We start from the raw sequence: 72,089 nt of genomic DNA on the forward strand, positions 1-72,089 counted from the left end.
AATATAGCAGAATATACATTGTGGTCCTGTGTTTAACTCAAGTTGATGCTTATCTTTTGTTCTCTCTGGTCTTGGTCCTCCAGGGGAGCCAGGACAATATGAGCGTGGTGCTGGTGTGTTTACCTGGTGCTCCCAAGGTCTCTGAGGAGGCCGTGAGGAAAGAAGAGGAACTGGATAAGTACATAGAGAAACGGGTTGAAGGTAAGGAAGACCCAGGAGGATATATCAGTCTGAGGCTGAATACGCACAGTACACCTGAACTTGACTTTGTTTATCTCCAATAAACTTAACGTGTGTGTGTGTGTGTGTGTGTGTGTGTGTGTGTGTGTGTGTGTGTGTGTGTGTGTGTGTGTGTGTGTGTGTGTAGAGCTGCTGGGGAGCGGAGGGGAGGATAGAGTCCCTGACCTGGGGACTGTTTTGAGGAGCTTTCACACTGAGAACATCTCCAACCTCCCGCCCGGTGGAGGAGTGGCCAGCAAGTAAGTAATACAGCATGGAATCAGTGTTGATTTTTACGGCACATTTTAATTTAGTTTTAATCATAGTCTTTTGAATAAAATTCCAATTTAGTTTTAGTCATATTTTAGTCATCTGAAATGTTTTACTGTTAGTCTAGTTGACTAAATATCATACGATTATAGTTAATCTACTTCATCTACAGTTGATTTGCCCTACACAGGAATTGAATCCAGTTCCTAAAAGATCCAAACCCTGAGCGTATACATGTAGGACAAATATTGTATGTGTCGTCCAGGCAGTGATTGTGTGTGGTTGGTGTGTTCACAGACGCACTGTGATCGAGGCCGTGTACAACAAGCTGAACCCCACAGAGAAGAGGACATGAGCATCAGTTTTAATTAGCCCCCTAGAACGCCCTCATTAAGGACCCCCACCACAATCAAATACAAGCAAATACACCTGACCTGTCTTGCCCTCATTGGTCTGTTGTCCAATCAGAGGCTAAGTAATATTCATGCATACCAGGTGTTTATGTTTGTTTGATGAGACTTTGATTGTTGATTGTGATCACACCATGCAAACGCTAGCGCCCTGAGCCACAGTTTTCTCCAGTTTTGTCTTTAAGTTTAATATTGGTCTAATAGTCTTTCTCCTTGTATTCAGATACACTGGAATGTGTAGACTCCCCTTTAATCCTAGTGGGGTGTTCTTTTGTATAAGTGTTGTAATCTTTTTCTTTATTGATTGATCTCTCTGACCCCTTGCCGCCCTCTTTCTTTTTTATGGACATACTGTAACAATAATGGAGCTTGAACAAAAACTAATTTCACAAACTGTTTTACACCTGTAAACATTGAACGTGACAATAAAGTTGATTCTAAGAAGTATACAGTTGCCTATATATGTGAAGATATGTGCTATTTTCCCTGAAGTGTTTACATTGTACTATTCTCAAAACATGAATCTTGTGAATTATGTATAAATCATTGTGTTCAATCACAAACAGTAACAAGTAAACAGTTATATAAGTGCAGGAGTCAAACAGATTGAGATTTCATAGACATAGTGGTGTAGAAAGGGTCATATTAACCTAACTATAGTCTCTTTTCTTACTTTGTTTAATATACTGGTGCAGTGCATAATGGGGCATAATGATAACTTGAACAGCAATGGAGAAAGACACATGTAGGCTACAGTTAGACATTCCTATTAAGACAATGCTGGATGCTGGATGCACTACCTTCCATTGGTCTGTAAATGGCAGTAGTTGAGGTAAGAATCATGGTAGCTCCAGTCCATCAGATTCATGGTGTAGCTGTCCCAGAGATGGGTTGAAATCAACAAAATATTTGTTTTAGTATATCACTAATGAACAGCATCACTAGCAAGTCAATGGTACTAACCTAACCTGTGCATTCTATAAAAGACAGTAAAAGGAAATATTGAATAGATATATCCAGCAGTGACAAAGGCAGAAACAAACCACTCATCGAACTTGTCCACAGTTTTCAAGTACATGTGTTGTTGGATAACCACATGTTTTCATCCACCAAATCCAGGGCTGCGTGTGCAATGAACTGGTTCAGGTGACGATGGTCATCCTGTTAACAAACAAATAATGTCAAAGTCACTGACATTTCGGACCAATTGCCTAGGCTCAATTTGGCAGCAATAGAGTACGCAGTGATGAAAGAAGTACTCACATGTACTCAAGTAAAAGTATCAATACTGCAATGTAGACATAACATTTTGGCATCAAAATGTACTTAAAGAACCAAAAGTAGAACATACTCCTTATGCAGAATGTCCCATTTCACAACTTTTCAAATTGTATAAAAATAATTTGAAAATAGCAGATCTCTACAAGCCCACAATGCAAGCTTGAAGATCGGCTTTTTTCAAATCGCCAAAATGTATATAAGGCTGAAGTGGTTAATGTATGTTTTGTAATAATAGTAAAAATCTACAAAGTAATGCTCAACAGAGCACAATTTCACTGTGGACAAACCTGATATCAGATCTGAAAGACCTGCTGACTTGATGCATGGGGGGTCAGGTTAATACTTTGACAGGGGCCATTTTCGAATTGCAGCATCCTGGAGGTGTATCTTTGGGGCAGTTTTGAAAGTGAGTAGGGTTTTACAGTTATACTCCTTTACTCTTTTTGGTAGAGCATTCCACATGTGTGTTGAATAGCATGAGAACGAGTTAATTCCCTTTGTGGAGACAAATCTGGGTTGAACATGATCCGTGGAGCTGCCTCTGGTGTATTTTCACAAATACAGGGGGGATCCCAATGTTGTGTCGAATCTTGTAGACCAGGCCCATAGCAAGTTGCTGTACTGAGCACCTATATACGAATAAAATAGCCGATCTACAAGCTCACAACGCGTTGCAGCTATTTTCAAAGAAAATAAACAACATTGAGAAACAAGGCCAAATAAGAAACTACACTTTGGAAATAAGCTAAAAAAAACGCAACCGCCAATATTTTTTACAAGCAACTCGCTTATAATAAGTAATAAATAAATAAAGTAATAAATCGTGCGAGAACCACAACGATATACAGCCCGATTTCACGAGAGGAACTTGTGCAATGTGAAATGCTTAACGATCTGTTTACTCGCCGACCATTTCAAATGTCGGGCAGTGTGTAGGGGCCCAGATAGCAAACATGTCTGGGGGAACACATCAGCATGTCAACTGAAACTACAGCTGATTGCGGCCTCTGACTGAGGCTAATCACATTGGGCCTCATGCAGCAATAAGTTCCTAATGTTTCCTCTTACATTTCTTCCTAAGTGAATTCCTAAGAGAAGTTGAGTCAGATTCATGAAACGTTCTTAAAAGGCAGAATTGTTCGTAACTATATTCTTGATGATGATGAATCCCAATCCTCGTAACTTGAAGGGGTGTGCCAGTTCATCCTAATTACCATAGGGAGGCGCCCCACCAATCCCCATATAAGGCATGACTGCATGGCTCTGCCTGCAGTCACACCTGTGTGTGATTGCTGCTCACAGAAATCACAGGAAATCACACAGAAATAAAGTTGAGAGAATGAAGTAAAGAATACCTAAACTAAAGTCTAAAGATGGTTGAACGCCAGATTCCAAACATAAAAATAAATAAATCAATAGTTCTGTGGAGGTACTTCTGAAGTGATCAGCAAATTACTTTATTTAATTAAAGAATGTATTTTATTATTTCTCTCACATTAATCAACATATCACCACTAGACATCAATGTCAATTTGCTGAAATTAGCATGTTATCCATATTTCATGTTCAGGAGTAGCGTTAGTAGTGGATATAAAACATTTTATTACTGAAAGCTGCTGGGTGGATATGGAGGGTCTTTAAGATAGCAGCTTGCTTGGTATGTAATGGGGTGCAAATAGGGGTGTGGTGGGTGATATGGTGGTGCAAGGAGGGGTGTAGGGGGCTGTGTGGGGGGTATGGGGATGGGTGTGACGGGTGGGTATAGGGGGGCTTTCAGGTAGGAAGGGGACAGGAAAATGGGGGTGTGGCGAATGTCGGGGATATGGGGGTGGGGGTATCGGGGGGGCGATGAGGGTGGGTTGGGTGGGGGGTTATGGGACTTGGGCTTCAACTCAACCGGGTCCGTTTGGGTTAGATTGTAATTTCGGGGTTCTCCTTCCATTCCGACATCTCGCCACTCCGACTAGTGGCTTCCGCGTGCGGTTAGGGTTAGGGTTAGGGTTAGGTATAGGGTTCGTCAACGTCGGAAAGGCAACATGTCGGAAAGGCGAAATGCACCCGTAATTTCAGACCCGTTGAAAACTCTGAAGCAGCTGTTCTCAAACATATTCATGTCAAGGACCCCCAAATTGACATGCATGTGGCTGCAGACAGACCCCCACCTGAAAAAAAATTCTGCTAGGGAAATGTTTTCAAGATGTATCAAAATGTTTCGAAAATAAGGAGGTTAAGAAAAAAATGTCCTATTAAGAAAGTGTGCATAGATTCTGTTCTTACCTAAGAACAGATCACAGCTAAGACAACATTGGAGTATACCAAAATATATGCTTGTGTTTGATGGCAATATGCATGCATACCAGGTGTTTATGCCTGTGTTTGATGAGACTTTGATTGTTGATTGTGATCACACCATGCAAACGCTGTGCCCTGAGCACCAGTTTTCTCCAGTGTGGACTTCCATTTTATCCTAATGGGGTTTTCTTTTGCATAAGTGTTGTTAATCTGTGCTCAGGGATCTTTAGTTTTCACTGGTCAACACCAGGTTAGGCTGTCCAAGATCTTTACTGGGGACGTTGATAGAAATGACCCCCCCCCCCCTTCTCAGATAGTAGTCCTGAATAACTACAAAACCTTGTCAGATTGTCGTTATTTTTTTTAAATGGAGTGATCTGTTAAAATGAGAATGCACCGAGGTGTTTTGGTTAAAGCAGAAACATCAATAACATTTCTTATAGTTATTCCTCTGACTGCTCTGTGAAAATATCTGTGTGTCATATCAAGGGCAATTTGAGGTTTTATTCTGTTTGCAATTTCAAGTGTGAAAAACTACTGAACAATGACTAAAGCTATTGAGTAAAATGTTTTAAATGAATGGTTTCACAATGTCATTGTTATGGCACTAAGATACAGACTTTCTGTTCTTCCAGAGTATCATACGATCACTGAATTTATACGTTTTTTTATTGCGCCTTAATCCCATGTACAACGCAATGTCTTTTGTTTTTTCCCCACCTTAACTAACGTCCATAGCATATCACATGCAGTATATATCTGCTGCTATGCTCGTGCACCTTTATGTCTTATCTCATGTACTTACGGCACCTTATGTCTTACCTCAGATACTGTGTAAATAAGTTGATCATTTGTCTCTTCCTCCATGTCCCCTTCTTCTTCTCTTTCTTTTTTATGGACATAAACGGTGGAACTTGGCCTGGTGTAGTGATCTAAATGTAGAAATAAGCGTTGAAGATTGGGAGACGGTTTGCTATAAAGCTCAAACGCAGACAATCAATACCAGATACAAGTTACTACAGGACAAATGGCTGATGCGAACGTATATTACTCCTTTTTTACTTCATCATTTTGATCCTAATACACCAGACCAATGTGTAAAGTGCAATGTGGAGAAGGGTACATTATGTCACTGTTTATGGCAATGCCCAGGGATGATGAAGTTTTGGAAAGAGGTACTTTGTATATTATCCCAGATAGTCTCAGAGGATATTCCTATCTGCCCAGAGCTGTGCATTCTGGGTATATGTCCTGATAATCTCAAAATGAACAGTAAAAAACAAAGAGTATTATTATATACTCTCTTCTCCAGGCTAAACATACAATTGCACTATTTTGCAAAAATCCAGATAAACCAGACATCAGGCAATGGTACAGAGAATTATCAAATTGTCTTGCACTACTAGAGAAACTGACTTTTGCCATTAAAAGGAAATCTGCTATCTTTCAAGAAATATGGGGACAGTTCATACATATTATGGGAGGCAATCTTTTAGGACTTGTGTTAATAGATAGTTCTGCTACTTTGTAATGTGGGAAGAAAAAATATGACCATGTCTGTTTTCTTTTTTGTATGTTGCTGTTTTTGTAATGTATTTTTTATTTATTGTTCCATATTGTTACAATGTAAGTGTATGTATTTCTATGTGATGTCTATTTGCAAGGGGTTAAATTTGTTGACCTGCTATGCCACAAAAATGTGGAACGCCCTACCAACAGTCGTAAAGGAGAGTAAATCGTCCTTCAAAACTGCTCTAAAAGAGCACTTACAGGTGGCTGCAATTTGAAACTGGCACCTGTAAAAGTTAAAGCCTAGCCCCCCCCCCCCCCCCCCCCCCTACCCAGCTACCATCAGACTGTGGAATAAGGCATGAGGTGGTTTGTAACCATGTGTTTTCTTTTTTTCTTTTTTTTTTTACAGCTTGGCCTGTAAGGCCAGGCTGACTTTTAATAGTCATGACTTTCTTTCTTATTCATCAAAAGGGCAGTCAATGAGGGCTCGCCAATGGCTTCCCATACTCTGAACGGACGGTCCGCAATGGCCTTCTATATTCTAAGCGTCCTGAGCTCCGGAAACAGTATTGAAACAAAGCAAAGATAGACTAATATGTATGTAGAAGAATGAATTACAAGGGTGTAACAGAGTTGTTCCACTGGTGTGTGTTCTACCCAGCGTGATCTAATATGAGTGACGACACAAGCGTTGACTCCCATTGTAAATGGAATGCAGAAATGCTCGTTCTATCTCGATGAGGAAGTTCCAATGTTTGGAACTATAACCCATAGCGGCCCGCTTTGCGGCGAGATCAAAGCGTGTCATATCTCTCTCTCTCTATGGGTCTGGTTCAACTGTGTTACGCTATACACGTAGCATGACGTGCAGAATTCATTTTGAAATAAAGCTGTTCATTGCTCGCAAAGAAAATGCAGAATTGTGCATTTGTGTTGAAACACCAGCAGCACTTTGCAAATGCAATACATTTACTATAAATGTCATATAGCTTAGCTAGCAAACATGTCTGGGGGAACACATCAGCATGTCAACTGAAACTACAGCTGATTGCGGCATCTGACTGAGGCTAATCACAATGTCATTATCATACGTGGCCAATCAACACTGTCATAATATGAATAGCCTAATTTAAATCTAGTAGAGAAGATGATGATGTCAGCTAAAGACAATGGGCCTCATGCAGCAATAAGTTCCTAATGTTTCCTCTTACATTTCTTCCTAAGTGAATTCCTAAGAGAAGTCGAATCAGATTCATGAAGCGTTCTTAAAAGGCAGAATTATTCGTAACTTATGTTCTTATGATGATGAATCCCAGTCCTCGTAACTTGAAGGGGTGTGCCAGTTAATCCAAATTACCATAGGTAGCCGCCCCACCAATCCCCATATAAGGCATGACATGGCTCTGCCTGCAGTCACAGCTGTGTGTGATTGCTGCTCACAGAAATCACAGGAAATCACACAGAAATAAAGTTGAGAGAATGAAGTAAAGAATACCTAAACTAAAGTCTATAACGATGGTTGAACACCAGACTCCAAACATAAAAATAAATAAATCAATAGTTCTGTGGAGGTACTTCTGAAGTGAACAGCAAATTATTTTATTTAATTAATTAATGTATTTTATTATTTCTCTCACATTAATCAACATATCAACACTAGACATCAAAATTTGCCATGTTATCCATATTTCATGTTCAGTAGTAGCGTTAGTAGTGGATATACAACATTTTATTACTGAGAGCTGGTGGGTGGATATGGAGGGTCTTTAAGGTAGCAGCTGCTTGGTATGTAATGGGGTGGAAATAGGGGTGTGGTGGGTGATATGGTGGTGCAAGGAGGGGTGTAGGGGGCTGTGTGGGGGGTATGGGGATGGGTGTGACGGGTGGGTATAGGGGGGCTTTCGGGTAAGAAGGGGACGGGGAAATGGGGGTGTGGCGAATGTCGGGGATATGGGGGTGGGGGTATGGGGGGGCGATGAGGGTGGGGGGGGGATGCGGGTGGGTTGGGTGGGGGGTTATGGGGTGGGTATGGGGCTTGGGCTTCAACTCAACCGGGTTCTTTGTTTGCTGTGGACCCCCTGGAACTCCCTCAAGGACCCCTGGGGGTCCCCAGACCACACTTTTGAGAACCTTTTTTGCTCTAAAGATATGATAAAAATATTATTGTAATTTAAATCCCATTATTATTATTATTATACAACTGTAGAATTGAAGAAACTTCGAGAATTAACTATTTTTGCACAAACATGTCACACTTAAGAACTCAAAGGCCACCCTAAGAGTGCTCTCTAGTATGCGTAGATTTCTTCTTAACTTAAGAACAAATCACAGCTAAGAAAACATTTGTGAATGCCAAAATCTCTTAAAGAACTTCTTAAGTGGGTCTAAGAACAAATTTGTTCGTAAGTACGGTTCATGAATCGGGCCCAATGACCTTTACTACAAATTTACTTACTAATCACTACAGCCAATCAACCAACACTGTCATACTATGAATGGCCTAATTTAAATCTAGTAGCAAACTGATGACATTGTCAGCGGATGACCTCACTCAAGGTTCAAGGTTCACGGTTGTGCTTTATTGTTACATCTTGTGTACAGGCACTTAAGAGTCAAAGTTATTTTTGTTCGGCTACCCTCAGACAATGCAGCAGCATAGGTAATAATAATAATGATAATAACAAAACTAACAAGATTTAAAAATAAATTAAAAAAGAGACGGAGAGAGTGCAAAAAAGTGTACGTACACGTGCGTATGATCTTGGTATATATATATATATCTTGTGGTAACGCCCTCTCAACTGAGGGACATTTTTATATCTAATTTTGGGGGTTTGCAGTGCAAAATAGGCCTACTTTGCTCAGCACCTCAGGAAAACTAATGTGTACATTGAAACTATGGGATACCCGGTACACAATGAACCTAGCGTCCGTTTAAATAACATGCTATCTAAATTGCATTCTTAATACTCGTATTGTGGTCAAGAAAACAAACCATAAATAACCAAAACATGAGAGCGAGTGACCGAGTTAGTATGTCCACGTGGCAGCCATCTTGGTCAATCACTAGCATCGATCGAGGCAGAAGGTGGCAGGAAGGGGTATTGGGAGAATATAGTGCTTGACATGAAAAGGTTTGAGAACCACTGGAATAAAGCACAAGTAGACAAGGCTGTTTCATACAACTGTGTTTACATCTTTACTTACTCTTCACTCTACAATCCAACAGTATCTGTTAACGTTGTGAGTTTGCTGCCATCTAAAGAAAGAAATATGCTATAGGACTAGGCTGAGCTTAGTTGGGACAGTGATGTAAGCAACACAGCTGCAGCTAATACATGTAATAACGGATCTGTTTAAATGTAGGTGTGCCTACAGTGTGTTGGCATTACTATCTTGGCATGATCACATTGGCACACCTAAATCTATAGTAACACACCCGATATTAATTTGATTATTGATTATATAACAGGAAGAAAACTCACAAACTTTCCCTAGGGTTTAGTTCCCCTTTAAAAGGGAAAACAGCTGAGAGTATTGTGTGGTGCTAGCAGAGGAACGGCCATGGAGTCACCAAAATCAATAGCGTTCATCCTGCAATCAGACAGCAACAGACAGGCAACACCTTCTAGACAAACTTCTCGACAAAGTGTTCACCTTGGTGGAGGTCTGAGCATAATTATGTTCTAGCTTACTGGTTGCTAGAACATAACTGACCTGTAAGGGTTAAATGGACCCTTACAGGTCAGTAACGGGTCAGTAACTCAAATGGATTGAGAACCACACTGTTCTCAACCAGTGTGGTTCACAAAATACACTGGATTTGAAAAGTGCACCACAGCTATCCCAAAGAACCACTGAAGAACTCAGAGGTGCTATATATAGGACTTCAGTAATTGTGCTGAGGTGCTATATTATAGCACCACAAAAATCCCAAAGAACCACTGAAGAACCGCAGAGGCTCCACAACCACCCAAAGAACCACTGAAGAACCACTGTGGTGCTATATAGCACCACAAGAACCGCTGAAGCACAATTTTTTTGTGTGTGTGTGTAGATGTTGCTGCTGTTTTGTTTGATTTGATTTTTGTATTGTTTTTCATCTATTTTGACTTTTGCTGTATTGTTTTTCATCTGTTTGGATTTTTGCTGTATTGCACAGCACTTTGAGCTGCATTTCGATGTATGAACAATGCTATATAAATAAAGCTCAATATCATTGTCATTACTTTGAAAGGGGAGTTGTGGGGATTCTCTATGTGCTCAACCACCATGGCGATTAGAGTTGAATTCATTCCGTTCTTGGGGGTTATTTATTTTAGGAGCAGGTCCAATCTCAAGGTATCACAGTATTTCCACAGTGTAAATGGCTGACATTTTGAGTGGGAGTGATTGAATATGATGTAATTGTAATATAAAATACAGAGGCCTTATTCGGAGGAGAGAAAGCAAGTCGACTTCCTGTGAAGTCCTGCAAACAAACCCAGAAGGGAAGACGTATCAATAAAGTTTGACCACATTAAAACTGTTGTCCCTAGTTTGGGAATGTCATTTTCAAAAATAACAGACCTACAAGCTTGTGAGCTTGTAGATTGGCTATTTTCCAATAGCCAATGTATAAAATGGGGCTTAGGTTGGGCTAAGTGAAACTCCCAGACAACAGCTTATTTTAACCTCTGATGATACCAATATGTTTAGCTGAGCTTCTGCGGATGTGAGCCTACCTACTTGCTCAGGGGATAAATTGAATCTTGACCATCAGGTCAAAATTCATGTCAGATCCTGTGTCTAGGTGAGACATGACCTTTGACACGATCTAAATGTTTCAGTAGAAGAGCAGGGAGACAAAATACAACCACCCCAATTGTACAAGTTATATTGTATAAACATACAGATTGGACAACATTACATTTTATTCATTTAAAAAGGATTACATAGTCAGGCTTTAAGCACAGTGATTGTTCAAATTGATCATTTTCTGGTTGTGTTTCTGTGGAAAATTCTTACTGTAACAGTGTTTACTCCCATATCTCCACCTCCTCCATGATTGTCCTTTTGTCTGGTGCTATCAGCATTGGTGTAAAGTGTCAAAGTACATTTACTCAAGTACTGTACTTAAGTACAATTTCGAGGTACTTTTACTTTACTGGAGTATTTCCAATTTTGGATACTTTTACTTCTACTCCACAACATCTCAGAGACAAATGTTGCACTTTTACTCCACTACAATTATTTGAAAACTTTAGTTACTATAGTTACTTGTGTGATTATTGCCACACCTGAAAGGTATGGCCTACACAAGCCTTTGTCACCAATTTGTCCATACATGGTATGTCTGGTTGTGGTTAAGTTTCTTATGCATGAATAAATAGGCACAGACTAGTCGTGACATCACTATTATGTCACAAGTATAAATACGGTTGGTATATAACGTAAGACACAAAGATTTCAGAATTAGACTTCACACGACTTCACACAACACCGGCTTAGGTCTGGCCCAACCAGGTCTCCTGGTCTTGTTATTACAAAACACATGGGCTACATGAACCACTTGAGGCCTACTAAAACTTTGGCTATTTGAAAATAGACGATCTACAAGCTCACAACACGTCGCATCGCTTTGTGAGCTTGTAGATCTGCCATTTTAGTAGTGGAGTAAATATTTAATATGAATTATGAAATAATGGAAAGAAACGTGCACAATTCACTTTGGAATACTGAAATAGTGTGTTGGTCACTTGTCAGTGATGGGATTATCCACCCCACCCATGCTGATGGGTATTGATGAGGACACTCCCACGAGATGAGATCACCTTTGTCCCATCCCCTATATAAGAGCATCTCCTTGCATTCAGTTTCTGTTGAACCCTGAGGAACACTATCTTGTCGAAAAGTTGGTTTCCTGTACCTTTTAATACATTTTTGCATCGTGCCTAACAGTGGTGTAAAGTAACTAAATAGATTTACTCAAGTACTCTACCTCTACTCTACCTACAATTTTGAGGTATTTTTTACTTTACTGGAGAATTTTCAGTATTTTCAGTACTTTTACTTCTACTCCACTACTTCTACTCCACTACATCTCAAAGGTAAATATTGTACTTTAACTCCACTACGATTATTTTAAAACACAAGTTACTTTGTAGATTTGGATTATTATCACAAAATATACATTAACCACTTAACCCTTTATACATGTCGGTCATTTGAAAATAGCTGATCTACAAGCTAGATCTGCTATTTTCAAAATATTTGTATACATTTTATACATTTGAAAACTTGTGAAATGGGACATTCTTCATACTCTCTACTTCTGGTACTTTACTTACATCTTGATACTAATACTTTTGGACTTTTACTTGCCACTGAGTATTTCTACATTGCAGTATTTATACTTTTACTTAAGTACAAAATGTAAGAGCTGTACTTTGACTTTTGGTATTTTAAAGGGACAGTTCACCCCAAAATGACTTTTTTTCTAGCGATTAGTCACCCCTTGGAGACTTGAATTCATGGATATTTTTTAGTTTTTGTCACATTTCCTAAGCCAATAATTTGATTAGCGGCAGCGGTTCCGGTAGGAGACACAAAGAGTCTCCTTTGTGTCTCCTACCGGAACCGCAGTCGACCGGTCCACTGGTCATGAAATTATTGGCTTAGGAATGTGACAAAAAATAAATAAATACCACTCTGCCCCCTCTCCTCTCCTCTCTCTCTCTCCCTCCTCTGATCTCCCTGCAGCTGTTGACAGTAATGGGTTGGGGCCTACCAACGACGGAGAAGCACAGCGCCCACGGCGATGGCAACGGGCTGCGCTACGGCCTGAGCTCCATGCAGGGCTGGAGGCCGGATATGGAGGACGCCCACACGGCCGTTGTGGGACTCCCCCACGGACTCACTGACTGGTCCTTCTTTGCCGTGTACGACGGCCACGCCGGCTCCCGGGTGGCCAACTACTGCTCCGGCCACCTGCTGGAGCACATCTTGTCCGGGGGGAGCGACTTCGGCTCGGGGGGCGCCGGCACCGTGGAGGGCGTGAAGGACGGCATCCGGTCGGGCTTCCTGAAGATCGACGAGTTCATGCGGAGCTTCTCGGACCCACAGCAGGGCCTGGAGGACGGCAGCGGCTCCACGGCGGTCGGCGTGCTGCTCAGCCCCAGCCACCTCTACTTCATGAACTGCGGCGACTCGCGGGCCGTGCTGAGCCGAGACAGCCGGGTGGGCTTCTTCACCCAGGACCACAAGCCCTACAACGAGAAGGAGAAGGAGCGCATCCAGAACGCCGGCGGCTGGGTCCAGGGCAATCGGGTCAACGGCTACCTGACCGTGTCCCGGGCCCTGGGGGACTACCACTACAAGCGTGTGGACGGCAAGGGCCCCACGGAGCAGCCGGTGAGCCCCGAGCCCGAGGTGTGCGTGATGGAGCGCGAGGCCGAGGGCGATGAGTTTGTGGTGCTGGCGTGCGACGGCATCTATGACGTGATGTCCAACGAGGAGCTGCGCGAGTTCGTGCACTCGAGGCTACAGCTGTACGACGACCTGGAGAAAGTCTGCAACGCGGTGGTGGACACGTGCTTCTACAAGGTAGAGAATAATGTACACATGTTGTTTTAACCCATTAAAACAACCGAAAATATAACAGAATATACATTGTGGTCCTGTGTTTAACTCAAGTTGATGCTTATCTTTTGTTCTCTCTGGTCTTGGTCCTCCAGGGGAGCATGGACAATATGAGCGTGGTGCTGGTGTGTTTACCTGGTGCTCCCAAGGTCTCTGAGGAGGCCGTGAGGAAAGAAGAGGAACTGGATAAGTACATAGAGAAAAGGGTTGAAGGTAAGGAAGACCCAGGAGGATATATCAGTCTGAGGCTGAATACGCACAGTGACAGTACACCTGAACTTGACTTTATTTATCTCCTATAAACTTAACGTGTGTGTGTGTGTGTGTGTGTGTGTGTGTGTGTGTGTGTGTGTGTGTGTGTGTGTGTGTGTGTGTGTGTGTGTGTGTGTGTGTGTGTGTGTGTGTGTGTGTGTGTGTGTGTGTGTGTGTATAGAGCTGCTGGGGAGCGGAGGGAAGGATGGAGTCGCTGACCTGGGGACTGTTTTGAGGAGCTTTCACACTGAGAACATCCCCAACCTCCCGCCCGGTGGAGGCCTGGCCAGCAAGTAAGTAATACAGCATGGAATCAGTGTTGATTTTTTACGGCACATTTTAATTTAGTTTTAATCATAGTCTTTTGAATAAAATTCCAATTTAGTTTTAGTCATCTGAAATGTTTTACTGTTAGTCTAGTTGACTAAATATCATACGATTATAGTTAATCTACTTAATCTACAGTTGATTTGCCCTACAGGAATTGAATCCAGTTCCTAAAGGATCCCAACCCTGAGCGTATACGTGTAGGACAAATATTGTATGTGTCATCCAAGCAGTGATTGTGTGTGGTTGGTGTGTTCACAGACGCAGTGTGATCGAGGCCGTGTACAACAAGCTGAACCCCACAGAGAAGAGGACATGAGGATCAGTTTTAATTAGCTGGGTACCCCCTAGAACGCCCTCATTAAGGACCCCCACCACAATCAAATACTAGCATATACACCTGACCTGACCTGTCTTGCCCTCATTGGTCTGTTGTCCAATCAGAGGCTAAGTAATATTCATGCATACCAGGTGTTTATGTTTGTTTGATGAGACTTTGATTGTTGGTTGTGATCACACCATGCAAACGCTGTGCCCTGAGCCCCAGTTTTCTCCAGTTTTGTCTTTAAGTTTAATATTGGTCTAATAGTCTTTCTCCTTTTATTCAGATACACTGGAATGTGTAGACTCCCCTTTAATCCTAGTGGGGTGTTCTTTTGTATAAGTGTTGTAATCTTTTTCTTTATTGATTGATCTCTCTGACCCCTTGCCGCCCTCTTTCTTTTTTATGGACATACTGTAACAATAATGGAGCTTGAACAAAAACTAATTTCACAAACTGTTTTACACCTGTAAACATTGAACGTGACAATAAAGTTGATTCTAAGAAGTATACAGTTGCCTATATATGTGAAGATATGTGCTATTTTCCCTGAAGTGTTTACATTGTACTATTCTCAAAACATGAATCTTGTGAATTATGTATAAATCATTGTGTTCAATCACAAACAGTAACAAGTAAACAGTTATATAAGTGCAGGAGTCAAACAGATTGAGATTTCATAGACATAGTGGTGTAGAAAGGGTCATATTAACCTAACTATAGTCTCTTTTCTTACTTTGTTTAATATACTGGTGCAGTGCATAATGGGGCATAATGATAACTTGAACAGCAATGGAGAAAGACATCATTAATCAAGGTATATGCACGGTGAAAACACATGTAGGCTACAGTTAGACATTCCTATTAAGACAATGCTGGATGCTGGATGCACTACCTTCCATTGGTCTGTAAATGGCAGTAGTTGAGGTAAGAATCATGGTAGCTCCAGTCCATCAGATTCATGGTGTAGCTGTCCCAGAGATGGGTTGAAATCAACAAAATATTTGTTTTAGTATATCACTAATGAACAGCATCACTAGCAAGTCAATGGTACTAACCTAACCTGTGCATTCTATAAAAGACAGTAAAAGGAAATATTGAATAGATATATCCAGCAGTGACAAAGGCAGAAACAAACCACTCATCGAACTTGTCCACAGTTTTCAAGTACATGTGTTGTTGGATAACCACATGTTTTCATCCACCAAATCCAGGGCTGCGTGTGCAATGAACTGGTTCAGGTGACGATGGTCATCCTGTTAACAAACAAATAATGTCAAAGTCACTGACATTTCGGACCAATTGCCTAGGCTCAATTTGGCAGCAATAGAGTACGCAGTGATGAAAGAAGTACTCACATGTACTCAAGTAAAAGTATCAATACTGCAATGTAGACATAACATTTTGGCATCAAAATGTACTTAAAGAACCAAAAGTAGAACATACTCCTTATGCAGAATGTCCCATTTCACAACTTTTCAAATTGTATAAAAATAATTTGAAAATAGCAGATCTCTACAAGCCCACAATGCGAGCTTGAAGATCGGCTTTTTTCAAATCGCCAAAATGTATATAAGGCTGAAGTGGTTAATGTATGTTTTGTAATAATAGTAAAAATCTACAAAGTAATGCTCAACAGAGCACAATTTCACTGTGGACAAACCTGATATCAGATCTGAAAGACCTGCTGACTTGATGATGCAGGGGGGTCAGGTTAATACTTTGACAGGGGCCATTTTCGAATTGCAGCATCCTGGAGGTGTATCTTTGGGGCAGTTTTGAAAGTGAGTAGGGTTTTACAGTTATACTCCTTTACTCTTTTTGGTAGAGCATTCCACATGTGTGTTGAATAGCATGAGAACGAGTTAATTCCCTTTGTGGAGACAAATCTGGGTTGAACATGATCCGTGGAGCTGCCTCTGGTGTATTTTCACAAATACAGGGGGGATCCCAATGTTGTGTCGAATCTTGTAGACCAGGCCCATAGCAAGTTGCTGTACTGAGCACCTATATACGAATAAAATAGCCGATCTACAAGCTCACAACGCGTTGCAGCTATTTTCAAAGAAAATGAGAAACAAGGCCAAATAAGAAACTACACTTTGGAAATAAGCTAAAAAAAACGCAACCGCCAATATTTTTTACAAGCAACTCGCTTATAATAAGTAATAAATAAATAAAGTAATAAATTGTGCGAGAACCACAACGATATACAGCCCGATTTCACGAGAGGAACTTGTGCAATGTGAAATGCTTAACGATCTGTTTACTCGCCGACCATTTCAAATGTCGGGCAGTGTGTAGGGGCCCAGATAGCAAACATGTCTGGGGGAACACATCAGCATGTCAACTGAAACTACAGCTGATTGCGGCCTCTGACTGAGGCTAATCACATTGGGCCTCATGCAGCAATAAGTTCCTAATGTTTCCTCTTACATTTCTTCCTAAGTGAATTCCTAAGAGAAGTTGAGTCAGATTCATGAAACGTTCTTAAAAGGCAGAATTGTTCGTAACTATATTCTTGATGATGATGAATCCCAATCCTCGTAACTTGAAGGGGTGTGCCAGTTCATCCTAATTACCATAGGCGCCCCACCAATCCCCATATAAGGCATGACTGCATGGCTCTGCCTGCAGTCACACCTGTGTGTGATTGCTGCTCACAGAAATCACAGGAAATCACACAGAAATAAAGTTGAGAGAATGAAGTAAAGAATACCTAAACTAAAGTCTAAAGATGGTTGAACGCCAGATTCCAAACATAAAAATAAATAAATCAATAGTTCTGTGGAGGTACTTCTGAAGTGATCAGCAAATTACTTTATTTAATTAAAGAATGTATTTTATTATTTCTCTCACATTAATCAACATATCACCACTAGACATCAATGTAAATTTGCTGAAATTAGCATGTTATCCATATTTCATGTTCAGGAGTAGCGTTAGTAGTGGATATAAAACATTTTATTACTGAAAGCTGGTGGGTGGATATGGAGGGTCTTTAAGGTAGCAGCTTCCTTGGTATGTAATGGGGTGGAAATAGGGGTGTGGTGGGTGATATGGTGGTGCAAGGAGGGGTGTAGGGGGCTGTGTGGGGGGTATGGGGATGGGTGTGACGGGTGGGTATAGGGGGGCTTTCAGGTAGGAAGGGGACAGGAAAATGGGGGTGTGGCGAATGTCCCTCAAGGACCCCTGGGGGTCCCCAGACCACACTTTTGAGAACCTTTTTTGCTCTAAAATATTATTGTAATTTAAATCCTATATTATTCAACTGTAGAATTGAAGAAACTTCGAGAATTCATTATTGTTGCACAAACATGTCACACTTAAGAACTCAAAGGCCACTCTAAGAGTGCTCTTCGGTGTGTATAGATTCTGTTCTTACCTGAGAACAGATGAACTAAGAAAACATTGGAGTATACCAAAATCTTCTTAAAAACTTCTTAAGTGGGTCTAAGAAAAAATGTCCTCTTAAGAAACTGTGCGTAGATTCTGTTCTTACCTAAGAACAGATCACAGCTAAGAAAACATTGGAGTATACCAAAATCTTCTTAAAAACGTCTTAAATGGGTTTAAGAAGATATTTGAATGGTTGCTGCATGAGGCCCATTGTCATTACTTTGAAAGGGGAGTTGTGGGGATTCTCTATGTGCTCAACCACCATGGCGATTAGAGTTGAATTCATTCCGTTCTTGGGGATTATTTATTTTAGGAGCAGGTCCAATCTCAAGGTATTACAGTATTTCCACAGTGTAAATGGCTGACATTTTGAGTGGGAGTGATTGAATATGATGTAATATAAAATACAGAGGCCTTATTCGGAGGAGAGAAAGCAAGTCGACTTCCTGTGAAGTCCTGCAAACAAACCCAGAAGGGAAGACGTATCAGGCCTCAATGTAAAATAATAAAGTTTAACCACATTAAAACTGTTGTCCCTAGTTTGGGAATGTCATTTTCAAAAATAACAGACCTACAAGCTTGTGAGCTTGTAGATTGGCTATTTTCCAATAGCCAATGTATAAAATGGGGCTTAGGTTGGGCTAAGTGAAACTCCCAGACAACAGCTTATTTAACCTCTGATGATACCAATATGTAAAGTGACTTAGTACATTCACTCAAGTACTGTACTTAAGTACAATTTCTAGGTACTTTTACTTTCCAGGATTTACAATTTTGGATAATTTTACTTCTACTGACACAACATCTCAGAGACAAATGTTGCACTTTTACTCCACTACAATTATTTGAAAACTTTAGTTACTTTGGAAATTTTTAGTATTATTACAAAACATGGGCTACATCAACCACTTCAGGCCTATTTAAACTTTGGATATTTGAAAATAGACGATCTACAAGCTCAAAATGTGACGCGTTGTGAGCTTGTAGATCTGCCATTTTAGTAGTGGAGTAAATATTTAATATGAATAATTAAATAATAGAAAGAAACGTGCACAATTCACTTTGGAATACTGAAATAGTATGTTGGTCACTTGTCAGTGATGGGATTATCCACCCCACCCATGTTGATGGGTATTGATGAGGACACTCCCACGAGATGAGATCACCTTTGTCCCATCCCCTTTATAAGAGCATCTCCTTGCATTCAGTTTCTGTTGAACCCTGAGGAACACTATCTTGTCGAAAAGTTGGTTTCCTGTACCTTTTAATACATTTTTGTATCGAGCCTAACAGTGGTGTAAAGTAACTAAATACATTTACTCAAGTACTCTACTTAAGTACAATTTTGAGGTATTTTTTTTACTTTACTGGAGAATTTTCAGTATTTTCAGTACTTTTACTTCTACTCCACTACTGTACTTCTACTCCACTACATCTCAAAGGTAAATATTGTACTTTTACTCCACTACGATTATTTTAAAACACAAGTTACTTTGTAGATTTGGATTATTATCACAAAACATACATTAACCACTTAACCCTTTATACATTTCGGTCATTTGAAAATAGCTGATCTACAAGCTCGAGAGCTAGTAGATCAGCTATTTTCAAAATATTTTTATACATTTTATACATTTGAAAACTTGTGAAATGGGACATTCTTCATACTCTCTACTTCTGGTACTTTACTTACATTTTGATATTTTTACTTGCCACTGAGTATTTCTACATTGCAGTATTTATACTTTTACTTAAGTACAAAATGTAAGAGCTGTACTTTGACTTTTGGTATTTTAAAGGGATAGTTCACCCCAAAATGACTTTTTTTCTAGAGATTAGTCACCCCTTGGAGACTTGAATTCATGGATATTTTTTAGTTTTTGTCACATTCCTAAGCCAATAATTTGATTACCGGCAGCGGTTCCGGTAGGAGACACAAAGAGTCTCCTTTGTGTCTCCTGCCGGAACCGCAGTCGACCGGTCCACTGGTCATGAAATTATTGGCTTAGGATTGTGACAAAAAATAAATAAATACCACTCTGCCCCCTCTCCTCTCCTCTCTCTCTCTCCCTCCTCTGATCTCCCTGCAGCTGTTGACAGTAATGGGTTGGGGCCTACCAACGACGGAGAAGCACAGCGCCCATGGCGATGGCAACGGGCTGCGCTACGGCCTGAGCTCCATGCAGGGCTGGAGGCCGGATATGGAGGACGCCCACACGGCCGTTGTGGGACTCCCCCACGGACTCACTGACTGGTCCTTCTTTGCCGTGTACGACGGCCACGCCGGCTCCCGGGTGGCCAACTACTGCTCCGGCCACCTGCTGGAGCACATCTTGTCCGGGGGGAGCGACTTCGGCTCGGGGGGCGCCGGCACCGTGGAGGGCGTGAAGGACGGCATCCGGTCGGGCTTCCTGAAGATCGACGAGTTCATGCGGAGCTTCTCGGACCCACAGCAGGGCCTGGAGGACGGCAGCGGCTCCACGGCGGTCGGCGTGCTGCTCAGCCCCAGCCACCTCTACTTCATGAACTGCGGCGACTCGCGGGCCGTGCTGAGCCGAGACAGCCGGGTGGGCTTCTTCACCGAGGACCACAAGCCCTACAACGAGAAGGAGAAGGAGCGCATCCAGAACGCCGGCGGCTGGGTCCAGGGCAATCGGGTCAACGGCTACCTGACCGTGTCCCGGGCCCTGGGGGACTACCACTACAAGCGTGTGGACGGCAAGGGCCCCACGGAGCAGCCGGTGAGCCCCGAGCCCGAGGTGTGCGTGATGGAGCGCGAGGCCGAGGGCGATGAGTTTGTGGTGCTGGCGTGCGACGGCATCTATGACGTGATGTCCAACGAGGAGCTGCGCGAGTTCGTGCACTCGAGGCTACAGCTGTACGACGACCTGGAGAAAGTCTGCAACGCGGTGGTGGACACGTGCTTCTACAAGGTAGAGAATAATGTACACATGTTGTTTTAACCCATTAAAACAACCGAAAATATAACAGAATATACATTGTGGTCCTGTGTTTAACTCAAGTTGATGCTTATCTTTTGTTCTCTCTGGTCTTGGTCCTCCAGGGGAGCATGGACAATATGAGCGTGGTGCTGGTGTGTTTACCTGGTGCTCCCAAGGTCTCTGAGGAGGCCGTGAGGAAAGAAGAGGAACTGGATAAGTACATAGAGAAACGGGTTGAAGGTAAGGAAGACCCAGGAGGATATATCAGTCTGAGGCTGAATACGCACAGTGACAGTACACCTGAACTTGACTTTATTTATCTCCTATAAACTTAACGTGTGTGTGTGTGTGTGTGTGTGTGTGTGTGTGTGTGTGTGTGTGTGTGTGTGTGTGTGTGTGTGTGTGTGTGTGTGTGTGTGTGTGTGTGTGTGTGTGTGTGTGTGTGTATAGAGCTGCTGGGGAGCGGAGGGAAGGATGGAGTCCTTGACCTGGGGACTGTTTTGAGGAGCTTTCACACTGAGAACATCCCCAACCTCCCGCCCGGTGGAGGCCTGGCCAGCAAGTAAGTAATACAGCATGGAATCAGTGTTGATTTTTTACGGCACATTTTAATTTAGTTTTAATCATAGTCTTTTGAATAAAATTCCAATTTAGTTTTAGTCATATTTTAGTCATCTGAAATGTTTTACTGTTAGTCTAGTTGACTAAATATCATACGATTATAGTTAATCTACTTCATCTACAGTTGATTTGCCCTACAGGAATTGAATCCAGTTCCTAAAAGATCCAAACCCTGAGCGTATACACGTAGGACAAATATTGTATGAGAAAAGGTCTGTCGGATTAACGCATGCCTCCCTTCACAGACGCAGTGTGATCGAGGCCGTGTACAACAAGCTGAACCCCACAGAGAAGAGGACATGAGGATCAGTTTTATTTAGCTGGGTACCCCCTAGAACGCCCTCAAGGACCCCCACCACAATCAAATACTAGCAAATACACCTGACCTGTCTTGCCCTCATTGGTCTGTTGTCCAATCAGAGGCTAAGTAATATTCATGCATACCAGGTGTTTATGCTTGTTTGATGAGACTTTGATTGTTGATTGTGATCACACCATGCAAACGCTGTGCCCTGAGCCACAGTTTTCTCCAGTTTTGTCTTTAAGTTTAATATTGGTCTAATAGTCTTTCTCCTTTTATTCAGATACACTGGAATGTGTAGACTCCCCTTTAATCCTAATGGGGTGTTCTTTTGTATAAGTGTTGTAATCTTTTTCTTTATTGATTGATCTCTCTGACCCCTTGCCGCCCTCTTTCTTTTTTATGGACATACTGTAACAATAATGGAGCTTGAACAAAAACTAATTTCACAAACTGTTTTACACCTGTAAACATTGAACGTGACAATAAAGTTGATTCTAAGAAGTATACAGTTGCCTATATATGTGAAGATATGTGCTATTTTCCCTGAAGTGTTTACATTGTACTATTCTCAAAACATGAATCTTGTGAATTATGTATAAATCATTGTGTTCAATCACAAACAGTAACAAGTAAACAGTTATATAAGTGCAGGAGTCAAACAGATTGAGATTTCATAGACATAGTGGTGTAGAAAGGGTCATATTAACCTAACTATAGTCTCTTTTCTTACTTTGTTTAATATACTGGTGCAGTGCATAATGGGGCATAATGATAACTTGAACAGCAATGGAGAAAGACATCATTAATCAAGGTATATGCACGGTGAAAACACATGTAGGCTACAGTTAGACATTCCTATTAAGACAATGCCGGATGCTGGATGCATTACCTTCCATTGGTCTGTAAATGGCAGTAGTTGAGGTAAGAATCATGGTAGCTCCAGTCCATCAGATTCATGGTGTAGCTGTCCCAGAGATGGGTTGAAATCAACAAAATATTTGTTTTAGTATATCACTAATGAACAGCATCACTAGCAAGTCAATGGTACTAACCTAACCTGTGCATTCTATAAAAGACAGTAAAAGGAAATATTGAATAGATATATCCAGCAGTGACAAAGGCAGAAACAAACCACTCATCGAACTTGTCCACAGTTTTCAAGTACATGTGTTGTTGGATAACCACATGTTTTCATCCACCAAATCCAGGGCTGCGTGTGCAATGAACTGGTTCAGGTGACGACAGGGCCGTGTTAATGTCAAAATGCGCACTAGGCAACGGACAGTTTTCGGGCCCCCCCCCAGCGCACATGCACGCGCGCGCAGCGCGCGTGCATGTGCGCGACCCATGCGCGCGCGCGCGAAATTTTGCGGTTATTTCGCGGATTGTGGCCGTTTTTGGGCGTTTCTTTGTTACTTTATTTCGGTTTTAGGGTTAGGGTTAGGTTAGGCTTATGTTATTTAATTTAAAAAAAAAAAAAAAAAAAACTTTTTAATTTTTTTTATTTTTTTTTGGGGGGGCATTTTTCGGCCCCCCCCCCGACAAGACATAGGCATGTGCCTACATTGCCTGTGCATAAACACGGCCCTGGGTGACGATGGTCATCCTGTTAACAAACAAATAATGTCAAAGTCACTGACATTTCGGACCAATTGCCTAGGCTCAATTTGGCAGCAATAGAGTACGCAGTGATGAAAGAAGTACTCACATGTACTCAAGTAAAAGTATCAATACTGCAATGTAGACATAACATTTTGGCATCAAAATGTACTTAAAGTACCAAAAGTAGAACATACTCCTTATGCAGAATGTCCCATTTCACAACTTTTCAAATTGTATAAAAATAATTTGAAAATAGTAGATCTCTACAAGCCCACAATGCGAGCTTGAAGATCGGCTTTTTTCAAATCGCCAAAATGTATATAAGGCTGAAGTGGTTAATGTATGTTTTGTAATAACAGTAAAAATCTACAAAGTAATGCTCAACAGAGCACAATTTCACTGTGGACAAACCTGATATCAGATCTGAAAGACCTGCTGACTTGATGATGCAGGGGGGTCAGGTTAATACTTTGACAGGGGCCATTTTCGAATTGCAGCATCCTGGAGGTGTATCTTTGGGGCAGTTTTGAAAGTGAGTAGGGTTTTACAGTTATACTCCTTTACTCTTTTTGGTAGAGCATTCCACATGTGTGTTGAATAGCATGAGAACGAGTTAATTCCCTTTGTGGAGACAAATCTGGGTTGAACATGATCCGTGGAGCTGCCTCTGGTGTATTTTCACAAATACAGGGGGGATCCCAATGTTGTGTCGAATCTTGTAGACCAGGCCCATAGCAAGTTGCTGTACTGAGCACCTATATACGAATAAAATAGCCGATCTACAAGCTCACAACGCGTTGCAGCTATTTTCAAAGAAAATAAACAACATTGAGAAACAAGGCCAAATAAGAAACTACACTTTGGAAATAAGCTAAAAAAAACGCAACCGCCAATATTTTTTACAAGCAACTCGCTTATAATAAGTAATAAATAAATAAAGTAATAAATCGTGCGAGAACCACAACGATATACAGCCCGATTTCACGAGAGAAACTTGTGCAATGTGAAATGCTTAACGATCTGTTTACTCGCCGACCATTTCAAATGTCGGGCAGTGTGTAGGGGCCCAGATAGCAAACATGTCTGGGGGAACACATCAGCATGTCAACTGAAACTACAGCTGATTGCGGCCTCTGACTGAGGCTAATCACATTGGGCCTCATGCAGCAATAAGTTCCTAATGTTTCCTCTTACATTTCTTCCTAAGTGAATTCCTAAGAGAAGTCGAGTCAGATTCATGAAACGTTCTTAAAAGGCAGAATTGTTCGTAACTATATTCTTGATGATGATGAGTCCCAATCCTCGTAACTTGAAGGGGTGTGCCAGTTCATCCTAATTACCATAGGGAGGCGCCCCACCAATCCCCATATAAGGCATGACTGCATGGCTCTGCCTGCAGTCACACCTGTGTGTGCTTGCTGCTCACAGAAATCACAGGAAATCACACAGAAATAAAGTTGAGAGAATGAAGTAAAGAATACCTAAACTAAAGTCTAAAGATGGTTGAACGCCAGATTCCAAACATAAAAATAAATAAATCAATAGTTCTGTGGAGGTACTTCTGAAGTGATCAGCAAATTACTTTATTTAATTAAAGAATGTATTTTATTATTTCTCTCACATTAATCAACATATCACCACTAGACATCAATGTAAATTTGCTGAAATAAGCATGTTATCCATATTTCATGTTCAGGAGTAGCGTTAGTAGTGGATATAAAACATTTTATTACTGAAAGCTGCTGGGTGGATATGGAGGGTCTTTAAGATAGCAGCTTGCTTGGTATGTAATGGGGTGGAAATAGGGGTGTGGTGGGTGATATGGTGGTGCAAGGAGGGGTGTAGGGGGCTGTGTGGGGGGTATGGGGATGGGTGTGACGGGTGGGTATAGGGGGGCTTTCAGGTAGGAAGGGGACAGGAAAATGGGGGTGTGGAGAATGTCCCTCAAGGACCCCTGGGGGTCCCCGGACCACACTTTTGAGAACCTTTTTTGCTCTAAAATATTATTGTAATTTAAATCCTATATTATTCAACTGTAGAATTGAAGAAACTTTGAGAATTCATTATTGTTGCACAAACATGTCACACTTAAGAACTCAAAGGCCACTCTAAGAGTGCTCTTCGGTGTGTATAGATTCTGTTCTTACCTGAGAACAGATGAACTAAGAAAACATACCAAAATCTTCTTAAAAACTTCTTAAGTGGGTCTAAGAAAAAATGTCCTCTTAAGAAAGTGTGCGTAGATTCTGTTCTTACCTAAGAACAGATCACGGCTAAGAAAACATTGGAGTATACCAAAATCTTCTTAAAAACGTCTTAAATGGGTTTAAGAAGACATTTGAATGGTTGCTGCATGAGGCCCATTGTCATTACTTTGAAAGGGGAGTTGTGGGGACTCTCTATGTGCTCAACCACCATGGCGATTAGAGTTGAATTCATTCCGTTCTTGGGGGTTATTTATTTTAGGAGCAGGTCCAATCTCAAGGTATTACAGTATTTCCACAGTGTAAATGGCTGACATTTTGAGTGGGAGTGATTGAATATGATGTAATATAAAATACAGAGGCCTTATTCGGAGGAGAGAAAGCAAGTCGACTTCCTGTGAAGTCCTGCAAACAAACCCAGAAGGGAAGACGTATCAGGCCTCAATGTAAAATAATAAAGTTTGACCACATTAAAACTGTTGTCCCTAGTTTGGGAATGTCATTTTCAAAAATAACAGACCTACAAGCTTGTGAGCTTGTAGATTGGCTATTTTCCAATAGCCAATGTATAAAATGGGGCTTAAGTTGGGCTAAGTGAAACTCCCAGACAACAGCTTATTTAACCTCTGATGATACCAATATGTAAAGTGACTAAGTACATTCACTCAAGTACTGTACTTAAGTACAATTTCTAGGTACTTTTACTTTCCAGGATTTACAATTTTGGATAATTTTACTTCTACTGACACTACATCTCAGAGACAAATGTTGCACTTTTACTCCACTACAATTATTTGAAAACTTTAGTTACTAGTTACTTTGGAAATTTTGATTATTATTACAAAACATGGGCTACATCAACCACTTCAGGCCTATTTAAACTTTGGATATTTGAAAATAGACGATCTACAAGCTCAAAATGTGACGCGTTGTGAGCTTGTAGATCTGCCATTTTAGTAGTGGAGTAAATATTTAATATGAATAATTAAATAATAGAAAGAAACGTGCACAATTCACTTTGGAATACTGAAATAGTATGTTGGTCACTTGTCAGTGATGGGATTATCCACCCCACCCATGCTGATGGGTATTGATGAGGACACTCCCACGAGATGAGATCACCTTTGTCCCATCCCCTTTATAAGAGCATCTCCTTGCATTCAGTTTCTGTTGAACCCTGAGGAACACTATCTTGTCGAAAAGTTGGTTTCCTGTACCTTTTAATACATTTTTGTATCGAGCCTAACAGTGGTGTAAAGTAACTAAATACATTTACTCAAGTACTCTACTTAAGTACAATTTTGAGGTATTTTTTTTACTTTACTGGAGAATTTTCAGTATTTTCAGTACTTTTACTTCTACTCCACTACATCTCAAAGGTAAATATTGTACTTTTACTCCACTACGATTATTTTAAAACACAAGTTACTTTGTAGATTTGGATTATTATCACAAAACATACATTAACCACTTAACCCTTTATACATTTCGGTCATTTGAAAATAGCTGATCTACAAGCTCGAGAGCTAGTAGATCTGCTATTTTCAAAATATTTTTATACATTTTATACATTTGAAAACTTGTGAAATGGGACATTCTTCATACTCTCTACTTCTGGTACTTTACTTACATTTTGATATTTTTACTTGCCACTGAGTATTTCTACATTGCAGTATTTATACTTTTACTTAAGTACAAAATGTAAGAGCTGTACTTTGACTTTTGGTATTTTAAAGGGATAGTTCACCCCAAAATGACTTTTTTTCTAGAGATTAGTCACCCCTTGGAGACTTGAATTCATGGATATTTTTTAGTTTTTGTCACATTCCTAAGCCAATAATTTGATTACCGGCAGCGGTTCCGGTAGGAGACACAAAGAGTCTCCTTTGTGTCTCCTGCCGGAACCGCAGTCGACCGGTCCACTGGTCATGAAATTATTGGCTTAGGATTGTGACAAAAAATAAATAAATACCACTCTGCCCCCTCTCCTCTCCTCTCTCTCTCTCCTCTCCTCTCTCTCTCTCCCTCCTCTGATCTCCCTGCAGCTGTTGACAGTAATGGGTTGGGGCCTACCAACGACGGAGAAGCACAGCGCCCACGGCGATGGCAACGGGCTGCGCTACGGCCTGAGCTCCATGCAGGGCTGGAGGCCAGATATGGAGGACGCCCACACGGCCGTTGTGGGACTCCCCCACGGACTCCCTGACTGGTCCTTCTTTGCCGTGTACGACGGCCACGCCGGCTCCCGGGTGGCCAACTACTGCTCCGGCCACCTGCTGGAGCACATCTTGTCCGGGGGGAGCGACTTCGGCTCGGGGGGCGCCGGCACCGTGGAGGAGGGCGTGAAGGACGGCATCCGGTCGGGCTTCCTGAAGATCGACGAGTTCATGCGGAGCTTCTCGGACCCACAGCAGGGCCTGGAGGACGGCAGCGGCTCCACGGCGGTCGGCGTGCTGCTCAGCCCCAGCCACCTCTACTTCATGAACTGCGGCGACTCGCGGGCCGTGCTGAGCCGAGACAGCCGGGTGGGCTTCTTCACCGAGGACCACAAGCCCTACAACGAGAAGGAGAAGGAGCGCATCCAGAACGCCGGCGGCTGGGTCCAGGGCAATCGGGTCAACGGCTACCTGACCGTGTCCCGGGCCCTGGGGGACTACCACTACAAGGACGTGGACGGCAAGGGCCCCACGGAGCAGCCGGTGAGCCCCGAGCCCGAGGTGTGCGTGATGGAGCGCGAGGCCGAGGGCGATGAGTTTGTGGTGCTGGCGTGCGACGGCATCTATGACGTGATGTCCAACGAGGAGCTGCGCGAGTTCGTGCACTCGAGGCTACAGCTGTACGACGACCTGGAGAAAGTCTGCAACGCGGTGGTGGACACGTGCTTCTACAAGGTAGGGACTAATGTACACATGTTGTTTTAACCCATTAAAACAACCGAAAATATAACAGAATATACATTGTGGTCCTGTGTTTAACTCAAGTTGATGCTTATCTGTTGTTCTCTCTGGTCTTGGTCCTCCAGGGGAGCATGGACAATATGAGCGTGGTGCTGGTGTGTTTACCTGGTGCTCCCAAGGTCTCTGAGGAGGCCGTGAGGAAAGAAAAGGAACTGGATGAGTACATAGAGAAACGGGTTGAAGGTAAGGAAGACCCAGGAGGATATATCAGTCTGAGGCTGAATACGCACAGTGACAGTACACCTGAACTTGACTTTATTTATCTCCTATAAACTTAACGTGTGTGTGTGTGTGTGTGTGTGTGTGTGTGTGTGTGTGTGTGTGTGTGTGTGTGTGTGTGTGTGTGTGTGTGTGTGTGTATAGAGCTGCTGGGGAGCGGAGGGAAGGATGGAGTCCTTGACCTGGGGACTGTTTTGAGGAGCTTTCACACTGAGAACATCCCCAACCTCCCGCCCGGTGGAGGCCTGGCCAGCAAGTAAGTAATACAGCATGGAATCAGTGTTGATTTTTTACGGCACATTTTAATTTAGTTTTAATCATAGTCTTTTGAATAAAATTCCAATTTAGTTTTAGTCATATTTTAGTCATCTGAAATGTTTTACTGTTAGTCTAGTTGACTAAATATCATACGATTATAGTTAATCTACTTCATCTACAGTTGATTTGCCCTACAGGAATTGAATCCAGTTCCTAAAAGATCCAAACCCTGAGCGTATACATGTAGGACAAATATTGTATGAGAAAAGGTCTGTCGGATTAACGCATGCCTCCCTTCACAGACGCAGTGTGATCGAGGCCGTGTACAACAAGCTGAACCCCACAGAGAAGAGGACATGAGGATCAGTTTTATTTAGCTGGGTACCCCCTAGAACGCCCTCAAGGACCCCCACCACAATCAAATACTAGCAAATACACCTGACCTGTCTTGCCCTCATTGGTCTGTTGTCCAATCAGAGGCTAAGTAATATTCATGCATACCAGGTGTTTATGCTTGTTTGATGAGACTTTGATTGTTGATTGTGATCACACCATGCAAACGCTGTGCCCTGAGCCACAGTTTTCTCCAGTTTTGTCTTTAAGTTTAATATTGGTCTAATAGTCTTTCTCCTTTTATTCAGATACACTGGAATGTGTAGACTCCCCTTTAATCCTAATGGGGTGTTCTTTTGTATAAGTGTCGTAATCTTTTTCTTTATTGATTGATCTCTCTGACCCCTTGCCGCCCTCTTTCTTTTTTATGGACATACTGTAACAATAATGGAGCTTGAACAAAAACTAATTTCACAAACTGTTTTACACCTGTAAACATTGAACGTGACAATAAAGTTGATTCTAAGAAGTATACAGTTGCCTATATATGTGAAGATATGTGCTATTTTCCCTGAAGTGTTTACATTGTACTATTCTCAAAACATGAATCTTGTGAATTATGTATAAATCATTGTGTTCAATCACAAACAGTAACAAGTAAACAGTTATATAAGTGCAGGAGTCAAACAGATTGAGATTTCATAGACATAGTGGTGTAGAAAGGGTCATATTAACCTAACTATAGTCTCTTTTCTTACTTTGTTTAATATACTGGTGCAGTGCATAATGGGGCATAATGATAACTTGAACAGCAATGGAGAAAGACATCATTAATCAAGGTATATGCACGGTGAAAACACATGTAGGCTACAGTTAGACATTCCTATTAAGACAATGCCGGATGCTGGATGCATTACCTTCCATTGGTCTGTAAATGGCAGTAGTTGAGGTAAGAATCATGGTAGCTCCAGTCCATTAGATTCATGGTGTAGCTGTCCCAGAGATGGGTTGAAATCAACAAAATATTTGTTTTAGTATATCACTAATGAACAGCATCACTAGCAAGTCAATGGTACTAACCTAACCTGTGCATTCTATAAAAGACAGTAAAAGGAAATATTGAATAGATATATCCAGCAGTGACAAAGGCAGAAACAAACCACTCATCGAACTTGTCCACAGTTTTCAAGTACATGTGTTGTTGGATAACCACATGTTTTCATCCACCAAATCCAGGGCTGCGTGTGCAATGAACTGGTTCAGGTGACGATGGTCATCCTGTTAACAAACAAATAATGTCAAAGTCACTGACATTTCGGACCAATTGCCTAGGCTCAATTTGGCAGCAATAGAGTACGCAGTGATGAAAGAAGTACTCACATGTACTCAAGTAAAAGTATCAATACTGCAATGTAGACATAACATTTTGGCATCAAAATGTACTTAAAGTACCAAAAGTAGAACATACTCCTTATGCAGAATGTCCCATTTCACAACTTTTCAAATTGTATAAAAATAATTTGAAAATAGTAGATCTCTACAAGCCCACAATGCGAGCTTGAAGATCGGCTTTTTTCAAATCGCCAAAATGTATATAAGGCTGAAGTGGTTAATGTATGTTTTGTAATAACAGTAAAAATCTACAAAGTAATGCTCAACAGAGCACAATTTCACTGTGGACAAACCTGATATCAGATCTGAAAGACCTGCTGACTTGATGATGCAGGGGGGTCAGGTTAATACTTTGACAGGGGCCATTTTCGAATTGCAGCCTCCTGGAGGTGTATCTTTGGGGCAGTTTTGAAAGTGAGTAGGGTTTTACAGTTATACTCCTTTACTCTTTTTGGTAGAGCATTCCACATGTGTGTTGAATAGCATGAGAACGAGTTAATTCCCTTTGTGGAGACAAATCTGGGTTGAACATGATCCGTGGAGCTGCCTCTGGTGTATTTTCACAAATACAGGGGGGATCCCAATGTTGTGTCGAATCTTGTAGACCAGGCCCATAGCAAGTTGCTGTACTGAGCACCTATATACGAATAAAATAGCCGATCTACAAGCTCACAACGCGTTGCAGCTATTTTCAAAGAAAATAAACAACATTGAGAAACAAGGCCAAATAAGAAACTACACTTTGGAAATAAGCTAAAAAAAACGCAACCGCCAATATTTTTTACAAGCAACTCGCTTATAATAAGTAATAAATAAATAAAGTAATAAATCGTGCGAGAACCACAACGATATACAGCCCGATTTCACGAGAGAAACTTGTGCAATGTGAAATGCTTAACGATCTGTTTACTCGCCGACCATTTCAAATGTCGGGCAGTGTGTAGGGGCCCAGATAGCAAACATGTCTGGGGGAACACATCAGCATGTCAACTGAAACTACAGCTGATTGCGGCCTCTGACTGAGGCTAATCACATTGGGCCTCATGCAGCAATAAGTTCCTAATGTTTCCTCTTACATTTCTTCCTAAGTGAATTCCTAAGAGAAGTTGAGTCAGATTCATGAAACGTTCTTAAAAGGCAGAATTGTTCGTAACTATATTCTTGATGATGATGAATCCCAATCCTCGTAACTTGAAGGGGTGTGCCAGTTCATCCTAATTACCATAGGGAGGCGCCCCACCAATCCCCATATAAGGCATGACTGCATGGCTCTGCCTGCAGTCACACCTGTGTGTGATTGCTGCTCACAGAAATCACAGGAAATCACACAGAAATAAAGTTGAGAGAATGAAGTAAAGAATACCTAAACTAAAGTCTAAAGATGGTTGAACGCCAGATTCCAAACATAAAAATAAATAAATCAATAGTTCTGTGGAGGTACTTCTGAAGTGATCAGCAAATTACTTTATTTAATTAAAGAATGTATTTTATTATTTCTCTCACATTAAAGGGTTAGTTCAGATTTTTTTAGTATTTTCTGTAGGAAATACTTACCATTGATATAGTGGTTGCAAAGGTATTAATTGATTGCCCGAGTCCCGTGGTCAGAGTTATGGTCCGTTTCTGATAAATATGAATGTAGTTCCGGTAGATTAGTAGATTTGGTGGGGGCCGCTCATTAAAAATAAATACATTTAAAAAACTAGCGTCATTTGTATTGTTGACCTATTTCTACCATATAGAGCAGGTTTCGTTCAATTTCGACCCCTCTGTCACATGGTACTATTTTTTGTGTCATATATTTTGTGCGTGAGTAGGCTGCCGCGGTGCAGTGATTCTGGACACAAACATTAGTACCATGTGACAGAGGGGTCGAAATTGAACGAAACTTGCTCTATATGGTAGAAATAGGTCAACAATACAAATGACGTTAGTTTTTTTAATTTATTTATTTTTAATGAGCGGCCCCCACCAAATCTACTAATCTACCGGAACTACTTCATATTTATCAGAAAAGGACCATAACTCTGACCACGGGACTCGGGCAATCAATTAATACCTTTGCAACCACTACATTAATGGTAAGTATTTCCTACAGGAAATACTCAAAAAATCTGAACAAACCCTTTAATCAACATATCACCACTAGACATCAATGTAAATTTGCTGAAATTAGCATGTTATCCATATTTCATGTTCAGGAGTAGCGTTAGTAGTGGATATAAAATATTTTATTACTGAAAGCTGCTGGGTGGATATGGAGGGTCTTTAAGATAGCAGCTTGCTTGGTATGTAATGGGGTGCAAATAGGGGTGTGGTGGGTGATATGGTGGTGCAAGGAGGGGTGTAGGGGGCTGTGTGGGGGGTATGGGGATGGGTGTGACGGGTGGGTATAGGGGGGCTTTCAGGTAGGAAGGGGACAGGAAAATGGGGGTGTGGCGAATGTCGGGGATATGGGGGTGGGGGTATCGGGGGGGGGGCGATGAGGGTGGGTTGGGTGGGGGGTTATGGGACTTGGGCTTCAACTCAACCGGGTCCGTTTGGGTTAGATTGTAATTTCAGACCCGTTGAAAACTCTGAAGCAGTTGTTCTCAAACATTTTCATGTCAAGGACCCCCAAATTGACATGCATTTGGCTGCAGACAGACCCCCACCTGAAAAAATGTTCTGCTAGGGAAATGTTTTCAAGATGTATCAAAATGTTTCGAAAATAAGGAGGTTAAGAAAAAAATGTCCTATTAAGAAAGTGTGCATAGATTCTGTTCTTACCTAAGAACAGATCACAGCTAAGACAACATTGGAGTATACCAAAATATAAATATTCTTAAAAACGTGCTTCCACGTGCTACGTCCTACCAGGGAAACTCCCCCCTGTCAGGTGACAAGAAGGTCAGTTGGCTCTCATGCACTGAAGGAAGCATGAGCTCGGCCAGGTGGGGGACTGGTGTAGTGCTGGTGTAGGGCTGGTGTAGCGCCCAGGAAATTGGCACCGGGTGAAAAAAAATGGGTCACAAAAATCGCGGGATAAAAAAAACAAAAACGTCTAAGTGGGTTTAAGAAGAAATTTGAATGGTTGCTGCATGAGGCCCATTGTCATTACTTTGAAACGGGAGTTGTGGGGATTCTCTATGTGCTCAACCACCATGGCGATTAGAGTTGAATTCATTCCGTTCTTGGGGGTTATTTATTTTAGGAGCAGGTCCAATCTCAAGGTATTACAGTATTTCCACAGTGTAAATGGCTGACATTTTGAGTGGGAGTGATTGAATATGATGTATTATGTAATATAAAATACAGAGGCCTTATTCGGAGGAGAGAAAGCAAGTCGACTTCCTGTGAAGTCCTGCAAACAAACCCAGAAGGGAAGACGTATCAGGCCTCAATGTAAAATAATAAAGTTTGACCACATTAAAACTGTTGTCCCTAGTTTGGGAATGTCATTTTCAAAAATAACAGACCTACAAGCTTGTGAGCTTGTAGATTGGCTATTTTCTAATAGCCAATGTATAAAATGGGGCTTAAGTTGGACTAAGTGAAACTCCCAGACAACAGCTTATTTAACCTCTGATGATACCAATATGTAAAGTGCCTAAGTACATTCACTCAAGTACTGTACTTAAGTACAATTTCTAGGTACTTTTACTTTCCAGGATTTACAATTTTGGATCATTTTACTTCTACTGACACTACATCTCAGAGACAAATGTTGCACTTTTACTCCACTACAATTATTTGAAAACTTTAGTTACTAGTTACTTTGGAAATTTTGATTATTATTACAAAACATGAGCTACATGAACCACTTCAGGCCTATTTAAACTTTGGATATTTGAAAATAGACGATCTACAAGCTCAAAATGTGACGCGTTGTGAGCTTGTAGATCTGCTATTTTAGTAGTGGAGTAAATATTTAATATGAATAATGAAAAAATGGAAAGAAACGTGCACAATTCACTTTGGCATAGTGAAATAGTATGTTGGTGACTTGTCAGTGATGGGATTATCAACCCCACCCATGTTGATGGGTATTGATGAGGACACTCCCATGAGATGAGATCACCTTTGTCCCATCCCCTATATAAGAGCATCTCCTTGCATTCAGTTTCTGTTGAACCCTGAGGAACACTATCTTGTCGAAAAGTTGGTTTCCTGTACCTTTTAATACATTTTTGCATCGTGCCTAACAGTGGTGTAAAGTAACTAAATACATTTACTCAAGTACTCTACTTAAGTACAATTTTGAGGTATTTTTTTACTTTACTGGAGAATTTTCAGTATTTTCAGTACTTTTACTTCTACTCCACTACTTCTTCCACTTCCACTACTTCTACTCCACTACATCTCAAAGGTAAATATTGTACTTTTACTCCACTACGATTATTTTAAAACACAGGTTACTTTGTAGATTTTGATTATTATCACAAAACATACATTAACCACTTAACCCTTTATACATTTCGGTCATTTGAAAATAGCTGATCTACTAGCTCACAATGCGTCGCATTGTGAGCTAGTAGATCTGCTATTTATTTTCAAAATATTTTTATACATTTGAAAACTTGTGAAATGGGACATTCTTCATACTCTCTACTTCTGGTACTTTACTTACATTTTGATACCAATACTTTTGGACTTTTACTTGCAACTGAGTATTTCTACATTGCAGTATTTACACTTTTACTTTAAGTACAAAATGTAAGAGCTGTGCTAAGAGCTGTACTTTGACTTTTCAGAACCAGAATCAGAATCAGAATCAGGTTTATTGTCACATCACAGGTTTACAAGGTAAAAAAGTGGGTGAAATTCGTTTTTGTACAACACTCCCATCACAACGTTAAATTCCGTAGAAAGAAGAGTGGGGAGAGAGAAAAAAGAAGAGGGGTAGGGGGTTAAGTGGGAAGGAGATCAACAGAGAACAATAGAAGGCCAAAAACAAGTTATCTACATATTTACAAAGTACCTGAGATAAGAGACAAACTAAGGTGCCTGAGCATAGCAGCAATGTATGTATACTGTGCATGATATACTTATAGACGCTAAGGTGCTTAGAGAGAAAAAGAGCGCAATAATAAAAAATCAAAAAAAGTTTGTGCGTTATACATGGGGATTAAGGTGCAGAGGGTCAGTGCGTGTTCACCTAAGGGTGGACTGACCCTGGTATAGTATGACCCTGGTATAGACCCTGGTAAGTATTTTGGTACTTTAAAGGGATAGTTCACCCCAAAATGCCTTTTTTTCGAGCAATTAGTCACCCCTTGGAGACTTGAATTCTGTCGCTTTCCTAAGCCAATAATTTGATTACCGGCAGCGGTTCCGGTAGGAGACACAAAGAGTCTCCTTTGTGTCTCCTACCGGAACCGCAGTCGACCGGTCCACTGGTCATCAAATTTCATCAAATTTCATCAAATCTCTCTCCCTCCTCTGATCTCCCTGCAGCTGTAGACAGTAATGGGTCAGCTGCACAGTCAGAAGCACAGCGCCCACGGCGATGGCAACGGGCTGCGCTACGGCCTGAGCTCCATGCAGGGCTGGCGGCCAGATATGGAGGACGCCCACACGGCCGTTGTGGGACTCCCCCACGGACTCACTGACTGGTCCTTCTTTGCCGTGTACGACGGCCACGCCGGCTCCCGGGTGGCCAACTACTGCTCCGGCCACTTGCTGGAGCACATCTTGTCCGGGGGGAGCGACTTCGGCTCGGGGGGCGCCGGTACCGTGGAGGACGGCATCCGGTCGGGCTTCCTGAAGATCGACGAGTTCATGCGGAGCTTCTCGGACCCACAGCAGGGCCCGGAGGACCGCAGCGGCTCCACGGCGGTCGGCGTGCTGCTCAGCCCCAGCCACCTCTACTTCATGAACTGCGGCGACTCGCGGGCCGTGCTGAGCCGAGACAGCCGGGTGGGCTTCTCCACCGAGGACCACAAGCCCTACAACGAGAAGGAGAAGGAGCGCATCCAGAACGCCGGCGGCTGGGTCGAGGGCCATAGGGTCAACGGCTCCCTGGCCGTGTCCCGGGCCCTGGGGGACTACCACTACAAGCGTGTGGACGGCAAGGGCCCCACGGAGCAGCCGGTGAGCCCCGAGCCCGAGGTGTGCGTGATGGAGCGCGAGGCCGAGGCCGACGAGTTTGTGGTGCTGGCGTGCGACGGCATCTATGACGTGATGTCCAACGAGGAGCTGCGCGAGTTCGTGCACTCGAGGCTACAGCTGTACGACGACCTGGAGAAAGTCTGCAACGCGGTGGTGGACACGTGCCTGCACAAGGTAGGGAATGATGTACACATGTTGTTTTAACCCATTAAAACAACCGGGAACGCATCTTGTGTAACCACTTTAACCATTATTTTATACTTTGGCTGTTCAAAAATAGCAGATCTACAAGCTCATAGCGCGGCACCGAGTGCTGCTGGGATCATGTCTGTGTCGTTGTTGTTGACCACTTTGCCCCCTCTCCTCTCTCTCTCTCTCCCTCCTCTGATCTCCCTGCAGCTGTTTCCCCCAGAATAGGGATGCTGAGGGTTCAAGTGGTTAACAAAAGTGGCATTTTAAGTTTTAAGCATAATTGTGATTATGGCGATATCGCAATTATTTTTGCCACAATAATCGTCGTGACATGTCATTTTCATATCGTCCCATCCTTGGTTGTAACCCGGTGTTGTGCGGCGAAAATGGCAGAATATCAGTGGTGGAAAAAGTACTCCAAGGTTTTACTTAAGTAAAATTATCAATACTGCACTGTAGAAATACACTGTTTCTTGTAACAGAGTATTTCTACATTGCAGTATTGATACTTTAAGTACAATATTTGCCTCTGAGATGTAGTGGAGTCGAAGTAAAAGTACTGAACATTTGAAATACTCCAGTAAAGTAAAAAATACCTCAAAATTGCACTTAGTTACTTTACACCATTGCAGAAAATACATTGTGTCCTGTGTATAACTCAAGTTGATGCTTATCTTTTGTTCTCTCTCCAGGGGAGCAAGGACAATATGAGCGTGGTGCTGGTGTGTTTACCTGGTGCTCCCAAGGTCTCTGAGGAGGCCGTGAGGAAAGAAAAGGAACTGGATGAGTACATAGAGAAAAGGGTTGAAGGTAAGGAAGACCCAGGAGGATATATCAGTCTGAGGCTGAATACGCACAGTACACCTGAACTTGACTTTGTTTATCTCCAATAAACTTAACGCGTGTGTGTGTGTGTGTGTGTGTGTGTGTGTGTGTGTGTGTGTGTGTGTGTGTGTGTGTGTGTGTGTGTGTGTGTGTAGAGCTGCTGGGGAGCGGAGGGGAGGATGGAGTCCCTGACCTGGCGGACTTTGTGAGCAGCATTGACCCTGAGAACATCCCCAACCTCCCGCCCGGTGGAGGCCTGGCCAGCAAGTAAGTAATACAGCAGGAATCAGGGTTGATTTTGACTGCAAATTTTGATTTAGTTTTAATCATAGTCTTTTGAATGAAATTCCAATTTAGTTTTAGTCATATTTTAGTCATCTGAAATGTTTTACTGTTAGTCTAGTTGACTAAATATCATAGGATTATAGTTAATCTACTTAATCTACTGTTGATTTGCCCTACAGGAATTGAATCCAGTTCCTAAAGGATCCCAACCCTGAGCGTATACATGTAGGACAAATATTGTATGTGTCGTCCAAGCAGTGATTGTGTGTGGTTGGTGTGTTCACAGACGCAGTGTGATCGAGGCCGTGTACAACAAGCTGAACCCCCCCAGAGAAGAGGAAGGGGTGAGTGTGGATGTTGTCGACGGCGATCACCTGACTCACAAGGACATGAGGACCTAACTGCGTGCATTGTATGAGTGTGTACGTGCCTGTGTGTGCGTGTGCGTGCGCGTGTGTGTGTGAGTGAGTGAGTGACGGACGAACGGAGGAGGCGGGCCGAGAGAAGACGGAACAGGACAGAAGGTGGACACCAGAGACTGGTTGTCTTTCCCTTCGACGCCTGCCTGACACCTCTGCCCCCCCAAATAACCCCCGCCCACGTAACATACAGCACACGCTCGCACACACACACACACACACACACACACACACACACACACACACACACACACACACACACACACACAGTTCCCTCCTGGCGCCTGTGCACGATTGTGATTTGCCACACTCTCTTCTAGGGTGTTAAACCGCAAGGACAAGGACTTTTTGGTTCTACATGTTAAACGGCACGGTTTCTCTCAGCACGCACTCCCCCCGCCCCCATTTCCTGTGGGACCCTTAACTCAGAGAGTGTACATATGGGTCCATTTGGTTCCATTTGTACACTCTCGTAGTTACAGGCCCGTCCGTCAGGGTCCATTTGGTCCTAACTATCAGTTTTATTTAGCTGGGTACCCCCTAGAATGCTCTCAAGGAACACCACCACCCCCCCCCCCCCCCCCCCCCTAGAATGCTCTCAAGGAACACCACCACCCCCCCCCCCCCCCCCCCCCCTCATGTAAATTGGTCTGAAAACAGTCCGTCAGATTTGTTCCCCCACCCTACGTCACGTCTGGGAACAATTCCTCACGTTTTTCAGTTCTAACCAAAAAATAAAAATAAAAAAAAAACAAAAAAAAGTTTTTTTTAATTTTAATTTTTTTTAATTTTTTTTCTTATTTTTTTTTTTTTACTTTTTCCACACAGAACCAGGACATAACATGCATACAAACTGGCTCAATAGCGCCCCGTGCCAAACAGGACAATGTGGTATTGCAGGTGAAAGTGCTTTATAAGCCAGAGAGAAATTAGTTGGAATGAGTATATCTGAGCCTTGATTTAGGCTCAAACCTTTTGAAAAACGTTTGAGGGACATAAACAATATGATATCAAATATTATTATTATTTTTTAAATTCATGGTGTAGCTCCTTTAAACGGCACGGTTTCTCTCAGCACGCACTCCCCCCGCCCCCATTTCCTGTGGGACCCTTAACTCAGAGAGTGTACATATGGGTCCATTTGGTTCCATTTGTACACTCTCGTAGTTACAGGCCCGTCCGTCAGGGTCCATTTGGTCCTAACTATCAGTTTTATTTAGCTGGGTACCCCCTATAATGCTCTCAAGGAACACCACCCCCCCCCCCCCCCCCCCCCCCCTAGAATGCTCTCAAGGAACACCCCCCCCCCCCCCCCCCTAATTGGTGCAGTAAAACATATTGGTAACAATCACAGACGAGAACATTAGACACAAACAATGTTTTTAGATTTTTTTATTACATTTTTACATGTTTACATTGAAGTGAATGGGATTTACGGTTTCCTCTAGACCTTGTATTGTGAATTTGTACTTTCATGTTCTGTTGTTCTCATGTCTTACTAAATAAAGTACATCAATCAATCAAACTCTTGAACACACCATCACTTCGCAACCGCAGTACTAGCAGAGGGCGTTTGTGTAGTGTCTGACAATCAAATACTAGCATATACACCTGACCTGTCTTGCCCTCATTGGTCTGTTATCCAATAAGAGGCTAAGTAATATGCATGCATACCAGGTGTTTATGCTTGTTTGATGAGACTTTGATTGTTGGTTGTGATCACACCATTTAAACGCTGTGCCCTGAGCCCCAGTTTTCTCCAGTTTTGTTTTTAAGTTTAATATTGGTCTAATAGTCTTTCTCCTTTTATTCAGATATACTGGAATGTGTAGACGCCCCTTTAATCCTAATGGGGTGTTCTTTTGTATAAGTGTTGTTAATCTTAATATTAATTAATAATCTTTTATGGACATAACAAACAATGGAGCTTGCACAAAAACTAATTTCACAAACTGTTTTACACCTGTAAACATTGAATGTGACTATAAAGTTGATTCTAAGAATTATACAGTAGCCTATACATGTGAAGATATGTGCTATTTTGTGTTTTACATTATTCTCGAGACATGAATCTTGTGAATTATGTTTTCATTGTGTTCAATCACAAACAGTAACAAGTAAACAGTTCTATAAGTGCAGGAGTCAAAAGGATTGAGATGGACATTTATGTTTCTCATAAGGTTCATAGACTAATAGACATAGTGGTGTAGAAAGGGTCTTATTAACCTAACTGTAGTCCCTTTTCTTACTTTGTTAAAGGCATTGTAGGGAGTTCAGACATAATCAAAGAAAAAAACTGTTGTCAAACACCGCCCCTCCAGCAGTTCTTTTCCCCGACCACCAGGGGGTGACGCAGGAGGGAGTTTTTAAATGAGTCATGCCCAAAATAGGTTGCCTTATGCGGATACAATTCGCGGAAATGCCCGACCCTACGGTTCTCTGAATTTATATTTTTAAATAGGCTCTTTCATGATAAATTGACCACATATATGAAGCTAAACAACTAAATTCTATCCAAACGATTTTTTAAAAGTAAATTATGTGCCTCAAAAAAGAAGTTTGAGAGCGTTTTAAAACCGAAAGTAAAAAGTTGATACGGGCACGGACGCGCACGGACACGCACATGCGTGCGTTAATTTACGACCCGGACATAAACAACATGAACATAAACAGAAGGGAAAATACGGATTTCAGACAGAGGACTGTGTTTCAATGAAGGAAAACACCCCAGCATCATTATATAGTGGCTGATAGAGGGGAGAAAATGCAAAAAATATATATATACATATTTTTTAAATTTAGGCTTAATGTTCCCTACAATCCCTTTAAATATACTGGTGCAGTGCAGAATGGGGCATAATGATAATTTGAAGAACAGCAATGTTGAAAGACATCATTCATCAAGGTATGCAGAATGCACCAAAACACATGTACAGTTAGACATTCTTATTAAGACACGCAATGCTGGATGCACTACTTTCCATTGGTCTGTAGATGGCAGTAGTTGACAGGTAAGAATCATGGTAGCTCCAGTCCATCAGATTCATGGTGTAGGTAGCTGTCCCAGAGATAGGTTGAATTCAGGGGGTCATCGCCATGCTGGCTTGTGGTGGACATGTTTGTCAACATTCTATCTTTGCCATGGAGATAAAAATGAGTGGAAATGACCAGAAACACAAACCTTTTCAACTCAGAGTGCGCAAATGGAACCAAATGGGTCCATTTGTGCACTCTATTATTTTCAAAAGATTTTTATACAATTTACACATTTGAAAACTTGTGAAATGGGACATTCTGCATAATGAGTACTTTCTACTTTTCTACTTTAAGTATATTTTAATATTATAATATCATTATAATATATAATATATTATAATTCCGGACCTTTACGTGTAACAGAGTACTTCTGCATTGCAGTATTGATACTTTTACTTAAGTAAAAAATGTGAGCACTTTTTCCACCATTGATAGTGCCATCTACTGTTCTTTGCATTGTGGTCAGTTGAAGGGGTATATATCATGTAACCTCGCATCACCAGTCTTTCCACCTCGGAGGAAAGCCTGGTCTGCGTTCCAGAAGACAACATCCGGTCTAGAGCACGCCTACTGAAAAGAAAAAAGAAAAAAGAATCCTCTTTCCGGATTCTGCCCATCCGGTTTTGCGGTGCCGCTTTGTTTTGGTTCCCCAATCCCTATTTAAATGGAATAGAATTTCCCCGTGGGATAATACCGACGCTAAATAGTCTCCGGATAGTGCAAGCACATTTACATTTAAAAAATAAGCTAAACAATGCCGCATCAAGGATTTTTATTAGCACGGACCTATTTTGGGGTGAGACGTCTCTCCGGTTCTGCCCATCCGGCCACTTTTTCTTTTTTTTTACTTCCGCTCTCGACCGGATCATATACCCGAAAATGGAACGCTGCCCAGGCTATATATCATGTGACACCAATCACAGCAACATTGTAAACACCAGTTGAGCATGACAAACGAACAGAGGGAAGGAGCTCTTTGTGTGAGAGTCTCTCAAAATAATATAAATACAGATCAAAAGAACGGTAACTCCTGAAGAATCTGGGCAGAAGGCACACACGGTATGTCACTGACCATTTTGTTTTTCTGTACACATGATTGTTATTGCAATGTGTTATTTGTGTGTGATTATGCAGCCCTGAAACATGACCGTCATATCATGACAGTCATGGCGCAACTTGTTCCTGGTTTTTGAATTCTCTCCATTTTCTCCCGTACAGCTACATAAAGTTCAGATTTCAAATGTAAAGTGCTGACCCCACGGCCACGGATGTAACAAGTTAAAACGCCTGGGTCTAAGTACCCGTATCTTCCGTATCGTTCAATAAAAAGCATTTTAATGCGATCGGTGGCCATGTCTCCGTTTTTTTGCCATGCTTTCAACTACATGACCCTATCGGTTGAGAGGTGTACTGCACTCTGATACATTAGAAGTCCATCAGAAAATGTCCACCGATAAGATTAAAATGCTTTTTGTTGAACAATACGGAAGATACGGGTACTTAGACCCGGGTGTTTTAACGTGTTATATCCATGGCCGTGCGGTCAGCACTTTATATATGAAAGCTGAACGTTTATGTAGATGTACGGGGTGTAAATGGGAAAAAAAAATCAAAAACCAGGAACAAGTTGCGCCATGACGCTTGTGACAGACGAGCGTCATGTGAAACATGGATAGTGATTATGCAACTTGAAAATGGACATCATTTCATTGATGGACAATTCATGGGCATTTAAAAAGATTACAGCAAATGGATGCTAACAAGGACGTTTATATAATTTATTGTAGTTAAAAAAAAATACCAATACTCCAGTACATTTTCAATTCTGGACTCTTACTTGTTTTACATTGCTGTATTGATACTTTGACTTAAAACATTTGAGTACTTTTTCCACCACTGAACAGAGGTACTTTATTTTGCATTACAGGTGCTCAATGCATGTGAGAAGAACCTTCACAAGAATGGCACAATCGAAAACACGTGCTTGGTAGGGTAAGTGATATTTTTTGTTAAAAAGGTTAAAGTACTATAATCCGATAGTAATCATTGCTACAGAGCGTTTGTTCGGTCACAGGGGTCTCTCCAGCTCTTCAGTAAACAGAATATAGTACATTTCCAGGTAGGTGACAAAATTTAAGACAATCAGGTGAGGGCACTGAAAAATGCATTTTCTGTTTAAGAGCTGGAGAGACATGGGAGACTTCTTTGTACAATCAGAATATAGAGCTATTTAACACTTATTTTAACCAAAGTAAATCACTTACCCTACCTCAACTAACTGTAGCCTACATTCTGCCTTTTGTGTTGCATAGATGGCGTTCAGACCGACCGTCACCTGATCGAGGGACTGGAATCTGAAACCAGAGGGAAATGGTATCTCACAGATGGTGCTCACCAGCCTTTGACTCGATGATGGATCTCATCTCACCACAAACAGGTAAATATATTGTATAAACGAGAAAATGTGTTATTAGTGAGCAGACCTACACCAAGGAAGCAGATCTTATCCGCCCCACTGTGTGTATGCCACGGTGTGAGACAGGATTGTTGGACCCAAGCACAGAGGCAGAGCAGTCAATTCGAGCAGTCTAAATTCAAGGGTATTTATTAAGAAATGAACAGGAAACACAAGGACGCAACCTGGGAAACACTAAACTAATGACATGTAGATACAGAACTGGAACAGACATACTCAGAGATGACAACTAATAACCTGGCAAGGCACGCACACACTAACACAGGGCTTAAATAGACACAGGACTAAAAAAGACACAGGTGAACTCCATTTGCAATTACAGACAAGGTGAGACAAGACAGGTAGCAACAACTAGGTCAGACAGGAAGCACTAGGAAGAACACTACAAAATAAAGTATCCAACTGTGTGTGTGTGTGTGTGTGTGTGTGTGTGTGTGTGTGTGTGTGTGTGTGTGTGTGTGTGTGTGTGTGTGTGTGTGTGTGTGTGTGTGTGTGTGTGTGTGTGTGTGTGTGTGTGTGTGTGTGTGTGTGTGTGTGTGTTACACAGGCCAATGAAGTGGGAATCAGTGTCTGTATGGAAAAGGAAGGGCTGATCCGAAGTCTGAAAGATCTAATGGCAGACTGACACAGCCCGGTTCAACACCATTTACCACTTTTGTGATGTGTGGTATTTACAGGTATGTAAAGGTAGGATATTATGGACATTATAAACTGCCCACAAAAATATTGTATTTTTATATCATTTTTATCGTTGATTAGTCACCTTTACAACGAGGTACATGTTAGGATTTAAAGTTCAAACTGGAGCCACAAACCACCAGGAAACAAAGGGTTGCAATCAAATATCCAGATTATTTAGCCGAATAATGTATTAGTGTTGACATTGGGTTTTCATGATGATTGCCATGGTTCTAAACAAAGACACAAAGAAACAAATTATAATTAAACACATCTAAATATCCATTTAAATCAAATTCATCAATTCTTAAATATAATCCACATCACTAGCAGTAAAACACTGGAACTTACATTAAACCAAGTTCAACAGACTCATGACGTACATCAGCGATACACAGGCTGGCTGTCCATGTGTTTGGAGACAAAGGGAGAATGTGAATCCAGTCCTATTTTTATAGTGGGAGGAAGTGAGGTCAGTACTACCACAGGTATCACTGAACCATTCTGTTGTCTCCTTGTGAAGCGGAGGGGAATGAACCTGGTAGTCTCTCACAGTACAGCTTGTGAGGATCGTGGATTTGTGGAATGAGCAACACAGCTAAACGTGTGGGTAGCGCCCCCAAAAATTTGCCAAAATCCCCCAATATGCTTCTGTTGGTAATCGCTCTTGTTTTGAGCGACCTTCACCAGCTTCACTTGCCCCCTATTGCACAGGCCTTATCCTGAAGGGACAAACGTGGAATCTTTTCATGGGGGCAGTGTTGCTGCTTGGACACACGAGAGGTGTGGTGTTCCGTTATGCAGATTATGCATTATTTGGTGTCAGCCCTGGTACCATTTGCAGGCAGGTGTGTTCCAGTCACAGGTGTGTGACTGGCACCTGAGCATGGGTCCTTCAACTTTGACATCTGTCTGTGGTACCGTTGTGCAAATCTTGCCTGCAAATCTCTGAAGAAAACCGAGAACAGGTCTTCTTGGGTTGTTGTCTTCCTTTGACTTCACCAGTCTCATAGAACTTGGTCCTACGTTTGTAAATGGTACCAGGGCTGACATCAAATAATGCTGCATAACGGAACACCAGCTTCCACTTGACCCATTGCCACGGGCCTTATCCTGAAGGAACAAACATGGCATATTTCCATGGGACAATGTTGCCGCTTGAAGCATACACAAACCCAACAAAGTTGCAAAACCCATGCTCACACCTGCCAGCAGCTGTGGGCCAGTCACACACCTCTCAGCAGGTGTGTGCTGGCAGGTCCCTCAAAACAGACTGACCACACACGCACACACACATATATATTTTGTTTTGAATAGCACAAATAACGCATTATGCAAAAAGACTTTTATGTTTGTCACATAAGGCACATAGTGGTGTAGAATTGTCTTATTAACCTAACTGTAGTCCCTTTTCTTACTTTGTTTGATATACTGGTGCAGTGCAGAATGGAGCATAATGAAGAACTTGAAGAACAGCAATGGAGAAAGACATCATTCATCAAGGTATGCACCAAAACACATGTTAGACATTCCCATTAAGGCAATGCTGGATGCATTACCTTCCATTGGTCTGTAGATGGCAGTGGTTGACAGGTAAGGCACGTATGAATCATGGTAGCTCTAGTCCATCAGATTCATGGTGTAGCTGTCCCAGAGTAAATGTTTTGTGGCCACTACTACCCACACGTTTAGCTCCGTTGCTCATTCCACGAATGCGGTTGTGGGCAGTTTAGTTTGATTTAATTTGATTTAACAGCTAATCTTGTGCCAGATTAACCCCCACTGTGTAATTAATCTTTTACATCTTTTCAAACTTTTCTCAGCTCTCACCATGAAGGTTGATGACATCTCCCAGATGACAGGACTGCAGTTATAGGTCAACTCCTGAAAGAAGAACATCACAAATCACCTCTACTGGTCAGCATGCGTTTCATCCAGTGGAGAGGAAACCGTAAAGTGGACATCTCTTACCAACACACCTTTTTCAGTTTCTACTGACTGTTTGCTAGTTTTATTTTTTCAAAAAGCTTAGTTTTCTCTGATTTTAGTTTGCTAGTTTTGTAAAGCCTCATTTTTATTTCACTAAAACAGTTTTGTCCAATTCTAGTTTTCATTAGTTAGTTTCAGTTGACTATAACCCTGCCTCTACCTCCCTTCCACTGACAAATACAAGTGGCTGAAGCCTGGTGTGCCACTATTCAATAGCAACTCATGTCATTTAATTAGAATCGTAGTATATCAAATAGTTTCCCTGTCCCAGGTGTTAATCTATGACCCACTTTTTGATAACATCCTACTGGTTAAGGAATCATTCACATTAGACAAAGCAGGTTAGGGCAAGCAGGCTACAGCAGAGCTCCTCTTTCTCTTCCAATATGAGAAGAAAACTGTATTGGAATCATTAATCATTACAAGTTAATCTTTTAGCAAAACCTTTTTATTTGAACACATGAAATATATATATATATATATATATATATATATATATATATATATATATATATATATATATGGAACATCAACTACTCTACATTCTACCTTCCGTGTTGCATAGCATACATGGTGTTGACACCAGATACGAAACAAATACTGTCAAATACAAATACCCATTGAGACCTGAAGCCGATTCTACATGTCTCCTAAATCTCAACTGTATTCTGAAAAACGCATGTTTCTATATCAGTGGTGCTCAATCTTTTTCATGTCAAGGACCCCCAAAGTTATATGTTTTTGGCCGCGGACCCCCATCAAAATATTTTGCTCCAGGGACCCCCAGAAACAAAGATTTGAGTTAAAAATGTTCGCTTTAAAACAATATATATTCAAAGATGTGCACACATTTTCACGATTTTTCAAAAATAGCAGATCTACAAGCTCATATGAGCTTTTATATCTGCTATTTTTGAATAGCCCAAAGTGTAAAATAATGCTTTTTTAGCTCAAATCAAAAAATGACACAGTTCCAGGTCTTAATGGGTTAAGTGTGTGAATGCGCTCGCTATCTGACTGAAACGAGAGGGCAACAGTATCATGGTGCTGATAGTGCTGCTGACAATGTACAATGCGATTATCACAACATTATCATTTATCTGTGACGCTTTGTTATGTAACTCCTGTTACCATATCAAGTGATGTCAAAACGTCGTTTTTTCCCCTTCATTATCATTCCAGCTACTTTCACTGATCACAAATTCAGTTAGTTCATTCATTAGTTATTTTTCTCTTGCAGAAACAAACTGCAGAACAAAGACAAATGGCAAAAGTTAAAAAATAGGAAAAAAGTAGACAGTATGATATTTTAGCTAAAGGTTTTAATTTTAACCAAACAAAGGTTGCCAGGGCATATTCTAATCTGAGGATAAACCCATTTTGACATTATTAATCCTACAGTTGAATGCGACTATCAGACATTTGAAGACCCACTCCTCCAAAAATCGTGTTAGTGTGGCTAAGGGTTTTTAAGCTTACCCATGAAAAGCTTACTGATTTCTTCTTTCTTGCACTCTGCGCATCTTGAAAGCAATAGCAAAACATCTTTATAATCTTTCTAATATATATATTTATATATATAATATCTTTTGAACAATATGATCAGGGGGGGGGGGTGCGTGGTTTGGAGTCCAGCGCCTGTACGCTCCCAAATCACGCTCCAGTGGCTGCTGTGCTAGACTGGAAGAAAGTGAAACACAAACCACTACAATGAAAGAGGCTGAGACTGAGAGAGCCACAAGCGATAGCATTTAACATTAAAACAACGCCAATTCAATCAGAAACACTCACGTCAAAGTAGATTTAACCATTTATTGAAACAAATGGAATACAGTTAAGCTCGACTTAAGCAGTCCGTAGATTCTCGTCACGACGATGTCCATACAACTGGCCAAAAAAAGCGGACGTCGTCGCTTTGATTTTCTCGTGGTTTGGTTGAGCTCCAGTCATGTGCTCATGTCCCCATGTGTTCATATTGGCCAATTATATTAACCTGAATCTGATCCACTCAGATAAGTTTTGAACTCTTGGGCCCAGGGAATTTATTTGGTCTTGGGGAAAAAGACAAATCTCAAATACCCCATGAATCATTTTCATTGTCATGCAAATACTCAACATATGCAAATGATAACGTCTTAAAATGTTTATTGAATTTTATCAAATTATTTTGATTTTAAGGTATAGCATATATATATATATAACAGAGCTACATCTACATGTATGGTGACTTGAGAGTATATTGCAAATAATTCGCTGAAGCAGTGACAACTTAGAGATGAGGTGGGAAGCTATGCTTTACCTGCCAAAGGGAGGGTGAACTCAAGTAAACATTCACTACTTGAATTTCAAGTAGCTTCAAAATATCTTTGAATTGAATACAAATCACTTTTTCATCCTACTCCTATGTTATTGGTACAGATGCAGATACTAGTGTTTAATTTTGTAGCATTTATGGGTGTAACTTTTGTCAACATTAAGTCTAACCTCTCATAACCTGTTAATACATTTTAAGCAGCTAGTATAGTTTGCCTTCCTTAGGCCTCAAAAGCACCTGCCAAAGTGGCTGGTAGAGTTGACAAACTGAACCACTTTTAAAATGGTCTTCTAGTGGCTACTTCCCACCTCGTTGGAATTAAATTATGCAGTTACAAGTGCAAAGGCAACACAACACAACACAACATGACAGGATGACAAATGTTTAGGACTAACCAATTTTGAACATGCCAACTACTTTCAAATGAACTGGCTATTAAACAAACGAATAACCTCACAACTCGTGTTCCTGAACAAGAGAAGGCACTATAAGGGCATGAGGAACACAGTCTAGTAAAGCTAACAGCTACATTTAACCCCGTTCTCATTTTGGCCGACAAGAACCGGTGAAACATTTCACCACCATCCCACTTAGAAAAGTCTTATCTCCGACCTTGGGAAAAACAGGAACATCAAAATCCAACATATTTGTCAGCATAACAACAAAAATGCACACAATACAATTTTACCACAAAATAATTATCTCTAAAACTTTTTTCTTTCCATTTACAGTTAAATCTGGGCCATCAGTCATTTAGAAATGGGATTTATCCATTCAGTGATAGATGAAAAACATCTCTCCCAAATACTATGGATATAGTATATATACTATAGAAAAAATACTGTTGAACTGCATAAAAGGCCCTCTATGGTCCAATGTCAAACATCAGATGACCGAGATGAATACAACCAACTTAATGGCATTGAAGGAGACAGTTGAGTTGAAAAGTATCATTTCAAATATAACATTATCAACCATAATCTATTTAAAACCTGTTCTGAAAAAGACAGCTGGCATGAAAACTTGTAAAACATTTACATTGTAGAGGATGTAATTATCCAAGTCAAGTGTAATTAAATCTCTCTATAACATTTCTAATAAAATAAAACAAAAAAGATGAATCACCTGGGCCCAAGAGCAAACATGTCAGTATTTCTTACTGACATTACAGTAAATGTGTGTGGGAAATGTGAATCTGCCTACATTATAAGTGCTACATTTTAAAGTTAAAATTATGTGAACTACAACCAGTGGAAGATCATTTCCCCAATGGTTGTGCGGGATTGAAGCGTAAAGTCAAATAACGTGTGATGTTCACCTTGTTCACTTCAGCTAGGAGACTGGACAGTAAGGCGCGTACACTTCTGTGGTATTCTGCCACAGTCTCCTGCCAGTAAAGTAAAGTAAAACTCCAGTAAAGTAAAAATACCTCAACTTTTTTACTGTAGTACAGTACTTGAGTAAATGTGCTTACGGTAGTTACATTTTTCTTCTTTATCTTTTTCTCCCCACCGGCACCTTCGTTCACCACCTTCTCCTCTACCACCTCTATCATTTCCTCTTCCAGGTTTTTCTCTTTCTCTTTCTTTTTCTTCTTCTCCCCTTCTTTCCCAACATCCTCCTCCGCAGTCTCCTGCCTGTGGGTGACTTCTGGAGAGGGGAAAGAGGAGAAAGAAAGGCAGAAATAAAGTAAAGTACTCAGGATAATAGTGTCAACAAAACTGCCTATGTAAATGTATCACACATACACAGAGTGATCCAAAAGAATATCAGCACAATACAGCTAATGTACACATTGATAACAATGGTCTGAATAGTTTTTTTCTGGCAATAGTATCAAATGGTCAATGGGGACAGTATCCTATTTTACTGGAATTTAACCTCTTAGAGATGGAAGACGAATGCCCCCGGCCGTCCCTCTTAATCATGGCCCCAGTTCAGATAATAAAACCCACAAAATAGAATGGTTTTAGCTTACCCAGTTTCGCCTTTTTAAGTTATCGATTTTTCGGTTTACCGCAAGAAGTGCTGCAATGCAGGGCATCTTCCAATCTGAGGATGAAACCATATTGACATTAATCATTACCAATCATTGCCAATTAAGTATTCAACCAATCAATCACAGACAGACACAAACAGAAACCCCTTACCTCATTGTGTTGTAATGCAACATGGCATGCCTCCATTTGCATTGTGACAAAATCAACACCCCTGTTGCAGTTGCCGTCCATCTGTATGGACAGGGTTTAGCGCACGCACATATTGGGTAAGATGAACGAGGAGGTTGTTAACATTCTGAGTCACATCTCCTATGTAAATGTATCACACACAGAGAGAGATCTAAACGAATATCATCACCTCTATCATTTCCTTTTCCAGGTTTTTCTCTTTCTTTTTCTTCTTCTTCTCCCCTTCTTTCACAACATGTATGGTCTGGGTTTATCCCTGTATTCACATACTGTGTAAGCCAAACGAGGTGGTCTGCAACATCCCTGGTCAAATCACCTACAGTATGTAAATGTATCACACACACAGAGCTCTAAAAGAATATATGCACAATACAGCTTGACTGTTAAGTATTCAATTAATCACAGACAGACAGACGGACACCCCTTACCTTCTCAAAGTATCTTCATCCAATATAGCACAATTCCATTTGCTCTGTGACAAATACAAGCCACTAAATATTCTATATATTTACCATATTCATGCCTTAAAAAATATTGTAATATTATTTCAGCCACCCATAAAGTTGACCTTACCTTCATCCTCTAATAATGATGCCGCTGCGGCCCAAACGCCTGGTAGTGTTCGGCCACTTCACGGAGGACATAATCGAGCACCTCGATAAGCCGATCGAGGAGCACGTTCATTATGTCGGCTTCTCCCTGGTTCCCGACAGCCAGGGGGCTTATCCTTGAGATATATTGTGGCAGTTGTTTGCTCAAATCCGTAACGTGTTTCTGCAAGTTCTTAACTTGATTCCAGCTTCTCAGATCCCCCTCGTCTTTCGATGGGAAAGAGGAGACAGAAAGAAAGAGGGAAAGATACAAGTTACTCAGGGTAATAGCATCAGCTACACCGCCAACTCATTTTAACCCATTAAAGCCTCTTTATCTTTTTCTCCCCACCGGCACCTTCGTTCACCACCTTCTCCTCTACCACCTCTATCATTTCCTCTTCTAGGTTTTTCTCTTTCTCTTTCTTTTTCTTCTTCTCCCCTTCTTTCACAACATCCTCCTCCACAGTCTCCTGCCTGTGGGTGAAAGAGGGGAAAGAGGAGAAAGAAAGGCAGAAATAAAGGAAAGTACTCAGGATAATAGTGTCAACAAAACTGCCTATGTAAATGTATCACACATACACAGAGTGATCCAAAAGAATATCAGCACAATACAGCTAATGTACACATTGATAACAATGGTCTGAATAGTTTTTTCTGGCAATAGTATCAAATGGTCAATGGGGACAGTATCCTATTTTACTGGAATTTAACCTCTTAGAGATGCAAGACGAATGCCCCCGGCCGTCCCTCTTAATCATGGCCCCAGTTCAGATAATAAAACCCACAAAATAGAATGGTTTTAGCTTACCCAGTTTCGCCTTTTTAAGTTATCGATTTTTCGGTTTACCGCAAGAAGTGCTGCAATGCAGGGCGTCTTCCAATCTGAGGATGAAACCATATTGACATTAATCATTACCAATCATTGCCAATTAAGTATTCAACCAATCAATCACAGACAGACACAAACAGAAACCCCTTACCTCATTGTGTTGTAATGCAACATGGCATGCCTCCATTTGCATTGTGACAAAATCAACACCCCTGTTGATCCCTCGCAGCAGCTCCACTGCGGATTGCAGTTGCCGTCCATCTGTATGGACAGGGTTTAGCGCACGCACATATTGGGTAAGATGAACGAGGAGGTTGTTAACATTCTGGGTCACATCTCCGTGTTGTAAATGTATCACACACAGAGAGAGATCTAAACGAATATCATCACCTCTATCATTTCCTTTTCCAGGTTTTTCTCTTTCTTTTTCTTCTTCTTCTCCCCTTCTTTCACAACATGTATGGTCTGGGTTTATCCCTGTATTCACATACTGTGTAAGCCAAACGAGGTGGTCTGCAACATCCCTGGTCAAATCACCTACTCACACACACAGAGCTCTAAAAGAATATATGCACAATACAGCTTGACTGTCAATTCAATATATTTTTTTGCAAACTGCTAATTAAGTATTCAATTAATCACAGACAGACAGACGGACACCCCTTACCTTCTCAAAGTATCTTCATGCAATATAGCACAATTCCATTTGCTCTGTGACAAATACAAGCCACTAAATATTCTATATATTTACCATATTCATGCCTTCAAAAATATTGTAATATTATTTCAGCCACCCATAAAGTTGACCTTACCTTCATCCTCTAATAATGATGCCGCTGCGGCCCAAACGCCTGGTAGTGTTCGGCCACTTCACGGAGGACATAATCGAGCACCTCGATAAGCCGATCGAGGAGCACGGTCATTATGTCGGCTTCTCCCTGGTTCCCGACAGCCAGGGGGCTTATCCTTGAGATGTATTGTGGCAGGCAGTTGTTTGCACAAATCCGTAACGTGTTTCTGCAAGTTCTTAACTTGATTCCAGCTTCTCAGATCCCCCTCGTCTTTCGATGGGAAAGAGGAGACAGAAAGAAAGAGGGAAAGATACAAGTTACTCAGGGTAATAGCATCAGCTAAACTGCCAACAAATTTTAACCCATTAAAGCCGGGAAAGCGTCATTTTAGATTTTAGCTACCGGTATGTATATAGCATCATACGTTTTTTTACACGGTTATATACAGTAGGTATTTCAGAATAGTTACAGGATCTTTGCCTTGTCTTGCGAAGATTAAAACTGATTATTAACTCTTTCACTGCCAGACTGGAACGTGTCGCACATACTCGCATGTGGGCCCGATGTGACCCCCGACCTCGAGGCAACATTGTACAAATTGATTTTGAAAGTTACCCATGAATAATAAATCGCCGCTGGTTTCTTCTTTCTTGAAGTGAACTATCCCTTTAAAATGGCTGCATTGGCAATGCAATCTGAAAGAGGTAAAAACACATGAAATCGTAAGCATTACATTTTCACCTCATTATACTCCCAGATGAATATTGCATATGGGTGTACATATAATAGTGGAGGGAGGGAGGTGGGTGGGTTGGGCAAGAGATGTATGCGTGCATGCATTATCCAATCAGGATGGAGAACTCAGTAGTTACTTTGTACATTTTTATTATTATTATTACAAAACATACATTAACCACTTCAGCCCCATTTCAACTTTGGCTATTTGAAAATAGCAGATGTACAAGCTCACAGCGACAAGGTGCGTTGTGAGCTTGTAGATCTGCTATTTTCAAAAGATTTTTTATAAATTGTAGACATATGATAACATTGTGAAATCAATGCGTACTTTTGGTATATTTTGATGCCAATACTTGTGTACTTTTTACTCAAGTAACATTTGATGACCGGACTTTTACTTTGTAGTGTTTTCTACATTGCAATCTTGATACTTTTACTCAAGTAAAAACATTTTGTACTATTTCCACCACAGTCAAAAAGGACTTACCGACGATTTGCATCGCCTGGTGCATGGTGGTAAGTGGAGCGAGCATCCTGCCGTAGATTGTGAACAGCAGGTACTTTACTTGATCCCTCACGAGAATTGCTTGATAGTGGCCGGTATTCAGGTTGTTGTGCAATGACCCATTGTACATTCTGCGATGCACTCCGATTATGATATTTGCACTGCATTTAACTCTGATGTAGGGCAGAAAGATTGATGTTATTTTCAAAATGAACATTTAGAGTTTTTCAACATAAAAAAAACAATTTTGGCAGTCAAACATAAACCTTAAAACAAATGATTGCCTCTTGAACATTTAGTTTCCCAACAATATACAAAGAAACAAAATCAATGTCGGCAGTCAAATACAAAATAATTGTTATTGCCTGTTGAGACCGTCATTAACCCTTCACATGGGTGCGTTCATTTCTCCACCTCATTGTGGACTTGTTATTATGGGTTAGGGTTTCACACTGTCCACGACGTGGAGTGTGGCATTGAATATTTTGCAATGCTCTCCTAAAATATTTTCAGATGAGCAGTCACTGATGAACATTTCACGTAGAGCACACTAGCAGAGGGTGTTTGGTGTGGTGTCTCACAATCAAATACTAGCATATACACCTGACCTGTCTTTCCCTCATTAGTCTGTTGTCCAATCAGAGGCTAAGCAATATGCATGCATACCAGGTGTTTATGCTTGTGTTTGATGGCAATATGCATGCATACCAGGTGTTAATGCTTGTGTTTGATGAGACTTTGATTGTTGATTGTGATCACACCATACAATTTCGAGTCCAGCGTCTGTACGCTCCCAAATCACGCTCCTGGATCTAGACTAGACTGACTGGACTGGATCTGGAAGAAAGCAAAACACAAAGCACTACAATGAAAGAGGCTGAGAACCACAAGCGATAGCATTTAACATTTAAAACAACGTGAAATGTAATCTGTGCGATGCAAAACATCCAGCCGCGATCGTCCATTAGTTCACAAAAAAAAACGTGTACGTGTACACAAACTTGTTAAATTCTGAAATACATCATGATGGTAGTACAGAACAAGCCCACTGTTTATTCATTTCATTCATTTACTTAAGAATCTAACCAGCGTGGTCATCATTCTCTCTAACAGCCTCTCTCTTCTCTGTAATTTTAACCGGGCTATTTGAGCCAGTTATCATAATAAAAACATATATGTTTTATAGTTGGCTGTAACTAAGCGATTACTTACCCCTGAACGAATAATCGATCATGACATAGTCCGTGGCCCGAAAGTCGTTGTCGTGGATTTCGTTACACTTCCTGATCGCTGTAAGGTGGGCCCCTGCAGTGCGGCTGTCATGCAAGATGACATTTCCCGCGGTGTTGTCCCCCCCAGTCGGTAGATTCTCGTCACGACGATGTCCATACACTGGCCAAAAAAAGCGGACGTCGTCGCTTTGATTTTCTCGTGGTTTGGTTGAGCTCCAGTCATGTGCTAAATAATATAAAAATAACATATTAAAGGACAACTTAGTTTTTTTACAACCAAGGTTTATGTTTTAGCTTGTGTAAAAGTCCCTATGTGTTCATATTGGCCAATTATATTAACATTACAGTAAATGTGTGTGGGAAATGGGAATCTGCCTACATTATAAGTGCTACATTTTAAAGTTAAAATTATGTGAACTACTTACATTAACCAACCAGTGGAAGATCATTTCCCCAATGGTTGTGCGGGATTGAAGCGTGAAGTCAAATAGCGTGTGATGTTCACCTTGTTCACTTCAGCTAGGAGACTGGTAGTAGGTCGACTTCTGCCCATTTTTTGTTGGGCACCATCCCCACGGGCCTTGTGAGCTGTGTGTACTCATAAGTGATGTATCTCAGTTTTGCCAGGATATCATGCCTAATAGCCCAAACAGTTCTATGCAGTTCGAGTGAAGTCATGTGATAGGGGAATGGACGTCTAGGAGGCTCGTCCTTGAACACAAAGTAACGCTCTGCCAGCTTTCTTCTTTCTTTCTTTCTTTCTTTCGCGTCTCTCCTGGCTGCAACTAAACTCGTGTGAATCGCGTCACCTGATTTACACCGCGGGGGAAAGGGGAAACAGGAAATAGCTTCTTTTGACTTTCCGTCGGCGTATTGCTGCCTCACACTGTTCGTGTTACTGTAGGTACTGCTCATTTAAAACTGTGGCCTTAGACCTTCTGGTGCATGCCTGTGTCCACAAGGAACTCCATAACCGCTTTCACCACTGCACTTTGCTTTTCCTCCGGTTTCAGTATATTCCTCAGTGAGATGCACGCCATCCCTGCATCAAGTACTGCAGTGAACAGCACACTCCTCTCCATTTCATATTTGGCACATTCCATAAACACATGTTGTACAGTTTCTTCAGTTCCACATTCACACAGTCCATCTCCATGTTTCCCAATTCGAGCCAGTCCCCCTGCTAGCCCACAGTGTCCAAGCCTCAACCTTGTCATTATGACATCATGTCATGAGACGGGTGTCTTTCTCGAACCTTTCTCGACCACGGACCGCTGCATATAGCCGGTGCGCTAGAGAGAAGAGAGGCAGAGAGAACTATTAGATTTCCACGTTGATTTAATCCCACAGCATGATTTATAACGCCTATGAAAATGGAAAAAAATCTTCAAATGTTTTGTTTTCTTTCTTTTTTTATGCATCACCAGGTTTTGTGATGGTCTATATTGGCAGAATCAGCTTTGTTTGCATTTATTTATGGGCTAACAAGAGTGATTTTTGGGCGTGCGCGTGCAAAGTTTCATGTTGTAACAAGAGTGTTTCTACATTGCAGTATTGATACTTTTACTTAAGTAAAAACATTTTGTACTTTTTCCACCACTGTCAAAAAGGACTTACCGACGATTATCATGGCACTGTCCACGACCCTGAGTGTTGTTATTAGCCTGTTGTGTAGTATGGCCAGATTGAAGGCAACTCGTTTGCAGAGCTCATCCGAATCCTCTGCGTTGGATACTTGAATTGCGCCACGGAACAGTTTTTGGTGTTCAACTTCTAAGTACTCCACCATGCACCTAGCTCTGATGTAGGGCAGAAAGATTGATGTTATTTTCAAAATGAACATTTATAGTTTTTCAACACAAAAAAAAAATTTGGCAGTCAAACATAAACCTTAAAACAAATGATTGCCTCTTGAACATTTAGTTTCCCAACAATATACAAAGAAACAAAATCAATGTCGGCAGTCAAATACAAAATAATTGTTATTGCCTGTTGAGAAAGGTGTCTTTGGTGGACCTTCTCCCCATGGACCACCGAGTATAGCAGTTGCACTAGAGAGAAGAGAGGCAGAGAGAACACTTAGATTTCCACATTGATTTAATCCCACAACACCTATGAATATGGTGCACGACGTGAAGTTTAACGAGCAGCCTGCCGTAGAATGTGAACAACTGGTAATCAACATGACAGCTGACGTCAATCGTTGCCCAGTGGCCGCCCGTCAGGTGGTTGTGGCATGAGGCATTGAACATTCTGCGATGCACTCCTAAAATAAAATTTGCACTGCACCTAGCTCTGATGTAGGGCAGAAAGATTGATGTTATTTTCAAAATGAACATTTTGAAAGTAACATCAAAATGTTCAAATAACATCAAAATGTTCACTTTTTCATAGATACTGTAGTTGGAATCATGTTAATGTGTATTTTCAGACAGTTAAAACTTTGAAACCCTCAATATTTAGTCAACTTAACCGTTGGCTCTGTACTTCGTCTGCTCCTTTTCCCCTCTTACACCAACTCTCCGGAAATAGTCAGTCTACAAGCTCAAAACCTGTAGATTGTGAGCTTGTAGATCTGCTATTTTCGGCTAATGTTCCCCTTCACAAAGAGGACCTCCTGTAGTAACCATGAGGCATGGACCCCCTGTTGAAGACCCCTGTAGTATGCCTACTAGTCTGCTCGAGTATTGGTTTGGACTTACCGCGCGGGTCGTGTTCAATGAACGTGTACAGATCAGCGCACGCATCAGTCAGCGGTTTCACAATGGCGTCGCACGACACCGCATGAGAGCCTCTGGTAATGCGACCGACCCCCGAAATCGAGGCAACGTACACATTGTGCTACTCCTCGGAGATGTAGGTCGCTAATGACTTGAGCTCACATAGGAGAAACAAACGCTGTCTTCCCAGCGTGAGATCACGATGACTCTCGGGGAAGGCTCGCTCATCATCATCCAGGCGGCCGTGCGGGTCGTCCATCTTTCCTTTGTGGATAAACCGGATGCAATAAGTTTCCCGACTGAATTAACCTGGCCACAAGTGTCATAGCCACGCCCCTTCCGCTTTTGACCAAAATGACGATACTATCCAAAATATATTTTGTCTCGTTAGCAGAGCTCATCCGAATCCTCTGCGTTGGATACTGGAATTGCGCCATGGAACAGTTTTTGGTGTTCAACTTCTAAGTACTCCACCATGCACCTAGCTCTGATGTAGGGCAGAAAGATTGATGTTATTTTCAAAATGAACATTTATAGTTTTTCAACATAAAAAAACAATTTTGGCAGTCAAACATAAACCTTAAAACAAATGATTGCCTCTTGAACATTTAGTTTCCCAACAATATACAAAGAAACAAAATCAATGTCGGCAGTCAAATACAAAATAATTGTTATTGCCTGTTGAGAAAGGTGTCTTTGGTGGACCTTCTCCCCATGGACCACCGAGTATAGCAGTTGCGCTAGAGAGAAGAGAGGCAGAGAGAACAATTAGATTTCCACATTGATTTAATCCCACAACACCTATGAATATGGTGCACGACGTGAAGTTTAACGAGCAGCCTGCCGTAGAATGTGAACAACTGGTAATCAACATGACAGCTGACGTCAATCGTTGCCCAGTGGCCGCCCGTCAGGTAGTTGTGGCATGAGGCATTGAACATTCTGCGATGCACTCCTAAAATAAAATTTGCACTGCACCTAGCTCTGATGTAGGGCAGAAAGATTGATGTTATTTTCAAAATGAACATTTATAGTTTTTCAACATAAAAAAACAATTTTGGCAGCCAAACATAAACCTTAAAACAAATTATTGCCTCTTGAACATTTATTATCCCAACAATATAACATTTTTATCATTTTCTTACCTTATGACATCTTAAAGACACAGATAATTTTGGTTTGTAAAATAGTACTTAATGGTGAATGAAGAATCCACTACTTTTTACTCAAGTTAAATTTGATGACCAGACTTTTACTTTGTAACAAGAGTGTTTCTACATTGCAGTATTGATACTTTTACTTAAATAAAATCATTGAATCACCTACAGCGCCATTTAATATGTATCTTTATGCGCCCATCCTCTTATAATACAGCACAAACCTCTAATAAGTCTTGATGAGTTCCTACATACAAATTAAACCAAAGATATTTCACATTTTCTTTCATTCCAAATTGTCTGCATCCGCACTCCTCAAACACGACATTTGCTAAAAGTTCATACAGAGAACCAAAGAGTGTGCAGTAGTAACTACTAATCTCAATTAACACACTAATCCCAATTCCTAATCTGATGGCACCATATGCAAAAAAAATCCAGACATAGTAAAACTAAGAAAATAGCCAAAAGTCAAACATTTACCTTCAAAATGATACATTTTCTACCAATGCAACATACCTAAACAAGAGCCAGTAGAAGAATTTAACTTTTGCTGCCAAACTGACTTTCAGTTTTACACAATTCCCCAGAATTCAATTTCTAAACTGGAATCACATTGTGGCGATCAATGTATGTAGGGTCAAATGCATGCAGCATTTAAGAAATCACACCAAACCAAAACAGTTTTCTTTTGTATACAACAGTTTATTATAAAACTCAAGATATCAAAGATTCCTTTTCAGGCAAACATGTCCACAGTAAGATGAACATTTTAAAGTATGAATAGGGTTACTTAAAGGGGGCGCTTAAAGTTAAATATCTCCCAATAGCGGAGCAGATAGGTGCTACGATCTTTCAGTTGATGATAAAAGCGTGAAAATTGGCGTGAGCAGTCTCCATGGGTCACTTGACAAGAAAATTGTCTGAGCCATTTGTAATTTCAAGATGGCGGCCATTTTTCAAGATGGCCGACACCTTAGTGGGCAGTTAAGTGATATGATGGTTTATTTGGTGATACAAGCATGAAAATTGGCATGAGCAGTCTCTGTGGGTCACTTGACAATAGGCCACCCACAGCTACTTGAAATTTCAAGATGGCGGCCATTTTTCAAGATGGCCAACACTTTAGTGGAGCAATTAAGTTATATAATGGTTTATTTGGTGATACAAGCATGAACATTGGCATGAGCAGTCTCTGTGGGTCACTTGACAATAGGCCACCCACAGCTACTTGAAATTTCAAGATGGCGGCCATTTTTCAAGATGGCCAACACTTTAGTGGAGCAATTAAGTTATATAATGGTTTATTTGGTGATACAAGCATTACATTTGGCATGAGCAGTCTCTAAGGGTTGCTTGACCAGAAAACACTCCCAGCCACTTGAAGGTTCTATTTTCAAGATGGCCGCCCCCTGGATCCTCAAAAGATACATTTTCTCATAGAAATGTATGTTGTTTTTTTCATTAAGGACGATTATTATTATTATGCTAAAGAACAACGTTTAACACATCACAATACAGTTGTGTTGATTTGTTGATCATAGATAGATTAGATAAGAGTGAATATCTGCACTACCAGGGCACACTGGTGATATATCACTGCTGTTAAACTCAGAGTGGGGTTCAATGTCAGCTAATTGAAAGTTAGTATCCCAAATGCTGTCTAATTTACCCCAAAACATTTAGATAGCCGCACCTGAATTGACAGGTTGTGCCAGCGCGGGAGAGCCGAGCCAAGGTTAATGGGGTTTTAGTTAACCGGATGGTGTACAGATCGCACGGGATTTAAATGGCATTGGATGAACGATCGGACTAAGTGTAGGGTTAAGGCTCGAACTTAGTTGTATCCCATACATCAAAGTGCTTGGTAAAAGGTGGTAAAAGGATAAACCCTCGGCCTCTGCCTATGCTGCAGACATGGCAGAAGCCATCATAACAGTTGGGAAAACTAACTGGGACAGATGTTTCATTTGTCAGCAGGTCACAAAGGAAAAAATCATTCAGCCGAGTTTATTCAACAGAGAGCACGATCGTACTGGTTATACCATTGCAAGAAATGTTCTCTTATTTCATAAGATCAATGCTCTGCCTATCCTACTTAGTCCAACCCGACTAGATGAAGGTGATGGCATAGAAAGCACATTGACAAGAAACAGAGCAAAATATCATTCAAGCTGTAAACTTAGGTTCAACAACACAAAGCTGGAAAGGGCCCAAAAGAGAGCATCTACATCTGCTGAAGACACTGAAGATACCAAAGATATCCATGTCAAGAGCTCAAGAAGATCCCAGCCCTCGAAAGCTTTGTGCTTTATCTGTGAAGATGAGAGTGCAACGTCCTCCTTAAGTGACGCAATGACAATGAAACTTAATGAACGGGTTAATGAATGTGCCAGGAATCTAAGCGATACGAAGCTCCTTGCAAAGCTTATTGCTGGTGATGTTGTTGCACAGGAATTTAAATACCATCCTGCCTGTGTTGTTGGACTGTACAACAGAGAGCGAGACCATCTCAATGCCCTCAAGCATGAGCAGAGCCTTAAAAGCTCAGCTAGCCATAACTGGTATCCCTCGAGTTTTTCAGAACTTGTCATCTACATCACGGACAAGAAGATCACAAGTGACGGCACAGATCCAATTATATTCAAGCTTGCAGATCTAGTCTCTCTCTACAAGCAACGACTGCAGCAACTTGGTGTCGAATCACCAAGTGTGAATTCAACCAGACTGAAGGAGCAGCTGCTTTCTAGCATACCTGAGCTAGAAGAACACAAGGCAGGACGAGATGTACTGCTTGCATTCAAGAGTGAAGTCAGCTCTGTTCTTTCAAATGTTAACAAATACAGTGAAGCTGAAGCCATTCACTTAGCTAAGGCTGCCAGCATCATACGTAGAGAGATGCTTAATCACAAGACAAAGTTTGACAACAAATTCCATGAGGGATTTGTTGAAGAATCCGTTCCACCAACGCTTCTTCAGTTCATCTGCAATATTGAACATGGTGTAGATATCAAGTCACATTTGAATCATGGGGTGTTCAAATCAGACATTGCAATTGCACAGTTATTGCAATACAATTGCTACTCTAAGTGCAAAGATGGTGCAGCAACCCACAGACACTCAAAAGACCGCGAAACTCCATTTGCTGTATACATCGGGATGACGGTGTATGCGAAGACACGAAAGCGACAACTTATCGATATGCTTCATGAGAATGGAATTAGCATCTCCTATGACAGGGTGTTAGAAGTTTCCGCACTGCTAGGAGAATCTGTGGTGAACCAATATGTGGTAGATGGGGTTGTCTGCCCACCGATTCTGCGAAAGGGACTCTTCACCACATCTGCTATGGACAACATTGATCATAATCCCACAGCAACAACAGCAAATACATCCTTTCATGGTACAAGTATTTCCATGTTCCAACATCCAACCCTTAACAATGACGGTGAGATAAGACCACCACTGAACCTTTCAGATAACAGACCAAAGAAGGTTCCTGAGATTCCTGAATCCTTCTCTAACATCCAACCAGCTTTCTTCAATAATAAAAACCCAGAGCCCCGTCCTGTAGTCAACCTGAACCTACCATTGCCAGACCCTATTGTATTCAGCAGAAACTTTGCAGCCGAGTATGAATGGCTGGAGAAGGTTAGCCTAACCCAAGAAGTCGATGCTTCTTCCACTATAACATGGTCAGCCAACCATGCATCCCAAAGGAGGAGCCAGGGTTTTAATATCAGCATTACATCACTGCTTCCCCTCTTCCGAGACCAGGCCCACTCTGTCGCAACAATAAAGCATGTTATGGACAAAGTTAGGGATACAGTAGCATTCCTGAATCCAGGACAAACGCCAGTCATAGCTGCTGACCAGCCACTATATGCTCTTGCAAAGCAGATCCAATGGCACTGGCCAGAGCAATATGGAGAAAACAAATATGTGATCATGTTCGGAGGTCTACATATTGAAATGACAGCGTTTAAATCTATCGGAACGCTACTCAAGGACAGTGGATGGACTAGTGCCCTCGTTGAGGCTGGGGTAGCCTCACCTGGTACAGCAGATTCATTTCTTTCAGCATCAAGTGTAACTAGAACACGGAATGCACATCAGATAACAGTATGCAGTCTGTACGAGCTCATGAAAGATGCATACAATGCGTACAGGGAAGAGACACCTGACAACACTAACACCACTTTTGAAGTGTGGTGCACGGAGCAGAAGAGTCCACAGTTCAAGTTCTGGTTTCTCATTTATAGGATGGAGCTGACCATTCTCATTTTGATCCGATCATTTCGAGAAGGTAACTTCACACTGTACCGTGAGTCACTGTTTGAACTTGTCCCATACTTTTTTGCCAACAACAATGTGAACTAGACGCGTCGCAATTCCGGGGAAATTGCAGAGTGTGGTTGCGCCGACGCCGGTCGCGGGTCGCGGCCGCCGGGACTCGAGGAATAGGCCGGGAGGAATAACGTCGGAGGCTGCGCCAATTACATTGTCACGTCTCTCATGAGATCGCTTGCGTTTCATTTTGAAAGGATCGATCCACCCCGAAATAATGTTTTTGCATCAAACGGTTACATTTTGCGCATTTGTGGCGCCCCCTATGGGTCAAAGTGGAAATGCTTTTGGGAATTTGTTGAGTAAACCACCCTCGACATGTGATTTGAATTTGGGATTGACCGGACGTTTCGTTCGTGATTTCTGGCATTTTTGGTAAAACGGGCCCCTCCCGCTAACTTTGGAAGCCATTTACGGACGAACGGTAAGGTCTATGAAAATGCCGTTTGGATATGTTTACCGCATGGGCTCAGAAATCATGTGTACCGATTTGTGTGAGATTTGGAAAAAAAAATTAGGAAAAGGAGCAAAAAGTGTGTTTTGAAGAAAATTCAAAATGGCGGAAAATCTATCCCGAAGAAATTTTGATTTTACGACCTACGGTTCAAGAGTTATAGGCCAAAAGGTAAAGTGGGCTGTTATAGCGCCACCATGTGGCCGACTGGTGTGATTATTTTCATAATAATTTCGCAAAAAACTATTAACCTCCCCTCCAAATCTTGTAACTGTAGCCCTTACGGTTTCCGAGAAAAAAATACTTGAATGGGAGTTTTTGCAATTCCCATTAAAGTGGATGGGGAAATTTAATGCAGAAATAAATCAATATAAAAAAATCTATCCTGACGCAAATGGGCGTGGCCTATATGGGGAGATGCGTAGTGACCCAAGGAATCCAGGTGAAAAGAAATTTTGATTTTCGGACCTACGGTTCAAGAGTTACAGGCCAAAACGTAAAGGGGACTGTTATAGCGCCACCATGAGGCCGAATGGTGTGATATTTTTTTCAATAATTTCGGACAATATTATGAATTATCCCTCCAAATCTGATAACTCTACGTCTTACGGTTTCTGAGAAAAAAATACTTGAATTTGAGTTTTTTCACTTTTCCATTAAAGTGGATGGGGACATTTAATGGCACTAATAAATTAATATCAATTAAACTATTCAACCAATCTCTTAGCCCTATACACGCGCACGATTCCCGATTTAGACGGTCATTTTGATATATGGCACAACATTGGGGGATAAAAACTGTGGGAGGAGATGCGTCTGAAAAAAAGTTTATCTATAAATAAATAAAGTGTATAGAGTACTATAGTCTGGTTGCCCTGTTGGGCAACCACACTAATTATGCTCGTTGGCTTCCAATACACCTTCGAGACATGATGTGCATTGAGGAGCAACATCCAGAAGTTGCTGCAGAGTTCCACAAGGGGAACTTTGTAGTACATAAGTCAGACAGGGCTTTCTCTGCAGTGGCAATTGATCAGGCTCATGAATGGCTCAATGCTGTGATCAAAGGTGATGGGGGAGCAGTCGGGCTGACAGAGAACCCATCAGCACTGCGAAGATGGATGTTAGCAGGTCCAGAGGTGAGCCGTCTAGTTAAGAACTATGAAGCTGTGTCAGGAGCTAAAGATGTGAAGAAAGGTAATCATCACCATGAACAAACAGAGGCTGCTCAAAAAGCATTTTTGGAGAAAGTGAAACGACTCACATCAGTCTTGAGGGAAATGGGTAACCCTTTCATGGAAGAATCAGATGATCTGCTTGTGTTGGACACAAAGGACATTGTTGATGCCAGTTCAGCTGAGCTGATAGCCGTGCATCACCAACAAGGCAGAGAACAGTTCAAGTCTTTCATGACAGATTTACAGAGCCTTGATAGTCCATGCTCTTTCTACAAGCCTATCAAGAAGAATATGGTAACTTTCTTCAAGCACAAGCCAGTTGTCAGTGGAACAAACTCCAAGATGAAGGAACTTAAGGATGACTACCAACTTTTCTCCCGACTATTCATCTCTTGCCAGAACAGGCAGTGTGACTTACAAGAGTTCTTCAATCATGAGAACCAATCAGCTCCCGCCGCTCTCAGTGATGGAGGGAAACTCCGCACGTGTACCAAATCACACCTGGCTGAGATACTACAAGCAAAAGTGACATTGCCTGAAAAAAAGCCAGAATCAGATGTTCTTATAGTGGATGGATCAGCTATGGTGAATACACTGCCACCACGTTCAAGCAAGACGTTTGATGAATATGCAATAAGTGACATACTTCCAAGAATAGAGACATACAGCCATATATACAGGCGGACGGACATTGTGTTCGATGTTTACTGGAAGTCCAGTCTGAAGTCTGAGGCAAGGTCAAAACGGGGAAAAGCAATCAGGAGGAGAGTAACAGGCACAGGCAAAACTCCGTCAAACTGGCAAAGCTTCCTACGGGATGAAAACAACAAGCAGGAATTGTTCCATTTCATTGCTGATAAAGTTAAAGAAATGAAAACAGCCAATATAGTCATTGTGACGAAGGGGGAAGATGCTGTTAGCAACCAAGCTGCTAACCTGGATGCAGTAGCCCCGTGTAGTCATGAAGAGGCAGACACGCGTATTTTCCTTCATGCCCAACATGCAGTGAAACAAGGACACAAATCCCTGATGATTGATGCCAATGACACAGACATTGTAATCATAGCCACTTCTGTTATGCCCTCTTTGATGCAACTTGGCCTTGAAAAAATGTGGGTGACTTTTGGCAAAGGAGAGAAGACAAGATGGATCCCAATACATGAGGTGGTTTCAGCCATAGGACCAGAGAAAACACGTGGTATCCTCTTCTTCCATGCCTTCAGTGGTTGTGATATTGTGTCATCCTTCCATGGCAAATCAAAGAAGTCTGCCTGGAACACATGGGACGTGTGTGATGAGGTGTCAAACACATTTGCAACACTCAGCGAATGTCCCTCTGCAGTGGAGGATAGTGACCTGCAAGCTTTGGAGAGATTTGTTGTGCTCATGTATGACAGGTCCAGCGATGTCACAACTGTGAACGAGGCCAGGCTTGATCTCTTTGCCAGAAAGCAAAGACATTATGACTTGATCCCACCAACTCAAGCAGCACTCAAAGAGCATGCCAAACGTGCTTCTTATGAGGCTGGATACGTGTGGGGACAGGCATTGAAGCGACATCCACAAATGCCGAGCCCATCTGACTGGGGATGGGTGGAACAGGACGAGAAGTGGAAAGTCTTCTGGACTCCACTTCCACCTATTGCGGAGAGTTGTTGGGAGTTGACCAAATGTGGGTGCACCAAGGCATGTACTGGAAGGTGTAAGTGCTTCAAATATGGACTCAGCTGCACATGCCTATGTAGTTGCCCCTGCTAGAACTATTTGCATGTTTATTTTGCCAGAGTTTTTCCCCGTTGTCCTCTGTGTAGTGTAGGCCTATGGCTCGGCTTCCCCTCGCCACATCGGCGCATCATGTTTTACTTTGTCACCAGTCTATTACTGTGTAATTTTCAGTTGTCTTTGTAACATTGCTTCCACTGCCTTCCACTGCCATATGTAACAGTGAAGCACATTTTCAGTTTAGTTCCTTTGTATAGTTTGTCATGGTTCCGTGGCTACTGCCATTCAGTATTAGCCATTGCTCAATTATAATTTTGGAGCACTGTCCGTTCAGCACCACAACTGTGCTAATCAGCACCACAACTGTGCTCATTTATTAATCATATGTTTTGTTTCCCCATCTCTTAGTATTTATTTGACACATGTAATGGCTGTTAGTTAAAAAAAATAAATAAATAAAAAATCCTCCCTTGTGACTGTTACCTTGTCGTGGTAAGGGAGCTTGTGTACCTCAGTGAACCCTGAGAGCTATGCCAGTGGGAGGCAACTCCTGACAGGTTTTACCAAACTGGACAGGTCGTGGGCGAGGAGTCAGACAAAACACAGTCAAACAACCTATCTTGACAGAGCTTTTTGAGGAACCCAATACATTTAAATGAGAAAAGGTATCATTTAAAGATCCACGTGGCGGACGGCAGTCATCTTGAAATTTCAAGTGGCTGTGGGCGGTTTCTTGTCAAATGACCTTTTGAGACGGCTCATGGCAATTTTAATGCTTGTATCACCAACCAAATGATTTATTAAGCTTAAATGCTCCACTAAGGTGGTGGCCATCTTGAAAAATGGCCGCCATCTTGACATTTCAAGGAGCTGTGGGTGGCCTATTGTCAAGTGACCCACAGAGACTGCTCATGCCAATTTTCATGCTTTTATCACCAAATAAACCATTATATAACTTAATTGCTCCACTAAAGTGTTGGCCATCTTGAAAAATGGCCGCCATCTTGAAATGTCAAGTAGCTGTGGGTGGCCTATTGTCAGGTGACCCACAGAGACTATTCATGCCAATTTTCATGCTTGTATCACCAAATAAACCATCATATCACTTAACTGCCCACTAAGGTGTCGGCCATCTTGAAAAATGGCCGCCATCTTGAAATTACAAATGGCTCAGACAATTTTCTTGTCAAGTGACCCATGGAGACTGCTCATGCCAATTTTCACGCTTTTATCATCAACTGAAAGATTCTGCCAGAAAAAAAGCATTTAGCCGCTCCACTATTTTTGACAGTGATGGAAAAGGTACAAAATGTGATAGTATGTAAAAGTAAGTAAAAGTATCAATAATGCAATGTAGAAACTGGAGAGTCTCCTCAGTGGTGCGGGAGCGTTCGACAATATGGAAGGCAAAGCTTTTCGGGAAAACATGCTGCAGTCCATTACGTTAACGTATGGTATGGTCAACAGCCGTCTTCAATTCGTCGTAAAAAGACTTGAACAGTCTGAGATGGTAAGGGGTTTCTGTGTATCTGTCGGTCTGTCTGTGATTTACTCAACTCATAGAAAGTGAGTACTGTCCGTCTTTCTGTGTATGTCTGTCTGTCTGACTGTCTGTCTGTGTGTGAGTCATGGATAAAAATGTTATGCATGTTCAGAGGCAAATTGGATGTATGCAGTCTCCTAATCTCCTAATCCCCTCAATATTTAGAAAGCCCATGTTCGCCAGGCCTGATGTCAGTGAGCAGCTAATCTCACTGTGATCAACATGAAATTTTGCACGCACACTCCCCAAAATGACCCTTGTTAGCCCATAAACAAATGCAAACAAAGCTGATTCTGCCACTATAGACCATCACAGAACCCGGTGATGCATTAAAAAAATAACGAAAACAAAACATTTGAAGATCTGGATCCGCGGAACCATTCCAGGTTTTCTTACTAATATATATTTTTGTTCCATTTACATAGGTGTTATAAATAATGCTGTGGGATTAAATCAATGTGGAAATCAAATTGTTCTCTCTGCCTCTCTTCTCTCTAGAGCACCACCTTGTCTCAGTGGTCCATGGCGAGAAGGTTCACCAGATACTGCTTAAAAGACAGAGGATTAAAATTAAAGGCTTAAAGAACTGAAGGCTTTAAGTGCTGTGGCGTGTTTATCGCATTGACTTTATGACTCACGGTTTACTTGACATTACGTTACATTTTCAACACTTTTTGCTTCCTTCACAGGTGTTGCCGGTGATACTAATTAGGGTTGTGTTCCCAGTGTTTCAGATCAACAGGCAATAACAATTATTTTGTATTTGACTGCCGACATTGATTTTGTTTCTTTTTCTTTTTTTTGTATATTGTTGGGAAACTAAATGTTCAAGAGGCAATCATTTGTTTTAAGGTTTATGTTTGACTGCCAAAATTGTTATTTTATGTTGAAAAACTATAAATGTTAATTTTGAAAATAACATCAATCTTTCTGCCCTACATCAGAGCTAGGTGCATGGTGGAGTACCTAAAGGCTGAAAACGATAAACTGTTCAGTGGCGCATGTCACCTATCCAACGTGGGGGGTTTCGAGCAGATCTGCAAACAAGTTACCTTCAATCTGTTAATACTGTGGAACAGGCTATTCCCAACACTGACCGCCATGGCCAAAGCCATGATAATCGTCGGTAAGTTCTCAGTAGGTGTTTTCATAGGTGTTATAAATAATGCTGTGGGATTAAATCAACGTGGAAATCTAATAGTTCTCTCTGCCTCTCTTCTCTCTAGCGCACCGAATATAGGCAGTTCTCCGTGGTCCAAGAAAGGTCCGAGAAAGACGCCCGTCTCAGCAGGCAATAACAATTATTTTGTATTTGACTGCCGACATTGATTTTGTTTATTTTTCTTTTTTTTTGTATATTGTTGTGCATTTTGAAAATAACATAAATCTTTCTGCCCTACATCAGATGCAGGTGCATGGTGTCTTACATTCGTGAATTACTTTCACGAATGCAGGACAGTGAAAAAAGACTAAGCATCTTTGCTGAGGCGACGCTCTTAGGCAAAGTTGACGGACCCTTGTTGGCGTTGTACAAATGGTTGACCAATCATTTCAGCATTTCCTCATAGAGCTGTGTAATTCTATTGGGAACATGTACTGTTGACTAACCCATTAAGACCTGAGGCGATTCTTTTAAAACATTTTTAAATCATAACAGTTTTTGGAAAGAAATTAAAAAAAAATGTTTAAGATTTTTCAAAAATAGCAGATCTACAAGCTCATAGCGCGGCACTCGGTGCCGCGCTATGAGCTTGTATATCTGCTATTTTTGAATAGCCAATGAAATCTAAAGTGACACAGATGCGTTCCAGTTATAACCCTCCCCGCTCAATTTGCTGTAGGTTCACCAACTTTGGTAATTCGTGCTTCATGAACGCCGTTTTACAATCTCTGTTCAGACTCCCCTCCTTCTATGCTGATATATTAAACGATAATCTCTTCAAGAAGACCACAGACAGCGGACTGCTCAGGTAGCACAACACAAACGTATTTATGCTTTGCTTGTAGACAGAAAATGGCAGTAGCTGATTGACTCAATGTGTGTCGACTAATCTCAAGTCTTTACGCTTAAAGCTATGTGAGATCCATTTCTTACAGAAATGTTCCCGACCGCGGGAGGTCCGAAGCGGAAATCCTACTGATTGTCGATTTCGAGACACGCTGGGAGGAACTCTACAAACAATTCATGCACCCGAAGTTTAAAAGCGTGGACTATGCGATGGCTGACTTCGGTAAGTCCTTTTTGACAGTGGTGGAAAAAGCACAAAATGCTTGTACTTAAGTACAAGTATCTATACTGCAATGTAGAAACACTCTTGTCTAGTAAAAAGTAGTGGATTCTTCATTCACCATTAAGGAATATTTTACAAACGAAAATTCTCTGTGTCTTTAAGACATCACAGGATAAGGAAACGATAGAAATGGAGGACTGTATTTTCTGGTGTTGACCAGTGAAAACTATAGAGGCATCCCTGAGCACAGATTAACAACACTTATACAAAAGAACACCCCATTAGGATAAAATGGGAGTCTACACATTCCAGTATCTGAATAAAAGGAGAAAGACTATTAGACCAATATTAAAGACAAAACTGGAGAAAACTGGTGCTCAGAGCACAGCGTTTGCATGGTGTGATCACAATCAACAATCAAAGTCTCATCAAACACAAGCATTAACACCTGGTATGCATGCATATTGCCATCAAACACAAGCATTAACACCTGGTATGCATGCATATTGCCATCAAACACAAGCATTAACACCTGGTATGCATGCATATTGCCATCAAACACAAGCATTAACACCTGGTATGCATGCATATTGCCATCAAACACAAGCATTAACACCTGGTATGCATGCATATTGCTTAGCCTCTGATTGGACAACAGACCAATGAGGGAAAGACAGGTCAGGTGTATATGCTAGTATTTGATTGTGAGACACCACACCAAACACCCTCTGCTAACCTCCAGTCAGTGTTTGACGGACAGTAGAACTGTTGCTTACGCAGTACCTAGAAGAGCGTAAACAGCTGAAGACGAAGATAAAGG

At 41.5% G+C, this 72,089-nt stretch overlaps 5 protein-coding genes and 1 long non-coding RNA gene across 6 annotated transcripts in view; 5 read left to right on the forward strand and 1 right to left on the reverse strand.

Annotated features, from left to right (window-relative positions):
* The window catches only part of LOC311060200 (protein phosphatase 1B-like), a gene marked incomplete at both ends in the record, with an annotated part of 2,104 nt that extends 1,260 nt beyond the window's left edge, over positions 1–844 (forward strand). The window contains 3 exons of the mRNA XM_084078332.1: positions 84–201; positions 368–479; positions 787–844. Of these exons, the coding sequence (XP_083934458.1) occupies positions 84–201; positions 368–479; positions 787–844 (288 nt within the window). The remainder of the gene's footprint in view (positions 1–83; positions 202–367; positions 480–786) is intronic.
* Positions 845–12,737: 11,893 nt separating this feature from the next.
* On the forward strand, positions 12,738–14,502 carry LOC311060201 (protein phosphatase 1B-like; the record flags this gene model as incomplete). Its single annotated transcript, XM_084078333.1, has 4 exons — positions 12,738–13,568; positions 13,700–13,817; positions 14,038–14,149; positions 14,445–14,502. The coding sequence occupies 4 exons, from the start codon at positions 12,738–12,740 to the stop codon at positions 14,500–14,502; spliced, it is 1,119 nt and encodes a 372-aa protein (XP_083934459.1).
* Positions 14,503–20,006: 5,504 nt separating this feature from the next.
* LOC311060202 (protein phosphatase 1B-like) lies at positions 20,007–21,770 on the forward strand (the record flags this gene model as incomplete). Its single annotated transcript, XM_084078334.1, has 4 exons — positions 20,007–20,837; positions 20,969–21,086; positions 21,297–21,408; positions 21,713–21,770. The coding sequence occupies 4 exons, from the start codon at positions 20,007–20,009 to the stop codon at positions 21,768–21,770; spliced, it is 1,119 nt and encodes a 372-aa protein (XP_083934460.1).
* Positions 21,771–27,634: 5,864 nt separating this feature from the next.
* On the forward strand, positions 27,635–29,371 carry LOC311060203 (protein phosphatase 1B-like; the record flags this gene model as incomplete). Its single annotated transcript, XM_084078335.1, has 4 exons — positions 27,635–28,468; positions 28,600–28,717; positions 28,898–29,009; positions 29,314–29,371. The coding sequence occupies 4 exons, from the start codon at positions 27,635–27,637 to the stop codon at positions 29,369–29,371; spliced, it is 1,122 nt and encodes a 373-aa protein (XP_083934461.1).
* A 6,813-nt stretch (positions 29,372–36,184) lies between these two features.
* Positions 36,185–38,529, forward strand: LOC311060204 (protein phosphatase 1B-like; the record flags this gene model as incomplete). Its single annotated transcript, XM_084078336.1, has 4 exons — positions 36,185–37,000; positions 37,711–37,828; positions 37,999–38,110; positions 38,415–38,529. 4 exons carry the CDS (start codon positions 36,185–36,187, stop codon positions 38,527–38,529), a joined length of 1,161 nt encoding a protein of 386 aa, XP_083934462.1.
* A 12,489-nt stretch (positions 38,530–51,018) lies between these two features.
* Positions 51,019–51,509, reverse strand: LOC311060475. The gene is made up of 3 exons (XR_014602264.1): positions 51,399–51,509; positions 51,191–51,271; positions 51,019–51,092 (listed from the first exon to the last, which is right to left on the reverse strand). It is a non-coding gene; the product is annotated as an uncharacterized lncRNA (long non-coding RNA).
* Positions 51,510–72,089: the final 20,580 nt, after the last annotated feature.

The sequence above is a fragment of the Gymnoscopelus microlampas genome (assembly GCF_963454915.1).
Source record: "Gymnoscopelus microlampas genome assembly, chromosome: 14".
NCBI classification, from domain to species: Eukaryota; Metazoa; Chordata; class Actinopteri; order Myctophiformes; family Myctophidae; genus Gymnoscopelus; species Gymnoscopelus microlampas.